We start from the raw sequence: 68,425 nt of genomic DNA, 5'->3' as shown, positions 1-68,425 counted from the left end.
AGTTGTTTGGCCTTTGCCGGACTGAAGTTTAAAAAGTACCGTATTTTGCAGACTATAAGGCGCACTGAAAAGCATTCCATTTTCTCTAAAGCCGACACAGTGCGCCTCATAATCCGATGCACCGCCTATATGGATCAATATTCAGATTTCTTGGACGTAGTATTTTAAATGTTCTGTAAAGCGCTTTGATCCAGTTGCAGCGCTTGTGAAAGGGCTATATAAATAAAGCGGCATTGTATCGTATTCCCTTTAGTGTAACTCCATCTAGTGGATACGTAACGCAAGCGCAGCCACTATTGTAGCTTCTACTCCGTGTGCCTTATAATGTGGTGCGCCCTATTATGAAAATAGTTTTAAAATGGGCCATTTGTTGAAGGTGCCCCTTATACGCCAAAGTGCCTTATCGTGCGGAAAATACGGTCATTTGAAGAAACAAATAAATGAAAATGGACGGCGGGGAATGAGTTAAGTACGTGATGCATTTGTACGTCATGATACCGTGGAAGATTTTGTGTGAGAAGACGGGCGGGAGTGGCCGGACGGGCGGACAGACGCGGATAAGGCCTCGACGTGCATAAGACGCCTTTAAGCTGGGAAATTGGACAGTTTCAAAGTTCAATCTCTTTTGCACCACTTTTCCTGGGCGAGCTGACACATGAGTGAGGTCCCATTAGTGCAGCCCCCCCCCGAAAACGTAGCCATTGACCAGGCGGACCCTTCGTCAGGCTCTTTACCTTGAGACTCGTCCGCTGCTTGACACGACCTTTGAACCCGGGGAGCGCTGCTGTCAAATGTCTCTCCCCCATTCTGTCACTCCCACTTCTGAAGACACGCACACACACACACACACGCGCGCGCACAAACACACACACACACGGAGGATTTTGTTACATTGAAGCTTTGAGTAACATGTTTTGTTTTTTTAATCACCATTGAGGAAAAGTTCACACCAACTTTGTTGCGCTTGAACTTTTTGTGGTTTCGCACCGTTGGCGCGAAAGAAATGTCAAACTTGAGGAAGCGTTTAAAGTGAAGAAATAAAATCAAGCTTTTACAATGCAAAATACCTCTCCAAGAATTAAAATCATAGAACTTACGAAGGCGTTTTTTTTTAAATCAGATTTTTTTTTTTGTGTGGTTCATCTCGAAATGCTTGAATCTTAATGACAAAATCTGCAGACGTTTTCTCTTAAATAAAAGAAGAACGAAGAATGAAAAATCTCAAGGTTACAAAAAGATAATTGTTCACTAGGTACCAGTCATCATTTTTCTGACTTTTTTTCATAATATTTTAAACATTTTTTTTCATCATTATTCTTCAAACATTCTCAGAGAATTGTTTTTCATCATTTTTTCAGGGTTTCCCCCCCATTATGTACCAACAGTACAACTTTTCGCAAATTGTCATTTTTTTCTCCCCCCCCCTTGTCGTGACATTGAGACTATTCTCATCACATCATTGATCTTACTCCTTGTCATCGCATCCCAATCTTTTCACCCATAAAACGCTAACGATGCATCCCTTCTTCCAACAAATACTTTCTCATGGAATTAAAATTTTCCCCACCCCCTGTAAAATAAAGATCGTCCTCATGTCTGACTTTTGTCATGTAATATTTGACCCTTTTCTCCCCCCCTCGTAGCGGCATCCTTTCTCTCTTGTAACCTTCCAACTTTATCCTCTCGATAGTCCAACTTTGAAATATTACGACGCCGTACAATTCCAAGCCCATCCCATCACAAGGTGCTGACGTGAGTTAGGCCCCCATGACAGCGGACCCCAAACAATCCACACATTTTGTTGTTTTTTTTGTTTTGTTTTTTGACACTGCATGAATTCTAACAAGCAAATCCCCACCGTGGGCGAGTTTTGCGCCACGTTTAAGGTGTGTTCGCTCGGCCTTGGCAGAGGCCTGCGCTCCACTCGCGCGCCTCGCGCTGCAAATCGACATTCACTTGGCACGTATGTGAACACATTCGAAAACAATCCGACATGCATATGGATAGGCCCGCATTTTTTTTTTCTTTTTGGGTGTGTGCGCGTTCATGAATACTCCATCTTGTATGTGTTACACGCAAGAAGGCAAGAGAGGAGAGAATCATCTCGAATTAGTAACATTTTCAGCGGCGAGAAAAGGGGGGGTCGAGAAAAAAAAAAATGAACACGATTGTTGATGTGAAATCTACATTGTGCGCCATTGCCTTGTGCTTTGTGTGTGTGTGTGTGAGAGGCTCACTTTGCAAAGCGCTGTCGGCGGGAATTGACTGTGACGGGAGCACCACCAACTGGTCAGGAGGCGCCTCTCCACCCTTCCGTCTGCTCGCCTGTGATGTGCAACGGGGCAGATTAGTCACATGCATCCACTCGCAACCTCGACATTTAAACAGTCTTGATTTATTCTTAGTGTGATCTGAAAAACAAGCAAGGCTCTTTTTCTCCTTTTTTTTGCCCCCCCCCTCTCCCCTTTCTCTCGCTCTTTCTGTTCTTCCTCACCTCAAAACCCCCCTCGGTGAGGTTGAATTCACGGTATCCATCATCATGCATCTTTAATGACGTCAGGCCAGGAGCATGGGGTAAAATCACAGTCGTGGCCCGAGGCGAAAACCAGCTAAAATGAGGTTCTCCTCTTACCCCCCCTTCCCACGCAGGCGAGAGCTCGCTCGCGCGCGCAGGGGCCGAGAGGGGAAGGCTACGGCGCGCCCATCGATCGCCGGGGCGGCTCGGCGGCCGGCAAGCCACTCGGAGGGCTTGATGGATACATTTGGGCCATTAAAAATAAAGAAATAAATGAGAATCGGTACAGCGGCGGGGTCCGTGCCAGGAGCTGCCGAGACGGAAGGGCGACAAACGACGGACGACTTGATTTATGCGACGTTGTGCGCGACCGGCTAGAGGACAATCTCCCCTCACCATCTTTTGGTTTGACTCTAAGAGGCCTTCGGAGACCTTCGCACTGGCGGGCAAGTGAGAGAGAGAGAAAAAGGGGGAAAAAAAAAAAAAGATACAATCTGCCTAATTCAAAACACTTGTCAGACAGGGAGGCCGTATCAACTGCGATTTGGGGCCACGCTGAGTATCAAGTCAAGAGTATTATTAGCACAATAACGTCAAATTGTGATCACAGCAGACGAGTCATAATGGGGTGGGGGGGGGGGGGTCATCATAACAGTGGTCCCTAATTTCAAAAAATTCGGCCACGTTGAAATAGCAAAAAAAATTAATAAATAAAGCCAAATATGAGGAGTATAATTGTTTTGATGAAGTGTAATTACTGAACATAAGGTTGGATTCTTGGATTGGATGTGGGCCTTTAAGGGGCGTGTACCTACAGCTCCACTTTTGAAGGATTGTATTTTTAAAAAAATCATATTTCTTGTCAAATATTTCCTGTCGTAATATTTGGAATGACTCACAGCTGAGGCTAAACTCTACGACTTCATTCTCAGAACATTCCGTTTTGTTTTTGATTTTTTCTTAACGTCACAATTTTCTTCCCGAACAACCTGCAGGCATAAAAGTGAACTTTTTGGGGTAAAAACTGGCGCGTCTTCGTTCTCGCCTCGGCTCACCTGACAATTTTGGTGACAGAAAGTAGACTAGAACTCGGGTCGAGGTCGTGACGCAGATCGTGTCACGCAATTTTGTCTGGATTTTGATAGAGGCGCAGACGAGGCTAACCTGCTGTGGTCCCTCCCACAACGGCGCATTCACGCGGCCCGTCACTGCATTATCATGTTCTTCTCTTAACATTACTCCTTTTTCTTCTTCTTCATCCTCATAACATTGCAACAGTTTTGTTCTTAACGTAAATGATACATTTTTCTTCTGACTGATTTATTGATACATTTTCTCAGTGTTCTGACAATTTTTTTCTTATAACATGAGAAATTTATTCTTATGACTTAAGACTTTATTACCCTCGTAATGTTACTACGCTATTTCTCTCTCTTTTTTTTTTTAAACATATTTACTTTGGAGCGTTGCCCTTCTACGCCTTTGTACGGTGCAGTTTTGGCCTTCACGGCATAATTGTATTAGTCAGAGCACATGTTGAATGTGAACTGGGAAAAAAATGAGGAGAGTTTTCGCATGGTGGAAAAGGGACGTGGACTTAAGCTCTGTGCAATTACATGCAGCGACCCTGGAACAAATAAGTCAAATATAGCTCAGGGCCAAATCGCATTTTATGTCACGGGCGAACCAAACAAAAGAGCGAGCAATAAAAAAAAAATAAAAAAAAGGATCTGCCTGCATATCTCACAGCATTTGGAAGTTGTTTCCTGTAAAAAAGTGGATGATCGCGCAAGTGCGGCTTGGAAACATCTTTCAGTTGCCGAGCCCCCAGCCTTGACCCGGCGGGTCAAAGCCAGTCAGGCTCTTCCTGTCTGCGGCTTTTCCCAGGATCCCCTGCCTGTCGGCGTGTCAGCACCTCTGCTGTCTCCTCACCAGCTCAGGATGTTGCTTTTGCCTTCCAAGAGTTTCCTGAAACCGGAGGAAAAGAAAGAAAGAGAGAGAAAAAAAAAAGATTGGTTTCCATTCCGTGCGAGAGGGGGTCAGCTGGTGTGCAAAAAAAAAAAAAAAAAAAGCCATTAAAAAAAAAAAAAGAATAAAAAAAGAAAACATGTCCGTTTTGTATATTTGACTCAATTTTACAAAGCGGCTGGCCTCTGACTGGCGACTATTTGTGGATGTGAGGATGCATTAGCCTGTGGGGAATGAGAAGTGCATCCAGAGAAGAGGGGAAACACTCCAGTCCCGCCTTCTCCTTCTGTCTTTTTCCCACACTGCATTGATGATTATTTTTATTTTATTTTTGTGAGGGGGTGGCAAAAATGTTCCGGGAGCATTGCTGGCCTGTTTTCAATTAAGACGACGGGTCATTTGCCTAATGAGAGGGCATGATGGACAGCGCCAAAATGGGCCACACACCATTTGGAGTTGCGTGGTGCAGGTAGGCCGCGTGACAAGGTTGCACCCCTGGCTACAGACGTCCTGATTACTTTCTTGTCTCCGTGGCATTTTTTTTTTTCGCATGCCCAAAGCCAAAAAAAAAAACGCGTGCGTTACGCTCCATTTCGAAAAGCCAACGTGACCCCTTCAATCTCCCGACGGATTTTTTTTTTCGCACCCGTGTGTTTTTTTTTTCTCGTTACTTTTTCTTGACTTGATTATTCCCGTAACATCACGAGATTGTTCATATACCGCTACGACTTTTATCTTGCAACGTTACATTTTTTTGGAGGCAAGATGACATTTTTTTGTTTTTTAAATTTCAGCATGACTGTTTTATTCTTAGAAATCAGATTTTTTTTTAAAATATATTTTCTTGTAAAATTACGACCTTTTAACGTTAAGGTTTTTGGGGTAAAATGCTACATTTATTCTCATGACTCCTGTTTCCTCTTTTTTGTACAATTCCTTTTTTTCCCTTTATCATACAACTCCATCTTGCTCGTTACGTGACAATTCTTTGCAACTTTCAGACAAACCGTGCACACGTTTTGAATCAGTTTTCCCCTTTTAATTTTCTCGTAATGTTATGTTATTTTCTTCGTAATACTTTTTCCTCATATGACTTGATGATTCTTGCAAGATTTTTCTTTATCTTACACTTTTTAAAAATTGCAATATTACAGTTTTATTCTTAAATTCTTTCTTTTAAAGAATAAAGAGATTTTTTTCATTGTTTTTTTTGTATCATCGTCTGGACATAACGTAAAGTTTTTTTGTGTGTGTGGGATTTCTCGTGACTCCCTTTTGACTCTATTCTCATAACGCAATGGCATTTTTTGTCAAATGCCATTTTGCTTTTCTCCCCCCATAATACGACTCCATCTTGCTCAAAGCGCGACAATTCTTTGTAACGTTCAGACTTTTTTTTCCCCCCTCGTAACGTGACAATCTTTTCCTTGGAACATCCCACATGTTTTCTCAAAACGGTGTTGCCATTCAATTTTCTCGCAATTTGACGTTAATCTCTTTATAATGCAACTTATTCCTCATAATAATTTGACTCCCCCCCCCGCCCCCCCCCCCCCCCTGACTGCTGTAATGTTACAACTTCTTTGTGTATCACTTTTATTTCCTCTCGCCACTGTGCAGGTAGTTCTACAATGACAAGGTTGCACCCCTGGCTACAGATGTCCTGATTACTTGTCTCCAGTCGCAAATTGAATTTTAGGACGCCAACAGCTAAGAAAGCCAAAAACGGTGCACTCTGCGCTCAATTATTATTATTTTTTTAGAAAGCACGATTTCACAATAGGGATCAGGTTAGCGGCGCGCACCTTTGTCCCAACTTTTTCGACACCAAGTCTACCATGGATGCTGGGGGGGGGGGGGAATAACATCCTCCCCGGGCCCTGCAGTCAAGCCGTACACCCGTTAGTCGTATTCCCCCGCCGAGCAGCCCAAAGTGTACGTGTGTATAAATGGAAGGCCTGTCATTTCACATTCATTAAAAGTGAAGTTCCAAAATTAATAATGTAAAAATATGGGTTTTAATTAGTCTTCTATTCTGCCCAATGTACTTAAATTGGATCATCCGGTCCCCGATGCCCTTTCACTTAATAAAGAATTAGCCTGTGATGTTCTCAGCTTGACAGGTAGGATAAAGTGGAGAGGGGGGTGTGGGGGGGGGGGGGGGGGTGCAATGGCGGCTGTTATATAAAGGATATATCCGTTTGTACGTAATTTGCAGCTTAGTCAATTTGACAGGGTGGGTGAGGTGTGGGGGGGGGGGGATTCCACTTGGCCATGGATCCCGTGCAGGTTTAATGTATTTCTATCATGTTATGGCGTGACCACGCCATTGCCTTGTCAAATAATTAGTGACATTAATCCAATTTGATTGGCCATCTCTGGCGAGCTAAGCGCCGCCTCCGTAGACAAGGTGGCTCGCAAAGTGCTCCGAAGAAGCGCGCGTGCGACAATAGGTTAGCTTCCAAACGCAAAAACCACCTCTATAATGTGCAATGTTTATGTTTTATGTGTCAGTTTTACCGTAAACCTCAATTGGGAGGAGCGAAGAGCTTGAAGCAAGCACACTTGGCTTCTCATTTTGAGAACCGTGCGAGTCGTCCTCATTTCCTCAAAGTGATGTTATTTGAGTTGGTCATGGCGGGTGTGAAGGGGTGCGAAGAAAATAAAGTACACCCAAAAAAAAAAAAAAAAAGTAGTTTAAAAAGTTTAAGTGTGTTAAGTAGGGATGACTTTTGGTCAGTACGAGTATTCACTCTGTGTATTCACGGATACCAAGTACCGATACCTCTCATACTTTTGGTCCGCAAAATTTAACGGAAAAAAAAACTGGACTTTCTCTCGGACACGGATTCCCCAGGGTGGATTTCCTCAATGTCAGATTTTTGGGATTGGTACTTGCCCATTCCCCGTTTAAGTTAGAACTTTTTCAAATATATGCGGGTTTAAATAATTACTTTTGGCATTCATAGGCCTTTTAATGTTCGCGTTTTGTCCACGACAACATTATTTTTTCCACTTGAGCCATATTTTTCTAATCTTTTCGGACTTATCTGCAAAATGCTTGACAAACTTTTTTTTTTCCCCCATAAACTATACATGAGACACTTGAGATAAAATAACACCTTTGAATAGTGGACGCAAAGCTTTTTGGGTCTTTCAGGTTCAAGAACGAGGGCTGGTGGGGTGGGGGCGGGGGTTTTGAAAGGAGGCTTCGGCTAGATAGCATATGGCATCCGCTAGCGATCCGTACATGCCGTGGCCATATCGCGCCGTTTGTGCGCGCCTGAGTGGGTGTTGCGGCGCTCTTCGCAAGGCAACGAGCCCAGACGGCCCTCGCCAGCCTCTTCCCGGTTTCTCCCGCTCCCCTCGCGCGGGACAGGCACAGCTGTCAGATCAAAATCAATCGCATTTTAAAGGACGTGCGAGCTAAATATTTCATTCTTGCCTTGGGAACCAATTAAGTGCTACATATGAAGTCAGGAGGACTGGTTGAGCCGCAGTCATACTGGTGCGTACCAGCTGCTCCGTTGCTAACACCCGGACCCCCCCCCCCCCTTCGCTACGACACACACACACATGCACGCAGCGCACCCCTCCCCATGCAAATGTGTCAGTGTGAACGCTCCACTTCAATTACCGAGTGATGTTTTAAAAATGCACCAAAGCCAGACTGGCAGTCCGGAAATTGGAGGGGATCCACCCCAGGTATGTTGTTTATTTAGTTGTTGTCTGTTGTGCTGGCTGTAACCCATTTGCCCTCATTGCAGATGTGAGGGATGGCAGCGATATAGGGGGCCGGGTGGGGTGCAGCGGGATGGGGATGGGGGTGAGGGGGGCGGGGGGGAGGCCTTCAAAGTGCCATGTGTCAGCGAACGCCTCACACCGCATGGCGGGGACGACTGGCGTCTCCTCGCCAAAACGTGACCGCCGCCTGCCTCGCCGTCTGGCCTCATGCCGTGACCTCGGCCAAGGAGATGATGTTGTCAGCAGGTTAGCCACTTACACCTAACGCGAACCCTGACGAGGAATCCGTTAACTTTTCAGTAGATTTTTTTTTTTTTTTACATAAACATTGCAAGACATTTACGACCAAATCATTTTTATTCAGCTTTATGACTTTTTTATGACTTTTTTTTTAAAAAATCATTCATTTTTGGTGTAGCTATTTATGAAGCAGATTTTACTTACATTTTTCTTTTTTTATATATATATATATATATGTATATATATATATACTCTGCATACAAGTTTCAAGTCGTGATTTGTTTTCAATTTATTTATTTAAAATATATTTGAATGAAGGCACAAGCGCCCTAAGCCGGCAAAATGTGGAATATATTCAGTTTGGACTGAAGCAAAGTTGCGCTAAACTATTCATGAGATATATTTTTCTTTTCTTGCCCAAACGTAACACTTTTGTTCATGTTTTATTAAAAACTAAATAAAAATAAAAATAGTCGATGCACACAAGCGCCCAAAGCCAGCAAAACGTGCAATACATTCCGTTTGGACTGCGATAAAGTCGCGCTAACTTTAACTTTTACTCACCGTTGCCTACTAAATTCACGTGGGAACGCCTCGCCTGCTGCGTCCTTCCCGCAGCGTGAAGGTCACGACAAGCTGCGCGTGTGCATCGGATCAGAAAGATGCAAGTGGTACGAGGAAGGTTAAAGCGTGTACATGTGTGAGGCAGGGAGATAGGGGGGGCGTTTGGGCGTCAGTACAGAGTGCGGTAGAAGGCATCGCAAGCGGCGAGGGGTAAAAAGGAAAATGTGAGGGTGAGAGAAAAGAGCCCCCCAAAAAAATAAAAGCAAAAGTGAGAGAAACACAAAAGCAGAAAGGAGACAAAGTGAGAGACGGCGCAAAAAGCAAACGGTGGCGCGAGGGCGAGCGCGAGGGAGTGAGAAGCGAGCGAGCATGATTGATAACGGTGCTGACAGAAGCCCTCTGGCCATGCTCTCTGTGGCAGTTTGGGGAGACGGGGGGGGGGCTCCCCGCGTGAGAGCGAGCTGCCCCCTCGCCACCGTCCCGACACACACTCCACATCTGGTGGGATCGCCCACGCTGGGTCAGAGGTCGCGGCACCACGGGGGCTTACTTTTGGACTCGAGTGAAATGCGAGGCCTCAACCCCTCGCCAAATAAAATATACCGGCACGAACCGAAGGTGCAAAAAGTAGATCACCCGTTTTTTTTTTTTTTTGGAGGGGGATGGGGGGGGGGGTGTTGTGCAGGTGACACACAAGAAGCCTATAAAGAAAATAATCAAATAAAGCTCAGGCTGAGATTTTTGTGTGTGTGTGTAAGAGACAACACTGATGAATTAGGGATAAATAATGAAGTAGCTTGGGGACCGGGTTTGTGATAGCGCGAGGGCCCATCAACAGAGAACACTAATACTTTTGAATGCTATGCTGTTTGATGTTGATCAAGTTCAACTCGGCTGACAGGCCCGAGAAGACTGCGGGGAGCACTGGGACCCTCCGACACACACGCGCCCGCACACAAAACCTACTCAGACAGGTGAAAGAGAAGGCGCGGGACAATAGCGCACTCACTCACTCACTCACTCTCTCTCTCACACACACCCTCGCACAACCACCCGCACTCTCATCCCGACAGTCATTTAAGTTTGAGTAAGAAGAAGTAAAGCCGAATACGTGTATACTCAGAGGCTTTCCATTCAACTTTCCGGACTTCAAGGAACACACGCCGACGATGCGGGCGGCCATTTTGGCTCGAAGGCCCACTTAAGACATACGGTTTGCTACTTCTTGAAAAATGTCAACAAGCACGCATCTGTGTGGATTTCTCAGTTATTATTCAAGCTCGCAAGAGGGAGAAAATATTAGGAATGGCCCTCCAGTTCACTGCTAAGCGCAACAAGAAGAATAACATTTCACGGTGAATGAATTCCTCTGACATTTTTGGAAATACTTTTCTTTGTTGTTATCAAATTATCGTCCAGTATATATATTTTTTCAAATAACTTTTAACTTTGACATGATGACACAACATGTTTTTGGAGCAAGAGTCTGCATTTTTTAGCACATCGTGATGCTCTTGGATTCAGATTTTCTCAATAGGTCAATGATTATTTTAATTTGGTCTATTTTATCCAACCAGCCCTGGAAGATTCTGTGAATTTTTCATCAAAAGCCTTTCGTAGAAACATGACATACTTCAGAAAATGCATAAAATGACACTTACCTTTTGTTTCCTGAGCAACTGTGATGTCATTTTTCAGTCAACAGCAAGTAGCAAAATGGCCGCTTCCTGTGATGGACAAAAACAGGTGGATTTTACTGCTCAACTCACATTCCAAAAATGAAATATTAATCAGAGTGTCGTGTTTTGACTATTGGGGCTGCACAGTACATATTCTTTTGAAAGACAATTTTGGGGTTGACTTCCCCTTTAATGGGCCACTAAAGGAATGTCTCCTTTCTCCATGACATTGATAACTACTTCACTTTGATTAGGATCACACAATTTGGCATTTTTGTGGCAAGAGACGCCATTTTGAGCGCAGGCCGTTTTAGCGGAAGTGTGTTTAGGCAGCGTTTCCTCACACATGAATCACGCCTGTCCAATTTGGGGATATGAACGCTGATGGCATGTCGCTGCTCCTCCCTGGCTGGGGTCATTTTGAAAGTGTCACCATTTAACTGTGAGGCAAGGGGGGGGGGCAGGGTATGGAGTGTGTGTATGTGTGTGTGTGTGCGTGTTGTTCTCCTTTCCTCCAGCGTTGGCCCGTGCGGGCACCGTCGGGGTGTGTGGAGAGCGTGGCCTCATTATGAAGGAGATAAAGACCGTTAAGGCTGTTTGGTCTTGGGCCGGCTCCAGCCCCTATGGTGAAACACACCTGCTCCCCTCTTTAAAAAGCCCTGCTCCAGTTTAGCTCTTGGCCACGGACGAGTAATGACCTATCCAGGGGGCCGTAACGCCCGCTTCGTTTAGCCTGTCGTTAAGACCCAGAGTCAGCAGCATACTGCGGCACATGGCCGTGCCAAAACTCAGCGCAGGGTGCCCTTGCCAAAAGAGCCCACGTCAAAGCCTACGCCGCTAGAATACGGAGAAGTAAACTAGCTCAAAAGCTGATGAGACGCGAGGATGCGAGGTCCTGGTCGAGCGGCGGCGCCGCCGCCTTCTTGCGCGACGCCAAAGAGTCACAGTTGAGTCGTATTTCACTTTTTTAGTTCAATAGATGTGCCGTTCGATCTTTCGAAGTGCTGCTTGAAACCGCGGAGAATGTTTTCAGTGGCTTACAAATCATTTTAGGGATATGCAATTCAGACATGAATTGAGGTTAAAAACTGCTTTAAAAATTGGCAGCCCCTTGTTGGCCGTGCTCATTTTTGTCACGAATATGCTGATGTGATTCGGCTGCTGTCCGGTGCAGGGGCGGATCTATTCTTGTGGGCGAAAGGGACGCATGCGGGTCAACCCAAAATCTGGAAAATGTATTGATTTAACAGAAAGCTGTCAAGTAGCAGTTTCAAAATAATCTAAATATATCTTTTAAAAAATAACTAACTGCTTGATGGATCGGGATGGGCGGGTTTCGAAAATTCAAGTCTAAGTTGGCCTTGTATCTCAGTTCTACAGTACTTGAGTGCAAGGTTTTGTTTTTTTTTGTTTTTTTTAAGACTCTGGACCTGTGAAGACATTGTCACTCGGCTTTGATAGCGCAAGTAGATCAGGAAAAAGGGAAAGAAAAAAAAAATGGGCCCTTGTGCGTCGGCCAATCGGAGGGAGGGCGCTCGCAGATGCGGCGCCGGCTCGCTAATTAGAGAACATAAAGTTGCAGCTTGACACCGCTTGGGCTGCCATTGTTGTCCCGTCTTTGTTGTGGCCGAGGACACCGGCACGCGGAGGAACGTACGGCGTGGAGGCCCCCGTCGAAAGATCTCCCAGTTCTGTTTTCATCAAAGCGTTTCTTTGGCACGACACTGCGGCGCGGGTATGCTAATGTGTTGTGCTGCCTGGAAAGCTGTCAAAAAGCTCCCACCTTGGATGAGAGAGCGCCGTAATTCAACCGGGCTCCTGTCTTGTGCGCGTTCAGGTCTCCTCATTATGCCGCTTTGCAGGGGTAATGGCGTCTCGCGCCGTTTTATCTGTCAGCTCGCAGCAAACTATAGTTTTTTTAGCCGCCTATATTCGATGCTAACATCAAAGGCGCCGGAAGAAGAAGGGGGGCAGGGGGGGGGGGGGGGCGGGGGTTGTCGCGTTAAAATGAAAATAAATAAATAAATAAGGGGAAACACTCCCGGTAGGCGAAAAATTGAACGTCTTGTGTGTATTGAGAATAGATTTGCTGCTTCAACGTGGACGCGTTTGTTCTCGAGTAAACAGCGAGTCTTGTTTGGGTGTAACTGTCAGCCCGAGCACCCCCCCCCCCTCCCCTTCCCCACCGCCCCGCTCAAGCCCTTTGCGAGAGCGGGCTTGTTCGCAAAGCGGGGAAACACGGCGGCACGCATTCGTGCCGTCTCGATCAACGGGGGAATCGAGTCGGCGCTGACAACGAGGCACGCGTGACGCCACCGTTCACACGCGTCACTTTTCCTCCCGACTTCCCAGTACGGCGGTGCCTTGACTTGCGAGCCACCCCCCCCCCCCCACCTTACAAGTTTTTGGTGAATTATTTGCTTTGCGTTGTGGGATAATTTTTATTTTTTTTTTTTAAATACAGGATGAGTAAACTTGAGACTTGGGAGTAAGGCTGAACAAGGAATCCAATTCAAATTTCCATTGCAATGTACAAAATAGTTACAATGCCACTTTTTGATCGCCTGTGAGAGCAAACATTGATGTAAAACAAATCAGATTTTTTTTTTTTTTAAACAAAAAATAAACTGAGAAAAAAAACACAGAAAAGAATGAAAATACTCATGGAGAATATGCTGGTAAATGACCGCCCAGAAATGGCGTCATTGCTCCTGACGTGAGTTTTAACTCTTTTTTAGACGGCTTTGTGTAAAAGTAAAGGACATGCTACAAATTCCCAATTCCCAATCCACTGTTGCAACTTCCATCTTCCGTTTGGGCCGTACAGTACCAAAATATGTTTAATACCAACTCCAAAAGGCCCAAGTATGACATTTATTGACAACGACTAAATATGAAAGAAATTCTCTGTATGATTCGAGTTCGTTTTAGTTCATCAATGAATTTCCGCGTAGAAAATGGACGTGATGAACCAGTAAATCGGGTTACAAGTTTGGCCGCAGAATGAAAGGAACTCTTAAGTCGAGTCACCGCCGCGGTCTGTCTGGCACCTTGTCACCTTTATTTGGCCAAGTGGGGCTTTTACACCCCCGCTGGGTGCTGACAGATTTGTGCAATATCCGTCGTCCCTTTTTCTTCAGCACTTGTCCTCATTAGAGTCGCGCGTGTGCTGAAGCCTGTCCCATTTGACTTAAGGTGAGAGGCGGGGGTACGCCCTGGACTGGTCACCCGCACAACCATTCACACCGATGAACAATTTTAAGAGTCCATCCATTAAATGAGCGCGCATGTTTTTGGAAGGTGGCGGGAACGAAAATAATTTCGTCTCTGACCACGTCAATCAAAAGTGAGCGCCGATAGCTTTTTAACCCTTTGAGGGACAGCCGTTACGACAGTGGACAGCTAATCATGTTAACAGGTTACAGGGTGCGTGAAAGGGTTAGTCATTTTTGTTGAAAAAAAAAAAAAATTCACAGCTCTAATTAGATTATTATTATTCATGCACATGTTGCGTGTGCACCTTTGAAGTTATTTTACCATTGAATAAGGATTTCTTAACACAATATTGAAAGCACTGAGCAGAAATCTGACATTTCAGGGTTGTCTGGAAACTTTAAACAACACCCAAATGGGATTCTCAAAGTGTGGTCAGTGGACTCCCCCAAGTGGTGCGCGAATGAATCGCCGATTAAATAAAAAAAGTTTAGGAAATTCCAAACATGCAGTACCTTCATATCAGAAAGAAGCAGCCTGGTTTAAAAGCTTCCAGTACCAAACGTTGATTTCAAGTTGAAGTTCAGTTATATTTAACTTTAAAACGTTTTTTTTTCTATTGAAGCACAAATTCTATTTAACTTGTATATGCAAAACATTTTTTAATTGAGGCATTTAGTTTTTTTTTGAGGGTGGGGCGGGGGGGGGGGGGGTCATGTTCAAAATGTGTATCATGCTACAGTGGCTTACAAGAACAAAACAATTCAGTTCTTTAAACTCTTAGGCCTACACCGTTACAGTTTTTTAATATTGGTCATTACTGTGGCCGACTTGGAAAACTGAAAAATGATATCATAACTAAATATTACATTTTCGTAGAGCAAGTTTGCGTTGTTAGCCCGGCGGTTGTCGTGGAATGTGTTTAGGCAGGAATCCATATTTTGTTGACTTGTCACAATCATTGTGAGGCCCTCCCGACCGCGCGGCAGATGTGCAAACCGCGAGTCCACCGTGTTGCCCCGATTTATGAATATGCGCTTTCTCATTGCAAGTGTTTGTAAGAGCGGGCGCGGCGGCGGTGTTCTTTTTAGAAGACGCGCGTCGAGCAAATTAAAACTCACCGCAGGAAACGAGCGCCTTTGGCACTCCTCCTCCCAAGCAGCTGCACAAACCCCAACCATCATCTGCCATTTTGACACATCCACGGGGCGTAGCAGGCAACGACGAGGGAAGGGGAGGGGTGGGTGGGTGGGGGGGTGGGGGGAGTTTTGGTGGGGAGGCAGTTTTCAGTTGGCAACGGTGCCAACGCGGCACCCGCGGCTGCAAGCGTCAACGGGCCGCAGCCTCCAGCCAAACAGGTGTGTGACATCGTGCCGCCGGTTCCTCTTCGGGGGCCCGGGGAGCAGGCGTCGGGGACCCCGGCGGGGGACCGCGTGCTGCAGGAAACAAAGGGAGGTGAGGTGTGCCCCTGACAAGCTCATTGATAACGTTCAGGACAGCAGCCCAGAAGTGGATGGCAAATTGCCTCTAATGTTTCCTGGAGATCACGGGCCAAAGTCAGGTGCTGGGCGCTAAATGGCCTCATTAGTTATGATTCTCCTCCTTTTTTTCTTTTTTTTCTTAGCGGGGGGATTTTTTGCAACACACGATCGAGCACACCATGTCAAAGGTAAATCTGACATGTCAGCAAAACTTCAGTTCTAGATGAGCCCAAATGCTCCGACCTCCTCTTTAAGGTAGGAGAGAGAAAGATGTGGCGGTCTCCTTATGTGTGAGAGTATTCTTACCATTAAAAAATAATAATAAATCAATTGTTGCCCTCTCATTTTCATGACGGATCGCAATGCAGGGAATGCTAACGTAACCAGAGTTCATCCAAAGCAAGTTTATTCGCCAATCTGTGCATGACCACTTTTTTTGACAGTCGGCTACGCGTCTTGTCCTCTCAATATTCGCAAAATAATAACAAACGTAAATGGGCAAAAGTCGCTATTCATTTGGCGCATTTTCACAGAATTTGCTTCAAAATCATCAAAACATATGAATAGAAATTAAGTTTTTGTAGGTTGGTTGCTTCGTTAATTTGTTAGCTAGCTAACTAATTGACTTCAATTAGCATATGATTCAATTATTTTAATTAGCTAGCTAGATAATTAAGGTAAATAAATGTTGGTGTGGATCAAGGAATTACATTCAAACTGTATTTTGTTGTTACTGCCATCGACGGGACTCGGATGGAACAGCACATCAAGACATTTGTATTGAATACTCAGCTTTGGCGAAGGCCTTGTTCTCGTTGGAATGGCGCCTTTTCCGAATATGAATTTCTTCAGGATTTGGATTGTCTCCGGTGTGTTGTGAAGCCCGCCGTGAACCATCCCAGAGTGGAGAACGGCGGGCGCGTGCAGGCACGTACGGTACATGGCCTCGCAAGTGAAATGAGCTGAAGGCCGACCGCGAGCTGAGTCTTTCACCCATCCAGCGTTGTCACTGCAACAAAACTAAACAAAGAGACAACAAATGAGAGAAATGAGCGCGCACCTATTTAGAATTCTCCGCGTCGCTCCCACCCACCCGCACGCGCGCACACACACACGCGCGCGCGCCCCTCTTCACACTTCACTCAGAATCCCCCAGTGACAGATCCTGTAACAGAGGAGAGGGAGGCTGTGAGTTGCCCGGGGGGTTCCTCAAGGCACCCGTCTGGGACCTGCTTCATAATCAGTGGACAGAGAGCAAGCAGAGTACCGCGGCCCCTTTCCCAGAGCCACTCTCCTCCCCCCGGCTTGCCCGACCGACTCTGCTAAGCACCCGGGGGCTACCTGTTAAGGTGCTCCCCCTGGTCTGGCCTCTCTTCCAGGGCACAGAGAATTGTTTTTTTAAAAAGCATGTTCGGGCTACTTTATTAAAGTGCTGATTGGATGAAGGGAAAGGGGGTGGGGGGGGGGGGGGGGGCTTGTGTATTGTTTAGATTCATCTGTGCATAAATTGATCTTGATACACACATACTTATGCATGTGTGAACTCATTATGTGTGTGCGCGCTAATGCATGCACATGTTTGAGCGCCCCGGCACATCATTTGCATGTACAAATGATAAGCAGCATCGCCCGTTGTTGCTAATAGCGGCCTTATTATTGTTAGTTGTCAAGGAGATGCGGAATTACTCACCCACATGGACATTAGCGGATGCCAAGTAACAGGCTGGACAAGGCGCCGTTCTCTGCAGACCACTTTGGCCCTTATCAACAATAATGCTTGTTAATAATGCGAAATGGCTCTAATTGCTCTGCGGCGGAATTAACTGCAGCATGATCCGCCTGATAATAACAATAAAAACAGATGCTCGGCGATAATGGGGGCGAAATTAGAAATATGGCAATTGATGTGGATTGTTTTGGAGTGCCGAGTGCCGCTATTTCATCTGTTGTTTTATGTGATTCTTTTTTTTTATTGTAGTTACTGTAGCGATGTGTAATATTGTGTTTCCATATATTCCCTGGACTGCGCCCGCGGGCATATCTCCTCCTTTTTGCTGTTCTGAAAGCGCAACTCCTCCTGTCGACGCGGCGAGCGCAGCCCTTGTTGTTGTTCCGCACGTCTGCCCTGCGCAGGAACATTTTAGAATGCGAGAATGAGAGAGAATCTCGGCCCATTCGGAGGGTTTATGTTCTGATTGATGTCCATTTTTTTTGGAGCATTTACGGAGGCGTTAAAATCAAATGCCATGTTCCTGTCACAACAACTCATAGCGCACATTAGAGACACTCACTCGGCGTGGCGCGTCTAACGAATTTTGAAGTCAAAGCGAGTGTGACGATAGTCGAGTCAAAGTTAATCATGGCGTCACGGCATTTTTTGGTCTTTTTCTTCAATAGAAACGCAGCGGTCGCCAACCTAATTTTGCGCCACGGACCGGTTTCACAAAGATCTTTCGGTGGTGAAGGGCGAGACAAAAAGCCAAAAACGCATGATGAGCGACTTGTCAACTTCAAGCTCGTTGACTGGTCAACTAGTCGACTTCTTTGTTCGGCCCCGACCACAAAGTGAATTGGTTGGATCGTTAAGTTGATCTTTTGAGGGTTATTTTGGGGGGGGGGGGGGGGGGTCATCTGATGTATCCTGACAGAAATGTTTTTGTTGTCACCCAAATTGTAAGGTGGATTACTGCCCCCTAAAGGGCAGGAGAACCACGTGACAAAATTAGAGTTCATTTTTCATATTTGGCCTTTAGAGTTGTGATAGTTGTGGAAGCTAGTTTTGGGAAATCATTGAAGTCCTTTTTCAGACAGATTCGGATCGGAAATTGGTATAAAGTAATAACATTTGAAATAAAAAATAAAAAAATTGTCACCAAACACATTACTGCTACCTATAGGGCTAAAGCGGAATCGTGTAACGCAAGCTCATCCAGAAATGTGTTGCTTTTCGTGTTTGGCCTTAACGGTCTTTACTGAGTTGCGTTGGTTGATGAGTCGAATAGTGACAGTCCACGGTTTGTCTTCATAAATTAACTTAGAAAGTAGTTTATGTTGAGTGCAGGATTCGGATGAGATCATTTGGATCAACTCTTTGAGGGACGGCAGTCACTACGGTGGACAGCTTATCATGTTATCAGGTTACAGGGTATCATTATTGGTGCATGAATAGGTTTTTAAAAAAACAGCGAAAGAAGTTGGCCGTACGGCAACCGATACGTGTTGTTGGGGAACGCGGCTCCTGCATTTCATCTGCTGTTCTACTGTAGTTTCTGTGCAGAAATGGAATATTATCTTTTCATATATTCCCTGGACTGTGCCCGCGGGCATATCTCCTCCTATTTGCCGTTCTGAAGCGCATCCCCCCTGTTGCAGTCTTGTTCTGCACGTCCGCTCGTGGACTTTCACTGACAGAACATTTTAACAAACGCACCGTGGCCGTTTCCAAATCTACCCGGCCGAGCGCGTGCGGACGCGCGCTCAGCCGCGCGTGCTCCTCCGAGATGACTCGAGGAGAGCGAGAGGTTGGGTGCAAGAGGGACGGGCCAGGACCGCCGGCGCCGCCGTCATCTCTCCGGTTTGGTTTGGTACTCGCTCGGAGCCAGCTGGCCTCATTAGGACTTGACGGGAGGCGGGCCGGCGTGCGACGTGCACATGCATGCGCGCGTCAACAAATGTAGTGTGAAGCACGGCACGGTGCCCGCCCGAGAGATGCCCGCCCAGATCATTATTCGGGGCTCTCTCCTTAAGGTGGCGTCCTCACCTCGCCGCCCCAACCTGAGCCGGCGCTTGGCTCGGCCAAGCGCAAGGAGGTTTTGCGGGGGGCGGGGGGAAGGAGAAGGGGGGCGGGGGGGGGGGCTCGCTGTGGCGTGAAGGGACAGGAGGATATGATTCATCACGAGAGACGGCCGCTGACCCGCAGTCTGAGGGCCGCCCGACCGGAACCGAGGCCTTGTTCCGACAGAGCGGCCGTGGCGGCGTGAGCTGTGACGGATGGCGGCGGTCCGTTCCAGAGACACCACCCCCCCCCCCCCCCCCAACAACCCACCCGGCAAAAGCCCCTCGCCAACCTCCCCCGAGCAGGTGTGTGTGCGTCTCACATCTGCAGGCAGGCACAGTGAACCGAGACCAAATGGCAGACGCACGGGGCCCATCGGGTACCTGTGCACTGAGACACACTAATGATTATGGATGCGGGCCTATTAACGGTCACATCTGTAAGGGAGAACAACAACCAGCGCACTGGGAGTGAGTCAGCACTTTCCCCTCCCATCCCCACCACACTCCCTTCTGGAGCCAAGACATGCCCGTGTCAATGTTGGGAAGGGGAAAAAAAAGAACTCCAGAATGCTTCCTTCCTAGGGCGCAAACATAGCACAGGCTGTTCTCCTTGACAAGACTCTTTGGGGCTGTTTACACTGCACCTCTTTCAACTGAAAACAGATTGAGGAGAGAGGGAGAGAGAGAGAGGGGAAAAAAAAAGAGCGCGATTTCGGCTGTTTGTATACACGGCAAAAGCTTTTTGGAGCGTGAAAAAAAGTTTGGGGAAACAGGCCTGAAAGTAAAAGTTTTCAGAAGGAGGCATTATTGTTTTAGTAGGACTTTGAAATACTAGATAAGCGTGTTGAATAGGACATACGGAAAACTGTCTGGAGCCAAAATACAATTTCTCTTCAGTTTGATCATGAAGTACTGCCTCCACCAGTGAAAATACAAGCGATATATTTGGGGGGAAAAAAATCGAATTGAAGTGACTTTCAACTTGGAAAATCGCAATTCATGCTGTCAAAACAGCCCAACTAGGCAAGGCAACTTTATTCATATGGCGCATTTCATACACAAGATAACTCAATGTGCTTCACATGCACATTTCAAGAATGTTTCCAAAAGATATTTAACATTTGAAAGCAAAATATTTAAAACAAGAAGCCTGCTAAAAGAATGAGCAGTGCAAGAACACGATATTCGAATGCGATTTGTAGACCAGAAGCAGAACTTAAAAATCTGTTCTACAGCTCACTGCCAGGCAGTACTAAATCTTTAGGGCTGGAGGAAGACGCTCAGATCTCGGTACTCTCCATGAGTATAAAAATGCATTTGGGATATTTTGGAAAAAAGAAAAGAAAATCAAGTTGATTTTCAATTGAGAAAATCTGAATAATTCATGCTGTCAAAATAGCTCAGCGTTTGATGGATCTGCTTTGCCACACCCAAGAGCAGAAGGAGGGGGGGGGGCGAGCAGTGGCCATTTCGCATGAGACAAAATAAAACTGATTTCAAACCAGGTTTTATGGGAACTATTATTCTTGATTCTTCGGGGAATCTGACAAAAGCATGTCAGAAATACCGAAAAAAAAAATCTGGGAGTTTGATGGAAAAATATTCCGAATATTTCTCCTTCAACTACTACAAATAACAAAACATAAAAATGGCAAAGCTGCATGCTAGCACGTTAACACAAAACATTTTTAACATTCTTAATTGTCACCCAACTTTAAAAATAAGTCAACCAGTGGGAAGAGGAAAACAATCCAAAACTGTACCTTAGCGTTTACGACAAGTGACGACTGGTACAGAATTAGTCAGCTGACTTGCGATGTTTACTCCTCCGCTCATCTTCTCTGTGGAAAAAAAAAAAGCCAAACAAGCCTCGCGTCAGGATTTTGCGACATCACGAACAACGTCGGGTTGTAATTTTGACATTTTCTGTCACTTCGGACTGTGTACAGACAGCTGGTGTGCGTTTGCTTACATGGTGATATCGCCAACTAGTGGCCTGGCATGCTTGTTACAGTTCTCATTCTTTTTTTCTTTTTTTTTTTTTTGGTGAATGGTGATTCAAACCAGCTCCAAACTTTTGTTTCTAAGCAAACGCTAAGGTCAGCACCGCGGCGCCGACGCACGAAAGAACTTGACGTGCTTGCCAAATTACCTAATGAATTCGTCAACTTAAAAACAGCATGAAATATTCATTCTAAGAGTATCGGCGATAAATTAAATATCACTCATTGACTCGTTATTTAAAAATGCATCATGCGATTTGCATAGTTTCATCCCTGAAAGGAAATAATAATGGCCAGTTGTCGTGTAGTGTCTTTCATGACGGCTGAAGCCGGCGTCTTTTTGTTCCCTCGTCTGCTACTTGCCGCTCATTAAAGTTTCAACACGGCCCGTTTTAATTGTCAACCCTTTGACAGGTTGATAAAAGCAACTTGACAATTAAGTTCATTGGCCTCCGCTATGCATATTAATTGTTCTTATTTGGGTTCCCATTGTTATTAGAAGGAGCACTCGCCGTGTTGCAAAAATGTCATCCATTAACTCCCACCCCCCCATGCCCTCCGCCTCCTCCCTCGCCAAACTTAATGTAATTAAGCTTGCTATTGTATGGGGCTCGGGAGGGGAGAACTTTTAGTGTTCATTGTATAAATGAGTAATGTCGGCGGCGTGACAATGCCGCCGCCAAAATCAGCCGCTCGCAACTTTATTATCTGTAACATGTGCTGCCTGCTCCTGTTTGCCTCATGAACAAAGGAGGCCTGCGTTCATGTCATTGCATGTGGCCGTGTGTACGTGCTGTTTATGTATGTGCGATAGATAGCAGGCCAGGGTCCGTCCGAAGGGGGGTTAAAAAAATAAAAAAACTACAAGCAGGACATAAAGGAAGGAGCGCTTGGTTTCCACACCGGATTACCCAGCGCTCCTTGCAGGCCCACACACTGGCATCAAAGCAGCAGGCTCGGTGTGCCCGAGGCTGAGTCGGCCCCTGTCCACCCTCCCGTGTCACTCCATACATCCTCCTGTTCGCCTTGAATAATTGACACGTCTGTTTTACATGCTCGCCGTTTGCCAGGACACGCCAGTGTGACTCCAAACGCTCCTCATTAGAATGCATCCCCTCACGCTACCGCCGAAGCCGCCGAGGAAGTGTCCACTGAGCGTCAGGTTGGATTTGGCCTCAAATTCAGAATTTTATTTATTTATTTATTTTTAAGCACGATTCAGATATGCGTCACGGCAGCAGGAATAGAAAGAACTTCCAAATTCAATGTCTAGCCTTTTTCAAATGTGGACAAAAATCCATTATGTATCGGATATCTTGCTATTACAAAGCCGTATATGTGGCCATCAATTAATGGCAGATTTTCACAATATTTGGATGAAAACTGTGGACATTCGAGGTGCAGTGTTTTTTTTGTTTGTTTGTTTTTGTTGTGCCGATTTTCTGATGGGATGTAACGGCCCAAACCACTCACGGAATCATCATCAATTTATCCGTCAACTCGAAGTCATTTCCTGTTTTTCAATAAAGGGACTGATTTATGTATTTCTTTTTAATGATTCACCAACTAACCCAAAAATAAATAATCGATGATGAAAATAATTGTTCGTATCTCAAAGAACGCTGAAGTGAGGTCATCTCAAGACACCACCGATGAAATATCAGCATTAAATCTGAATCGGTGCTGCATTGTCGATCTATTTTTAAGGTCATGAAGATGTTTTGATGTGTGTGGGTGCGTTTGTTTTAATTGTCAAAGCCAACCCCCGCGCCCACCTTCCCTCCACCCCCCATGACAGCAGGTTTGTGGCTTTTATGGCTCCACCAACGGCTCCCCGTGTCACCATGAGCGTCTTTCTTCGAAGACTGGCACGCCGGGCGTCTGGTGGGCACTTACGTGGGCGGGCGGGTGGCGGGGGGGGGGGGGGTGGAATCTGCTGAAGTTGTCGCATGTCGTCCACGCCGAACCGCCGCCGATGGCCGCCGAGGGTACGGCCGCTTTTGTGCCAGGGCCATCTCCGAAGTCAAATAAGCCATTAGCAGTCTGTCAATGGCGGTCTCCTGTTAGCACTCAAGCAGTTTGCCGGAGTCTCCATTCCAGCGGCGACTCTTTTACAAAGACAACAATTAAACAAAGACACAAAGTGCTCAGCTCACTCATGCAAACGAGACAAGAGTTGGGAGTCCATTCTGAAGGTCCGCATGAGTGGTACCAGAACTTTCAAATGAATGGATTGAGGAGTCATCTTACCTGATGAGTTCAGTTGGCTTCATCGGGGAAATATTCAATGACTTCACCTGGAATTTATGCGTGTCTGATCTGTGACGCTAATTGACAAATGGAATTGAAGTGCTGTCTCCGCAAGTGAAAAACACAGGCAGTGCTGCTATTAATGCCTGTTGTACGACTACAAAAACTACTACTGGCGCTAGAACTAGAACTGCAGCTACTGCAACTACCTTGTACTAATACGACGACCACCACCACTTCTGCTCCTATGACATTTATTAGCGGTACTGCAATTGCACATGCTATTACGACTATTGCCACTATTAGTCATTTTAGTGCTTTTACTATTACTACTACTGCTGCTATTGTTACTATTTCAACTACTACCGCTACTTCGATTAAGACTATTAAGCATAAGGAATGACTTTGCGAGCAATAACCGTATTGTTTTGTGTTTTTTGTTATTGTAAAGTGTCCTTGGGTGTCTTGAAAGGCGCTTATAAATAAAATGTATTATTATTATTATTATTATAATAAAAGCCATCTTAGCCTGATGTTTGTTTGGCTAGCGGAGATTCTCGCACCATCGCTAGCAAGAAACGGCTAGCTTAACGCGGTGGACGGGTCTTCTGTATCATGTCTTTGGCATCGTACAAATTGGATGCAAATTCGTCTTCGTGTCCTCTAAAACCTTCTAAATTGATCGGGATGGGTTGATATAAGTATTCCAGCTAATAATAATAATAGTAAACAATAAAGTTTATCCAATCCAATCCACTAATTATTATTATAATAGTTGTTGTTGTTATTGTCATTCTTCCTATTGTGAATATTTCCACAAATGCAAATCTAAAAATATATTAAAAATCATTCAAATTCATCTGCAGACTTCAGTTTTTGTGCGACTGCAGAACTTTTGCTTTGTTTCAGGTGTGCATGTGTTGTCGCGCCACTTCTAAACCACGCGCGCACAAGCGTAGAGACTCAAACTGAATGTTTACACAGCGCTGTCATCGCGTCAAAGCATTTCCAGACGCAAATGTTGGCGGGGGACCCCCCACCCCCGCCCCAAAAAGCAATGGAGGGGACAAGGCCCTCCGCTTCGTTTGAGATTCACCTTGACCCCTGAAGTGTGTCGCTCGCAGCCCGAGGGCTCAGGACTGGCAAAACCTCGACACACCATCCCCCAAACCCCTTTCCTGAAAAGGCTAATCTCAACGTGGGCGTTGACCGCGGACAGCAGACACAACACCATTAGCCGCAGCTCGGCGGCTGCTCATTAGGGCCCCCGATCGATAAAGGCGGCCGCAGAAATGGCCAGCGCTCTGCAAGCGGCTATCACTCTTCACAGTTATTATGGTGAAGAGAGGCCAGCCCATCTCGCACGCCACCCTCTACTCCCCAATTCTCGGATGCAATAACTCAAAATTTTTACAACCCTGTACCACCTTCAAAAAAAAAAATCTAATAAAAATTCACCCATAATGACAAACATGAAAGAACAATAGCATAGAGTGCTAATCTTTCATAGAAACACAGTTGTAGCAGTAAGTAGTAACCAAGTACAGTAGCATAGACGTGTTTTATGGTTTTGTAAAATACAGTGCTATTCTTCTTTAATCGAAACCAAGTGGCGCAATAAGTCGCAACCCAAGAGGCTGTAACTACGAAAGCTCTGTCAGGCCGCCTTTGCCATTTGTCCCGTTAATGAACAGTTCTAGGCTAGGTAATGAAGTGCTGCCTACATGAGTGAAAATACAATCAGTACTTTTACTCTCTTTACGCAGGCTTGTGCGCTTCCTTGTTCTACGACTACTATTACCTCTCTCAACTACGATTACTACTACAGCTACTCCGAATACCTCTCGTACAGCGGTTCTTAACCTGGGTTCAATCGGGTGAATCGGTCTCAGGGGTTCGACGGAGCTTCAGCCATGGAGGTTAAGACACACCCGACTCAACATGTCAATTAGTTATGACACGCCCACTTGGCCATCACTGGCTGCAGACGATGACATTGCAATGCTTGTCCAATCAGTGCTGAGGGAAATTTAGTTTGCTCCGTAGTCAACGTTTGACTGTCGTGATAGTACGTCATGCAAGGTTCATTTTGTGCACAATTTTTAAAAAAGTATACTGATCTCTTGAAATTGTATTCACTTTTTTCTGGTTTTCATAAACACCTTTTTTAATGTCTTGAATTTGTAAAAAAAATAAATATTTTTTTTTATATTTCACAAATGAAAATTACTACTACTACTGGCGCTACTATTACAGAAAATTAGAAATTAGAAAACAGAAAGTTGATACTCAAAGTTTCAATTGTGCATTGAAAAAAGTGACAGAAAACTGCGCCTAAATCCGTGTTTAAAAATAAACTGCTCTCAATTAAATGCAAACTGATCATACTAAAAAGTTAAATCCAACAGAATAGTACTTTGATACCAATTTTATTTATTCGTTTATTATTAATGGGTTTTTTGTTTTTGTTTTGAGGACTACACTTACACAACAACGGATTATGACGGCGCGCGAGAGGCTCGGAAACTTTGCGCGAGGTCATCGGTCTCGCAATAAAAAAAAATAAAAAAAAAGGAGAATCAGCCAAGAGCCGTTCCGCGGCGGCCCCGCTCTCCAGGGCTTCGGCGTTATGACACGGTCAGAGCAGGAAGTGCGCTCATTACCGCTCAGATATTTCAGCGCTGATGTCTCCCTCATTGAGTGTCAAAAACAAATGACTTACACGCCGGGCCGCCTGCAAGCGGCGGGGGGAAAGGAGAATTCATAAAAAAATAACACGGGGTCAAAACCGGAGCATAGTGACCCCCATCGCCGCTCACCATGGGACATGTGTTTGATATCGCCATGAAGGAGACTTGCACAATCCCGATCGTTTGCACGAGGAATTGGGGGAATGTCAAGCAATTTCACGGGGTGGAAAAATAATGGAAAATTAATAATGATAATAACAAGTTGCAATTAGGTTGAATTGCAGCCCATTTTTGGGGGGTGATGACGACTGGCGGATGTGTTACTTTGAATCAATATTTATCCTGCAATTAAAAAAATAAGTTCCAATTTAAAAAAAAATTCAAATTTCATTTATTCAAACAACAAGAATAGTCGAATTATTCCGAGGTTTTTTTTTTTTAAATGAGGGTAAAAATCATAACATTCATTGAACGACATGACATGATAATAAAATGCATTATTAAGTGCACAGGTCATACACCATGAGCTGAAGTGCAGGCTTGCTTACGGCAAAACAAAATGCCCCCCCCCCACCCCCTCTCCCATGTTTGTGTCTATAACTTTAAGTCTGTACAAATTAGCGCCCAAATTTCCCCATGGAAAATTTCCGGCATTATTTGTAGAAGCATTGCTGAGAATTCTGCGGCCTCTTTGCTGAAGGAATGTAATTTAATTATTCCTGCACAGTTTTCCCTGTGAGGGGCGGGAACATTAGGAGCAGGAAATTGCAGCGGAAAAGACACACGCAGGAGTTTAAAAAAAAAAAGAGATAGCTCGTGTGCATGATTTTTTTGTTGTTGTTGTTTTGGGCAGGAGAGAGAATAATATGGAGGCAAAATTGTGAAAATAAGACAAAAAAAAAGAGGGGGAGGCAACATATTGATTTTTGGTGGAGCCGGGGAAAGAAAAGAGAGGGAATAAAGAAGTGCTCTTTGGCCGATGTGTCCAAATGAAGTCTCACGGGAGGCTCTTAATGGTGGGGGGTGGGGTTGGGGTTAAGGAGAAGAGGGGGGGAGGGGGGCCGGTTGGGGCGAGGGGCGGCAGGGGCAGGTGCCTACCCCTGACTAAGGCACGGAGCTGCCCTTAGGCGAGGGCTAATGGTATTGGCTGAGCTTGCTTTAAGCAGGCTCCTTTCCTAATGGCGGCGTATGAGCGTGCCACAGGATGGACAGCTATTGATTGGCTCAAACGCTCACCACTTGACAACAAGTCCAAAAAGTCCCTCAAGCATATACAATCATCTCGCCGCAAAACATGTCGCACGCACACAAAAAAAAAAAAAAAAAACTACCAGGGGGACGCTCGCACTCATTAAATATGTAGACCGTGTACAAAACTAACACCTCGTGTTTTATAACTATCAATAATATTGCAGATGATCGAAACGGAGCCTAATGACATAATTAAATAAAATGTAAGAACAGTTCGTGCATTGGGATGGAATGCCACGATCCAATTAGTTGTCTGGCTACTTCTGGTGTGCCTGCGCTGGGCCACCAGGGGGCAGTATAATGCAGTCACGTACAGCCACAAATGGAAAAGGCGAAAAAGCACCCGTGGATGCTCGGCATGGGGCCCCCCCATTTGATTCCGAGCAAAAATAATGCGCTGTCACGGAATGACTGCTAAATGACAGCTGTGAAATGACCTTTATTGGAACTATTTGAGGAAATCAGGATCAGAATCAGAATCATCTTTATTGGCCAAGTATGTAGAACACACAAGGAATTTGTCTCCGGTATAAATAAATAAAGGATTGTGACAATCCAGTTTATTTTTTGAGAAATTAGAGAATATTTGGTACAGAAGAAATCTGTACCATCTTAAAACAATTCAATAAAGGTTAACATTTCTACATTATTTGATTATTATGAAATTATTACTCTTATCACGGGTGAGCTATTTTTCGAACAAACCCATAGGCGACTCATGTTGTGCTACTTATGCTAAGCAATACCAGCGGCACTTTTTTTTTTTCCAACAGTGCACATTCATCAACAGAACGTCCTCCTCCATGTGTAACTGCTCAACCCTCCCCTCTCCGCACTACCTGTGACTTCTACCAATGCTAACCGCTAGCATGTGAAAAGGCATTTTTTGCGCTGTTTCCGAGCATGAAGCTAAACCAAACATCGTGGCACTGAAGGTGCGCACCTCAAAAATTTGGACTTGCCTGTATACTATTAAAAAAAAAAAAAAAAACAGTCGCTTCAGAATCGACTGTATTTGATCTGGGGTGAAATTGCCACTTTGCAGATATGAATATGAGTCAGGTTGTCATTCATAAGTGCAAAAGAGGTGCTCTCCTTTCCCATCGTGGTGAACACTGTCAAGCGGTGTGACACATGCCGCGGCTTGTCTTTTCAAAAAGGTGCAGCGCAGGGAGAACAATGCCTTATATTTGCTTTGTTGTCAAGCCCCGCCTTCACACACACACACACACACACACACACACACACACACACACACAAAAATTGCTGTGTACAAGATTTTCTCTTATTCACAAGGGGCGCTTTTCTAGACCGCTCCAGGCATCTGCTTTGATTGCGTAACTCCCTGGGGAGCAACAACACAAAACAAAAATACTGACTGAATTCAGACTTATAATATAGTGAACAAATAACATAGCAGCTCCACTCTTCAAAACACACATACACACACACACACACAATAAAAAACAGAGCACAGTTCTACCAAGGAAAGGAATTGGGGAGTAAATTCACAGGTGAAAGCTGGAGAGTGTGAAGGAACAAGGAAAAACAGTGAAAACAATCAAGTAAAGTTGCGACAATTCACAGCGTTGTGTTACTCGGGGAAAAACAAGGTTAGTGGGGAAAAAAGTTATGTTGTAAGTTCCGATTCCAAAGCAAGACAGCTTCCGGAACCAACGCCATCTGGAACGTTCGACATTACGATTCCCAAGTTCGGACATCACATTTTCTTCCCAGTTCAAAACGTTAAGAAAGCAGTTGCTTCATAAAACAAGCGCTTACCCCCACGCCCCATGCCCACCCCCCAACGTCATCTGCTGCTTTGTCAATTGTAGCACGACCCCCCCACGCAAAGTAAACAAGTGTCGAACCAATGAAAGTTCACTTCAATGACAGCTCTTTTTTTTTTTTTTTGCAGGTGTCCAAACCTGCAAAAAAATAAAAATAAAAAAAAGCTTGCGGTCGGTGTGTTTTTTTTCCTCCCCCTTTCTTTTCGATTAAATGCTCTTTCTCTGGCTGTTTGTGCTCTACAGTTGGAGTGCGCTACATCGCTACTTTCTTCTCTACAGGGGCCCCTGGGCTCCCCAAGCAATAGGAGTAAATTAGAGTGCACCTGTTCCAGCTCCAAGATAAGCCATCTCCAGAGGATTTCCTCTGAGTAAAATGAAGTGAGTGAAGAATAAACAGAATATCACAGCATTACTCCGCCAAGGTGAAGTCGGCTGCTGCTCTGGGGACAACGGCTTGCTCGTTTTTTGTTTTTTTTTCTTTCCTTGCACACAACACCCAACAAACTATCCTGTGTATAAACCTCTGCATGTGAGACTGCAGGAATGTTTTTTTTTTTTTTTTGTGTATACAGGTAAAAGCAAAAGCAGTCAGGTACATGTACTCCCGACTGTATGTCTACTCACAACTCACAGCCTTGACTTGAAAAGTTCTTGTTGCTACTCGGCCTGCTGCGGCTTTGCCTTGTACTGTTTTCTCTCTTCGATGATGTTTTGAGAGCCGTGGTGAACACCTAAAAAAAAAAAAAAAATAATAATAATAATAAAAAGAAAGTACTATTAATAATGCCTTATATTCTCATTTTCCGTCACGGCGGCGTACGAGTACGTCCATTTCACATTTTTGACGTTTTGCATTTCAATCGCAGCTTCCTGTGTCAAGTCAAATATGTCCTGATTGTAAGGTGTCCTTGAGTGTTTTGAAAGGCGCTCATAAATAAAATGTATTATTATTATTATTATTATTATTGACATTTGTGTAGAGTGTATCAATACATCCATTGAGAAAATTACAAGTCACAGGACACAATGAGGTTCTTGCGTGATTTAGTAAAACAAACAAAAAAAAAAAAAATCCAGAGCTAGATGATTACAGGTGACAAAAACTCATTAAAAAAAAAAAACCAGTACTGAAATTGCAAAAAAACAATTTCCGTTTCAGAAATAACATTAAAATGGGTGCTTAATTAAAAATGGAAGCAACATTTTACATTTGTAAAATGAACGAACACTGTAATTGTCGCAAAAATGTCCATTTTATGCCGAGGCTTTCATTGATTGATTGTAAATGTATTCATTTTTGGTATGAGTATACAACTAAATGGAAAGAGTTGTTTAGGAATTGCAATTCACTCAACTATTTACTACTCTATATTTAAAAAAAAACAACAACTCAAATTACTACTAAAACAAAAAAATAGAAACTAACAAAAACTAAGAAACCTTCCGGGGTTTTTTTGAGGCAGCGCCTAGTACGATAAAGTAAATTTTAAAAATAATAATCACAGGCTAATTTGTTAGCACATACCAAGAGGTATGGCAGCTTAACAAGGTCAAAAAGAAAAGTTAACTTATTAATGATGCATCACTTCGCAGAAGTTTCATCTTTTATGTTAGCATGGTCAGTCAATAGTGAATAAGAACAAAAAACAAAACAAAAAAAGTCACTATTAGGGCCCGGCTAGAATGAGGCGCATTGATTCTTACCCTCAACCTCATACAACAGACTAACGAGGGTGATTTTGATCCTCGTTCCTTGTCACCGGGACGCTACAAGACGGCGCCGAATCACAGGTCCGAGAGGTGGAAATCTGTTGATTGTCCTTGCGAGCGGCATATTAGGCGATTCATTTTCATCGGTCATTCCGAGCTTTGTTGTTTTAATGGCCTTTTTCACAGCGGTCATGTTGACACAGTAAAACCGTAAATAGGACACATACCGTTAGAAGGATTAGTTTGGTGGATTTGTGTGCCTTTAGATGTCGGAACATTTTTCCTGAGATGGCTGTTTATTCAAACCGCGGTCATACGAAACATGGTTTCAAAGAGGACTAACAAAAAGGAAAGATTACAAAAACAGCATAATGGAAGTATAAGACAACAACAAGATTAAAAAGTTATATTCTATCTATATTAACAGGCAGTGCTACACCCTGTGAGGAAAGGACAAGAGGCATGGAAAAGGACAGTTCGGGACATGACAGGACAGGGGTAGAGGTCCCTTTGATGTACATTTACGAGAATGGACAAAGATTTGTGAACGTGTTTAATCAATGAAACAGCAAAAAGAACAGGATGGGACAGGACAGCAGTGGTGGGTCAGGGATAGGATTGGAAAGGCAGTTATGCACCATGTGCATGCTGAGATGAAGTGACAAGGAGAAAATACTCTAGGACAAAACAGGAAAGGACAGTAGTCGTGACCAAAGACTTTGCTGCTGTTGTTCGGTGAAAAGTGTGCACCAATCTCACCTGTGAGACAAAGTAGAATCCCAAATAACTTAATAGATAGACTGTGCATGGAATAACATGGCTGGATAGCTTTTAGTTTGGTGCTTTCTTAGCGTTTACTCTTGATGAATTCATCAGCGTCCGTGGACCAGGAAGTAGCTTGCTAGCTAACAACCAAATACAGGGCTTGCTTCAAAAGGAGTTTTCTTTCCTACAGTGGTGACAAAACTGGACTTTTTACATGTCAGAACTCTGTAAACTATTGTTAACCTCCGCAAATGCAGATGTCATAATTATAGTAAAGACATTTGAATCATAATTGAACAGAAACAATCATATGAAATACTAAATATTTCATATTCATATATTCAGTAACTGTGTGTGGCTCCCTGTGCCATGTTAGGTTTTATGTAAGCAGTTTGTACTCAAAAGATTTGGAATAGTGGGCCTCCGAATGAAATTTAGGGATGAACCTAAAATGCCCAAGAACCTTTAAAGGTGAATTCAATTTTAATCGCTTTTTTTTTGTGTGTGTGAATAGGCCGCGTTGCGACAGTCTTCAAACAAGGAGCCCCTGCACACCAAAAAGTTTTCATACAATTCAGCCTTGGCGGAAGTCTGCACTCTAAGTGAGACATCTACCTCGACATTCCAGTTAAATACGGTCATACAAAAGTCCATATCGGAGAATGGCCAAACATTTGTGTGCAATCAATAAAAGTTGGCGTGCATGCCGCATGACTATCTCCTTGCGTGATTTTTCTTCTTCTTTGAGGAAATAAAAGCGCTCACCTCAGTGTGAGGCCCAAAGGCCGCTGACTAGAGTTGACTTGAATTCAAAACTCCCTCCGTCGCTTGTCACATGAAAGCGTCGGGTAATTAGAGGGAAGGGGGGGAATTGTAATTCTTTGTCCATTTGATCATCTTTCTGATTTGTCTCCTTTCGGTTCAAATGTGCCGCTCCCCTACCATTAGCGCCCCGCTCCCCGTCTCACCGCCAGTCTGTTTTCGCCTCTTTGTTACCCCAACAAGGCATTATCGTTATGGCGGCTAATTGCATGCCGCTCGCCGTTCGCAAAGCGCAGACTGGCTCTTTCCGTCGCCGCTAATTGCCATTAACGTGGGGGGGCCATGCGCGCTACCACGCCGCGGCCGGCCGGCCGGACGAGCCTCAAACACGGGCTACGGCGTCGCGCGAGGGGTGGCGGTGAAGGGGAGAGCCAAAGGCGGCGTGGCGGCAGTGGCACGGGCGGGCCGCATCGCAGGGAGGGAAGGTCTGCTGTTAGATGGAGGTCAGCGGGAGTGGAGGACCCCGAAGATTACAGTTGGCTAGCCACGGCCCACCACCCCTCTCCGACACGATCTGAGCCTGCCCTCCCAGCAGAGGCGGATCCTCGCGTCGGGCCAAGCCGCCCATTAGCGAGGCTAATAATGTTCACAGGCTCGGTGCTAGCTGCGAATCAAAGCCGGCGTGCTAGTTAATATGCGCCGAAATGACCGGAGAGGGTCTTTAAATGATTCTTAATAAGACAGCAGCGCTGTGAAGGAACCTTCATCTTAATATTTCAACTTTTATTATCTTTTTTATAGCCTTTGTTTATTAAAGTAGCAAGACGGTAGCTCATTTGACACAGACGTGTGTGGAGAAGAATGGTGGCCTGTAATGGTTAAAAAGTCTTTCAATAAAGTTGAATTGTGACTTGTCAGGAGTGACGCACATTTGTTTACTGACTCTAAAACTGACACATTTGTGTTTCCTTCCGCTATTAAGTACAAATAAATATGAGGGAAGAAATTTCATCTGTGCTGTATGTTACACATGCAGTACATTTGACAATAAAGTGGATCCAATCCAATCCAATGTTGGCCTTTCCCATGCAAGCCCCGTGGAGAACATGCAAAATCCACACAGGAAGGCCGGAGCTGGAATTGAAGCCGTTATCTCTGCACTGGAAGGTTGACACGCAAACCACGCGACTACCAGGCCACCTAATTTTCAACAATAATCGGTTATTCTCAAAATTAAGTGTATCCAAAAAAGGGCATGCTTACCGGTAGTGTATTCTGAAAATGGGGTCCATTCAGAGTTATACTTTATGTTCAAGGGAGTAGGAAGAAGTAAAAAACTTATCTAGTCCTACCCCGTTATGTGTTTATATCTAATAAATCATTTTTATATCAATCAGAAACTTAAATACATTTGGTAAAATTGTGCTATCTTGGCTCAATAATAACCATACCACAATTACCTTCACTAATATCTGCATTTGTACTTGTATGAGGATCGCTTTTTATGAGTGAAGTATACCATGTCAGGTTCACGACTGCATCTTTTATTTGTTTTTAAATGCGACTCTAAAACTGCCACATTTGTCGAACATCAAGCTGTTTTCTGATAGTTTCCCCTCAAATTCAAAGCTGAGTCCCGGCTCCCCGAAGTCAACGCAATCGTAGACTTAACCGCCAACAAAGTCTACATCGCCACCGATGGAAGATGTTGGCTTCCATCACCTAGAAAAAGAATACATACTGTCGATTCTTGGCATGGGTGGATTGTTCAAAAGACCAAACAGAAGGAAATGGTGTCATTATTTCGTGAAGCGGACGACTTCATCTTACAAACCGCATGTTCGACGACGAGAATGAGAAGCGAGAAGAAGCGCCGCTTTCCACAACGCAAAACACACTTCCGGGCCCTTTGGCAAGCTCTTCTCGAGTAACTTTTTGAGACGTATCCATCAAAACGCAGCTGTATTCGTTCATATTTAACACCTCCTCCTTTCCCCGCCGCTTTAACGCTGTTCTTTCTCGATCAAAGCCGTGCATAACAGGAAACTTCCCTGCCAGCACCAAGAAGAAGAAGCAGAAGCAGCGAGGCCTACTGTACATGCTGGAAAAAAAAAACTTCAAAATACTTGATACTTTTAGTGATCCCCAAAATGTACCAAATACTTTCTAGTAGTAGCAATACGACTCTTTAGGTGATTGACTGAAGTCTTTGTTAGATTTGGAAGGGCTTGGTGGTGGTGGTGGGGGGGGGGGGCGGGGGGGGGCTTTGCTATCATGTTTGCTGCAAGTGATGGAATGGATGAAGAGGCAGCCACTTGGCATGAAAAGCTCAAGAGTGACACCATGTGGACTTTAACGGTAGTAAACAGAATGCCGTGGACTTGACTAAGTCGCAGCTCAACGCTTCTTCTTTTTTTCTTTTTTTTTTTATGTAATTAAAATTCCCCCACTAACAACAAGTTCTAAGATGTACAACCGCACCTTCTCAAGTGTCTTGAAGACCTCCCCGACACTTTGGACGCTCTCTGAAGATGACTTTGCCTTCGACGATGTGCGTAGCCTGAGGGAATGTAGTAAGACCCACACTCAGCTGCCATTGATATGCGGCTGGCGCGACCCCTCCGGGGGGAAAATTATCATTCCGTCCGTAACGGGAGCCACAACAAGACACCTGGAAAATGACTTTATTACTTGCCGCATTTCAATAAAAGTTTGCAATATGAACCCGTTGGAAAGTTCTGCAGAAGGAGAGGATGCAGAGTTGATTGACAGCTGGGCAAATGTGGCCTTGGATGAAGCAAATAAGTCCAAAGGCACCAAAATTAAAATTAAATCAATGAATGCCTTGCCCTGAACGAGAAAAGTTGGAATATTGCAAAACTTATTCTGGCGTTCTTTCAAATATGTTACAATTTGCATCTTGGTTTGATGAATCTGTTGGGCACATCGAGAAGAACCCCTTTATTTGTCTCACAATGAAGAAATCCCAAATTTACAGCAGCAGAATTATGAGAGGAACTCCTTTGGCATCTGACGAAATAAATCACAGCGATACAAAAATTAAGTCATAATGTGAGAAAGAACTTTTGTCTTTGTTTCAATCATGTTAGCATTTGGGGGCAGGGGGTGGGGGGGGGGGTAGTCCAGCAAGAGAACCCTTTTTTTTTTTAAATGCACGTTTGTGTACTTCCGGGTCATTTTCCGGGTAAATGAAAGCAAGAAAGGTGGAGCGTTTTCACCCGTGGACGAGTTTAATCCAATTTTACTTATAAATTGGGTTGAACTACAGAGACAAAATCTGTTCTTCATTTTAAGCACACATAAGCGAAAGACATCTGAAGCGTACTGTCGTCGCGCATTCAACAAATGCGAAAAAACAAAAAAAGGAAACCTTTATTTGTTAATCCTGTGCGGATTTTCCCTCATCCCGATGGATAGCTGGGATTTTTTAAAACTGTACCATTTCTTTAGAAGTGACAGATGAACCTGTTGGTCCAATGAGTAGAAAAAATGGATGTAACATTTTTTTTAATTGAATTGAATTGAATACAACTTTATCGTCAACATGAATCTTGTAATTTATGAATAGAATAATGAAAAAAGGAGGGGAAAAATCCCAACTTTCAACCTGTCTAACAGCAGTAAAAAATAAAAAATAAAGAAGAAAGAAAACAAACGCCTTGCCCTTCATAAACGGAATTCCCTTTGAGCAAGGACACGCAACAATGAGCCATTCTCCGCTTCCTTGTCCCTTTTCCATTGGCGCCCGCCAATGGACGTGACCTCGGCGTCGCCAAACAATGGGGGCGAGCCCAGCGCGTTTGGCTTCCCGCCACCTCGCGCTTTGTTGTTATATTTAAGGATGACACGCGAGCCCGCCATTGTCTTCGCCGCGATTATTCCCCGCCGCCGTTTTTTGGCCCCAGTTGCGGCTCTTTGATGAAAAAGGTCGCCCGCTCAATTGGAAAACAGTCATTAAAATGCGCCGGGTAAGTATTCACCAGTGTGCTTTGGGTGGGTGGGGTGGGCAACTCAACTGAGCTGGTTAATCAAAAGTTAATTATATAATTTTCATGCAGATGAGGAGGGGGGGGGACATTCAAATGAATCCCAACCCTACAATCATTAGAAAAAATAAATAAAGAAAACGCGGGTCTAAAACGCTGTAAAATGTTCAGGGACCGCCGGGCTGTAAACAATATGAAGTTTAATTTGAGGTAAACAAAGTGAATATCCACCAGGGGGGTCCGGGCGAAGGAGAAAGTGAGGTTAAATCAAATTTGGAAACACAGATAGCGGCAGTTTTTTTGTTTTTTTTTGTTTGCGTCCTGTCGCTACGTGCAATTAAACAGAACCTTGAAAAGAATGTCGGGCTTATCTGTAAACAGGAATTAACCTCCTCCTACGTGCGCCAAATTGCAATCAAACGTTTTTGTTTTTTTTCTTAAAGTACCTTTTCAAAAAGTCTCATTGTAAACTTGAATGGAAAAAGCCCTGGACGTGATTTTCCTGCTGTAACTTTGTCAAAGAAGTTTCTATGCAAATTGCCGGCATGAATATTAAAAGCAGGTCGACGACGTAACGAAAGAGCAAAACGCATTGTTCTCGCAAGCGCTATGGAAAGTGTCTTAATTCCTCTGGCTTCTTCATTTCCCTCCACAACGTTGACTTTTCATCGGTGCGCCTTACGACAATGAATGGCCGGGGCCCCTCGTGCGCCGGGCGATTAGCACAGGGGGGGCGCTCGGTCTGTGGGGGTTTTGCCGGCGAATGAGTTCGCTTGGAAAAAAAAAAAATAAAACCCGGATGCCCCCCCCTGCTGATACGCTTCCTCTCCCGATATGAAAATTCCACGTTTTTTGTAATGAAGCCCGGCAATTTGCTTGACGGGGGAGAAAAAGGGATTTCTAAAAGAGCCGCTAAGGGGAGTTTGACCGATAGTTCAACATTGGATTTGTAGTAGAAAATAGGACCAAAAATCCGTTTTTTGGCGTCATGAACTTTGATGGAAGAAAAGCTAGTGGACGTTTCCATTCTAATTTGCGATTCGCTACTCGTGGATTCACCTACCGATGCATATTTTTTTTTCAACGTAACTCGTAAGCATGGCGCGTTGGACGGTTTACTGTTGTTTTAAAAGGTCACGTTTTTCGATAACTGCTGGTCAGGGGAAGGGGCGACTTGTAAGCAGGGCGCAATTTAACTGGATGCTTTTGCACAGTTCGGTAACTGCGCAGCTTCTGTGAAGTTGAATGTGGCGAGCAGAAAGGGGAAGGGTGAGAAGTTTCGCATGGGAGAAGAGGGATGGAACAAGACAAAATGTTTGCTCTGTTGATTAATGTACATTGCCCTAAAAAAAAAAAAACAACAACAAAAATGTTGCCAGTGGGTACTAGTTAGCCCCAAGGATAACGTGAGTCGCCCACAAGTCTGTTCTAAAAATAGCTTCGTCATCATTTCAAATATGCCCAAATAATTTTGCTTACAATTAACGATGATGACAAGTGTCAAGAGCGGAAAGTAAATGTGAAAATTGTGATGTTTTGCCACTGAATTGCAATCGAACACGAGAATAGTCAGAAGATCGATAACATGACTATTTAAAAATTATTTATACTCAACTTTTTAAAATGTTATGATTACATTATTACAACATGATGACTTTATTTCAACAATATTGGGATTTTTAAAATCAGGGAAGAAAAATCTGCTGATGACGTCCAACTTTTCGGTACGATTGCAAATGTCCGTGGAGTGTTACTACTTCTCAAAAGTCAAAACATGATTTTTAATCATGATCATAACATGAGGACATTTTCTGGTAACATTGACAAGTTACTTCATCCTTGTAAAGCCGCGACTACCCTAAGTATTTTGACCACACAAAATATTCCTTTTCTATCATTTCCAATTATTTTGGGTGCGGAAAAAACTTTCTAAATTCTCCCCAGAAGTGAAGCGCGCCACATTTTAACGTCGGCACGTCCCTCAGATGGCGCCAATGACAACGGAATGTCCTGAAGTGGAACAGGTAGAATGATTTGCACTGATTTGCGATAAATTGTCTTAATCGGCAGCTGCTGTCACGCTAGCGTCGCGGCTTCGTCATGCTTGTCGGTCGCGGCTGCTTGGGAAAAAAAAAAAAGGCAATTTCGTCTACTTCAAGAGGTGTCAAAGATTTTTTTCCTGTCTTTTTTTCCCCCCCTCTCCTTTTATTACACATTGGCGACGAACACATGACAGCCAGGCCTCGCTTTCGCAGCTCAAATCAAATCAATAAGTTGATGAGGCTTCAAAAAGAGTTTATTACAATTTTCACGAGTTTGAATGCGACAGATATGCTTCTCAATGACACTGGTGCAATAAATGCGCTGCCCTCTGGGAGAGGGGGGGTTGGGATCCATCACCGCTGTAGATAATCACGTAAATTGTCTTTTTTTTCCACCCCCCCCTCTTTTCATTTGTAAGAGAACGTTTTCTTTCGCTCAAAATGATGGGAATCATCATCATCATCATCATCATCCATCTGCAGAGATTGGAATGGGGACCTCTTTAATATTTCATTTAATTTGTCGTAAGCACTTCAAACAGGGCATATTTGCAAAAGCGTAAGTCAACGTTGGGGGAGACCAAAAAAAAAAAAAAAAAAAGCTACACATGAATTTAATGATGCAAAAAAAAAAAAAAGAGACAAGGAAAAATGACATTTAAAAAAAACAAGGTAATTGAGCATTTTGTATGCTGTCGCAGCTGCTCGAGGAGCACAGCGGCGCAACTCTGCTGCGGTGTACATTAATATTGCACAATTGAGGTTGACATCCGCCATCAATTATGTATCATAAACACTTACTACATTGTATGGTCGACGTCTCTCATGGGTTTGGGCACTCGCCTCTTCGGGAAGAGGCACCACCGCGCCCCCCGTACCCATCATCTAAGTGTGCAACGCAAGGAGACAAGGTTGAAACCTCGACAGAAATACAACTCGACTTATGTATGTATGGATGAATGTTGAATGATGAAAAATAAATAAATAAAAAGCCAAAACAGTCAAACATGCTTCACTGAATTGTTTTGCTGTGGAGGAAATAAAATAATTGTAAAACATTTAGTTACATTTAAAAAAAAAAAAGCAAATAATTACAAAAATATAGTCATGACAATAGTGCAAGAGATAGAATAAAGGTTAAAAAAAAGAAATCAGAACCGGAGTTCAGGTGGTCAGATAAAAACGTAAAAACAAACATCCCAATGGAAAAATAATATAAAAGAAAGGAATGGAAAAAAATAAGCAATAAAATAATGAATACAAAAAAGAATAAAAAGATACAGAGATAAAGAATGATTTTTATCTGTTATCATTCAATAGTAAAACATTTGTTTCAAAAAATGTAAAAAAAAAAACCTAAAAAACTAAAATGAAGTTTATAAAGAAGCTAAAATGGAAATATAACATACTGTATAAACATACTTGTGTTTAGAAATGTCTGGAAATAATTTAATCATTTAAACCACATTTTTAAATCTAATCAATTGAAAACTTTAATTTTTACTTCACGCTGAATGAAACAAGGATTTAATTTAACAATTACTGTACTTGGTTAAATTAAATCCAAACTATAAAAAAAACAATCCCTTATTTTTTTCCTAAGCAATAACAAATAAAATACATGAAATCAACTCATGACTGTAAATGTATCATTACTTAATCACATGAAATACTTTACAGTGAACAGCTGATCATGTTATCGGGTTACAGGGGGCATGAAAGGATTAAAATAACTAAAAAAAAAATATGATTTGCAAAAATAAACAATTGAATGACTAACACACACACACACACACAAAGAAATAATTGTTAAACACAAAAAAAACTAAATAGCAGGAATATGCAAACAATTTCAAATCTTAGCCAATCGCGTTTGCTTCCAAATCCTCTTTTTCTTCAAACCGGAAGAGTAAAACTCACCCTGATGGTGGCCTCCAACTCGCCCGCACTTCTCTTGCCGCCCGGCAGCCACCCGTATGACCAGTGCTGCCCCGAGGCCGCCTGCGCAAGCAAGGCCAACAGCAACACGCGCACCACCGTTTTGCAACCGGCCTCCATCTCAGCTACGCAAGGTTTCTGCACAAAAAAAAGAGTCAACGTGGTCACATCGTCGGCGGCGAGCGCCGTCCGGAGCGCGCCGAGAGCCACTCACCTTCCTCTATTGGCCTCGTTAGCATGCGGCGTATCAGGAAAGCCTATTTTTTGGGGGGCTTTTATAGGTGCGAGGATTATAATCCCGTCTCTGCAGGTGTGACACATCGACGCGCTAATGCTGCACCCGAAGTCGCTAATGGAGGCGCCTAAGTGCTCCAGAGCGCCGTCGACGTCGTCGGCATGGGGATTTAAGCGGCGTGAGACCTGCAACACAAATGTGGGTGCGTGTGCACCTGTTGGGGAACAAGACAAACGGCGCGGACATTTCTCGCCCGTGTATTATTTATTTGAATCAACTTTTCACACAGACTCCCCGAGAAAAGCAGAAAGTTCCATGGGAAACCTTTTTTTTGGTAGCAGTTTACAAGGTTTCAAAGCGATTACAATGATGATTACTTCAAACCGTAAGCACTCGGGTAAAGCTTGGTGACGACCACAACACGCACAATACAAAGTTGTTCCGAGCGTTAAACGTTAAAGGAGTCTTGCCTTTGCCGAGATCATTTATCTTTGTCGCAGATATCGCGTTAGGTGCTTATTTTGATGTTTGCTTCAGACCTTTTGGTTGTTGGGCTCGGATAGTGGATCTTTACAGATTGAGAAATGTGTTTGCATACATGCAATATATGAACCCTTTCATGGGCAGCGGACAGCATATCACGTTAGCAGGTTACAGGGTGCATGAAAGGGTGATAGAGAAATCAACCGACATAATTTCGGGCCTGTCGAGACGTCTTGTGTGGATTCAGCGCCCCCCCCCCCCCCCCCAAATGTCTGTACGCAAGATGTCGGGCCGTTTCGGGTGGAGGGAGCAATTGTCGTTGGTTGCTCTGAGGAACCGTGCTTCCGTCGATTCAAAGACAATCTTCCCTGAGTCGAGTCCATCCATCCATCCATTATCCGATCCGCTTCATCCTCACAAGGGTCGCGGGGGGTGTCCGAGCCTATCCCAGCCGTCTTCGGGCACCCTGAACCAGTTGCCAGCCCATATCCAGATAAAATCTCTGACAAAGGGTTAAATAGCATTTTTTTTTGTCTTTCACCCCCCCCCCCCACCCCTAAACTAGCACTGATGTAAAATCGTAATAAATTGCCCATCCCTGACCTATCAGAATTCCCCCCCCCCCCCGATAACACCATCTAATTCCGCATATTGATAAGCCACACCTGCGTGCTTGATGGTTGATGCCGGCAAAGGAGAAGCGCTGCACTAAGATTTCGACAGATGAATGAGCACGTTGAGGAACAATTTCTATCGAACGAAAAAGTGGACAAAAAGTGTCGCATTCCCGTTCTTGTTCGGTGTACAACTAAACTACTCGGCGATAAAACACAGTTAAGATCTTTCCTAGGAGCGAAACCCTTGTTTGTCCGTTATCGAGCACATCCGTCATCATGGTTGCTCAATTATTCACCGAAAAGAGCGCGCGCGGTCGCTTAGCTATTAAACTGTTGGTTAAGACGCCGTAAAAGTTCAAAATGTCTTCGGGTTGTCATTAAAAACTAAACAAAGTGTCACTCGGTGACAAATATTTCACGATTAGAAGCGGGGGTGGGGGGGGGGGTCGGCGCCTCTAATCAAACATGCATGGCGGAGAAATGGCAAGCGTGTCAAGAAGAAGGAAAGAAAAGCGGAATATGATCCCTGACAGCCGGAGGAAAGAAAAAAACATGTCTGAATGACATGTTTTTCGGGGAGTGATTAGACAATATTTTCAAGACGGCTTAATGGCATTTTTGCAGTGTCAGGCACGCGAGCGCTAAGTAACATGGCCACCGGCAAGAGACGCAAGTTGGCCACGTCGACTCAAACGACAACAGACAGCGGCTGCTCACTTATTCATACGAAACCCAGTGGAAGACTTTTAGCGACAGAATTGAATGCAGGTTGCATCGTTGGAGGAAAAAAGGTCCTGAATTATTTTATTTTTTTTAAATCAGAGCCCACAAACACATTTGAACCTTATTTGTCGCAAAGACAAAGTATACATATGCGTGTAAAGAAAAGAAAGGCATTGTGGTTCAGAAAGAGTCAAGCAGAAAGAGTTGAGAATGCTTTTCCGACAGTGGCGCGGTTTCAGAGGTGCCTTGAGATCCAAATCCCAATTTTTTTTTCAAGTGACCATGCTCTTAACGCAACCCTTTCATGCACCCTGTAACCCGATAATATGGTCATCTGTGCACTGTCCCTGTCCCTCAAAGGTTAAAAACGCCGTCAGTCAGGAAAAGAGCACTCGAGAATATCGTAGTTCATATAAACATAATAATCAAGGAGGTTTAATTCCACTTTCTTTTTTTCTTTTTTTACAGACCTATACACCGATACAAGTATTCACTCTTGAAGACCCACCAATACCGATACCAAGTACTGATACCACTAGTCCTTAAGATACAACAAATTTCAATGAACACAAGGATGGATAATTCTGAACATGGCCCATGTGTCCAACATCCACAGTTTAGCAACAACTATTGGCAAGAAAGACTTAATCTACGTCTGATTTGTTTTTTGTCTTAGGTACTGGTGGCTGGTATCGGCATCCTTTGCGACAACCCGAAACCATGGGAAAAAAAATGTATCTGGTAAGGGTACTAGCCCACCTTGATTAAAATCCTAACACAAACAAAGAAGCACGTCGCCACGACCGCGACTCCTTAAACAGCAGCAATGCGTAGCGTCTCGCAGAGGATAAAGAATATATGTCTGTGAGTGATGGGATATTGTCCATCCGTAAGTGTTGTTGCACTATCAGTATCGAAATATCAGTTCCTTAAAGTGTGAACACTGCCACCTAAGATGCTATTTGCTAGCCTGGCTATGGCTTTTTCCATTGCGCGTTCGCATGAAGCTAGCAGACTGCACGGCAACGCCGCGCGCTCGTTTGTGTACTTTAATGTACTACAATGCGTACTTTCTATTTTCACCGCTATCTCAAGGCACCACCGTATTTACATCATGTTACTCTACCTATTTTCATGTACTAAGCAAGTCTTGTCAAGTCAAATGTCATCCTAAAAGAGGCGCAAAAGGACGGATATGTTTGCGCATATTACAGTATGATACAAAATGTAAAACTTTAGAAAATGTACATTCAACAAACCAAAAAATAAATAAAAGAAAGTCGATTGCATAAGTTGATTGGAAAGCAGACAGTGGAAAGTGTGCCTTATTTAAAGTTGGCGTAGTCCGAGAAGATGTCGACAAAATCCTGCACCACTCGGTAGCAGAAGTCGTATTGCTCCTGGAAAACAAACCACAAATTAAAAATAAAAAAAAAACAAGACCGCATTCCGACGCGACGCGATACACAAGGCGTGATGTAAAAAAAAAAAAAAAACCCCACAAGCGATTTGACTTGTTTTTGTGTCTCATTTGCAAACATTACCACGGTCTGCACCATGTGCGGCCGCTGCATGCGTAAACTCTTGACGGTCTGGAAGACGTCAAGCAGGCCCTCCGCCTTCACGCGCTCCAGAATGTTGCTGAGGGCGATGAAGGTCCCCGTCCGACCGGCACCGGCACTGAAAGACCAAGACGGGATGCTGTTTCAATATCACCGGGCGCTTTCCACTTTCAACACCCCAAATTTTGATGTGCTATTGAATGGAGATGTTAAAAATGCATGCTGGTCAAAGTTCCACTTTTTTATTTTAGGTAAATAAACTGCAAGCAAAGTTGCAAGGTATCATAGTCCGCTGGTCCCCAACCTTTTATTTTTTATTTATTTTTTGGGCCAAGGACCAGATTCACGTAAAGACATTTTGACGGGCCAGCACAGAAACAAACCAAAAGTAATAATAAATAAATACATTTTAAGAAATTTTAAGTTTGGGGTGTATCAGTCCCAAAATAACACGAATCTGTCCAAAAAAAAATAATTAAAAAAGAACCGCTCCCACCCCGAAAATGTTATAAATCGGTTCCACTTTAAAATGTGCCGTTTTGAATTGTATCGCGTCTCGCATTCAGCGATCGTAACAAATCGTCTTTTTATTGGAGAGATGCACGCCGCCAGTTAAATACAGAAATTCCCGTTCCGCTGAACGTAGCTGTCGTAATTAGTGGGAAGCCATGCGCTTGTTTCTCTTCAACGAGCCGGTCCCATTGGACTAATCTTTCTTTTTTTTTTTTTTTTCCTTTAAAAAACTCCAAAGGCTTGTCTTTTAATGTCGGGTGCTTGTGTTCCACGCGCCAACGTAATTTTGATGGCTTCATTGCCTCATTTGTGAGCCGGCCACCACATCCTTCCGCAGAGCAGGCTCGTGCGCGTCGGATTGTCGATATCGTCTCTGAAAAAAGTTCCTTCTTTTGCTTGAAAGTTGTCAGCTCTTCTCCTGTTTTTTTTTTTTGGCGTGTTCTCCTTTTTGAAGAAGCTGTCCAAACATGGGGGTTGTTTTTTTTTGTTTTATTTACTCATTTTTGGGCTTACTTTAGTTCCCTCTGGGATGTTGCATTTTGACCGAAGCGTCGGTGGATTTTCAAAATAAAACATGCTTGAGATTTTAAGGGTCATTATTCCCAGACAACGAACAAACTCTTGACTGAGACAATGAGTGGTTATCGTCAAGCGTAACCACACCCAAAAAAAAAAACAGTTTTCCCTTCAATCTTGACTTCATCCGCACACAGCAATTTATTCTGTTACACTCTTTTGTTTGTATTTTTTGTTTCAGTTTTAGTTGGACTTATTTTCTCATTTTTGTCATCCCCTCAAAATGACTCAACACACAGTCATTAGCATTGAGGCAGCTGGGCAACAAAAGTGAGCACACCCCCGCCCTCCAAGTGAAAATGTTCAAGCTGGGCCCACTTTTCTATTTTTTTTTTTCTCCTCAGTGTCATGCGACTCATTCGAGTTACAGGGTCGAAGGTGCGAACGAGGAGCGGGTGTGTTAAATTTGGTGTTATCGCTCTCATGCCGCTCACTGCAAGTTCAATACGGAACCTCCTGGCAAATGCACTGAAACTTGAGACGAGAGAAACGAGCTGTCGGCTCTCGTGTCGAAAGTAACCTTGAAACGTCGTATGCCAGTCAAGAACCGAAGACCCTCTGTGGCTTTTTGCGCCGATTTGGTGGATCGTAGTGAGGTGTTGCGGGGTCCATCTTAAGCACCCACTTAAGTTACCAAATACGGGCGACTTATCCTTGAGCATGTATGCCTTTCATCCATTTGAATGCATCGGTCGGCGAGAGGAAAGGTGACCTCTGCGTGGGCTAATGGTGCTAATAATCCCCCCGCACACCCCCCCCCCCCCACTTAAGAAGAGGCTAAGCCGAACGCTAACACTAATCAGCGTGGAAGCTGAGTGTTTGACTGAGCTGATGTTTACTCGTGATGGCGGGTTGGCGAGGGAGCGAGCGCCGGAGTGATGTGCAATTTGGACGAGTGCGGCGAGACGCCGGGGGATCGCCCAGGGTTAGCCTCGCTCCCGGGAGGCGGCAGAAAAGGGGGGCGGGGCGGGGGGGAACGGCTTTAAAAAGCCCCTTTTAGGCAAGCGGTGATGAAGGCAAAGCGCGGAGTGATGACACCATTTCCTGTCGTTAGCTCATCTTATCAGATTAATCATAGTGGGGAGTCGGAGGATATTTCACTTTGAGAGGTTTTAATTGACTGCGAATGGGTGGATTGGATCGATCCCACCGGGCCGTCGCCGCTTTCGAATCACTTCACCTGAAGCTAGGTTCTGATCAAAGCATCCGCTGAGAAGTCTTTATAAAGGATCACATAAGTGGTTTAGGCGTAAGAACAGCCGCTCCGCTGAGGCAACGCGGGGACTTTCTGATAACAGACGTTCTAGAAACGAAAAACGTGTCGTTTGAAAAGGAAAAGGCCTTCCGATATCACTCACGACTCCAACTTACAAAAGAAACGCTCGTCGGCAGCCTTGGTGGCAAATCGCGAGCGGTCTCACCTGCAGTGCACCACGATGGGACGGTTTCCAGACTGCTGCTGCTGCCTCTGCACCGAGGCGATGATGTCGATCATCCCCCGGCCCTCCGTCGGTATTCCGATCTCGGGCCATCCGTGGAAGTGGAAATGACGCACGTGTCGAGACCGCTTCTCCTGGCGGGGATGCGGAGGAGCCGTGATTTCATAATTGCGCGGTTCGAAACGAAGCTAGAGAATTGCGAGCGTACAAAACGGCTGGGTTGAATATTAGATTTGCTGCTCGTTTGTTCGAGCATCTGTGGCTTCAAGGGTTATAACACCATTTGCTAGATGCTAACTTGTTGCCTACCGTTGCCTACGATGCGTTCGTTATTAGCAATGAATAAGCGGACAAAATGGTATTGCCACAATACGTACTACAGTGATACCTCTACTTGGGAAATTAATTGGTTCTGGAAGAAATTTCTGAACTCGAAAACTTTGTAAGTAGAGATGCGTTTTCCATGTTAATGCCCTAATCCGTTCCAAGGCCCCCCAAAATTGAGACAAAAATGTTTTATGAAGCATAAAAATGCATCAAAATATGTAACAAGTACATGTTACAATGACAATATTGCACAATAAATGAGAGTTGTGCATCATGTAAAAAACAAAGAATAGAGTAACGAATAAAAATGATGGTCATTTGTGTCCTCATCTTTTTTTGCCCTGTTTAGATCATGTTCATGTTTTTTTTGCCTTGCGTTCTTCAAGAACTGATCCAAGGACGTTTGCTTTCGTCAGCTTTTAACAATCCTTCGACAATGCAAAGTGAGCGACCGTATCTTGTAAGTATGTTGCGTTCACGAAACTCGGAGCTGCGAGTAGCAGCCCACACTGTATTTTTTTACCTTTCGTACCTTGAAATTTCTTTTGTAACAAGAGGCAATATTTTCCTACTGAGGCGTTTCATCACTTGAAAATTTCGTATGAAGAGACGTGAGTAAGTAGAAGTACCACTGTATAAAAAAAAAATATATATATATATATATATATATATATATATATATTGCTACCGTGGTTGTCGTTTCTACTACGTACTGCTGTGCAGGTGAGCACCAAGTCTTTGAGAGTGAAGGTTTCGCCCTGCGAGTCTCCGCTCAGCTCCACGGTGTAGTCTCCAAATGTCACACTGCCCTCTGATGGCCAATACTGGAAACACTTTTCCTGTTGGGAAAGGATTGATATGGATCTACTTTTCAACACGGGAGATGACTGGGAGGGGGAAGAAACAAAACAACAACCAAAAAAAAAAGAGAAACAAATCACAAAAAAAGGAGGGAAACATGTAAAAAATAAAAGGTAGGAAAAATCATGCGGCGTGCTGCACCTGCTCCCTCTCCTTTAGTTCAGTGAGCATAACGATCGAGTGGCACCTCCACTCCCACACCATCCTCCAGAAGTCTTCCGCCGTGTGAGACAGGGGGGCCTGGGTTGCGATGAAATAGTCCTTCTGCCTGTAGCCCTGCAGGGCACAACACAACACTCGGGGAACGATGTTTTGCATCGTTTCAGAAGGAGCCGATGAGCTTTATATTTATACTTCTATGGGAAAATCTATAGAGGAGGTCGCGGCGGCGGCGCGGCGGGGGTTGCTTACGTCAATAAAAGAGGCATTGATGTAGTCGGTGAACTCCTGCCCTCGTTTCACTGAAAGTATGACTCGGTTGAAATCATCTGTGCCAGGAACAAAAAAAAAAAAAAAACAATAAAAAAAAGAACTTTTTCAAGCCAATAAAAGTAAGAAGAAGAGGAAAAGTGTCACTTGGGTCCAAAACAGCACGAGAACTCACAGATGTATTTTACAGCTCATACAGAAGAGTCTCCATGTGATGTAACCGTAATAAAGGTCTGTTGACCCATTCGTTCATTTTTGCACTTGTACTCAATTCTGTTTATGGTCTATATGAACCCTTTCGGGCACAGCGGTCACTACGGTGGACAGCTTATCGTGTTATCAGGTTACGGGGGTGCATGAAAGGGTGAAACCTAACACGGATGTTTTTGGAGGACCTAGAACAGTGGTGGGCAAACTACGGCCCGCGGGCCGAATCCAGCCCGTTGGTCTTTTTAATCCGGCCCGCCGAAGGTTGGTCCACAATTAAGGTTCAATGTGAATGATTGCATTCATTTCAATTGGACTTGTAATGACAGGCATTTCACCGCCAGGTGGCGCATTGACTTGAAGTTGCAGAACACGGGGAGGCGAGGCAATCTTTTCGACCACCTAGTACCTCTGTATTGCTCTACTTCTACTGGTCTGATCACAACCCATCTGCAGCGATGCACAGGCTAAAATAGGTCATCAACAACACTTTTGTCATTTAAAAAAAGTATATTAATACCGTACTTTCATGCTTTTGTTCTGTTGATGTTTGATATGGACTGTCAACAAATGCAGTTTTTTTTTTTAATGTACCATAGCTCGTGCTGACCTGGCCCTGCTGTCAAATTTTAAAAGTCAATGCGGCCCCCGAGCCAAAAAGTTTGCCCACCCCTGACCTAGAATATCACATGCCAATTCCAAAAGAGGAGGCCCCCCCGAGCGGAGAGATTTGAATAGAGGACCTCTCAATCATGAGGCAGACATGTTCACCACTCGTCTATTCGTGCTACCTTTATGAATCATAAATATTGATTAAAAAAAAAAAGAAAGTTTTTTAATCTGTGTAATATATATACTAATCACTGAAAAATAAACGGCATTAAAAATGCAAACAATGAAGCCGTACTGGAGCGATCCTCCTACAAAAATTGTACTTGATAAGCCCTTGCCGCACGCTTCGTTCAAACGTGAGACGTGATTACGTAATTAGCCGCACGTCCGTTGTACGACATGGATAGAGATCGCCCCGTCGCTTTGATGCAAGACTCGGATGTGATGTATTATGGAACCGCGCAAGGGGTGAAAATTCAGTGTTCCTTACACGGGATGATCTGAAGTACTCGGTTCTTCTTCATGTTGGCTGGGAGGTTCCCCGTTCTCATGTTCTCCTTCATGATGCGCACGTTGGTCAGCTTCTGTCGGGATGGGGGGGAGGGGGGGGGGGGGACATGCGGCAATATTGATGAGATGCAAAGAATGACTAAACTGTACTTAAATAATGACTCAGTTGAAATGCATTGCACTTAAAAGTTGAATAACAATTCGACTTTAATGTTCAAAAATAAAACTGTGCTTAAGACATTCAATGAAAAATGCAAAATACAACTGAGCTGCACTATGGCAGTGATTTTCCGTGTACCCCTAGTGCTAAATTATATATTTTTTAAAAAACAAACAAATTTTCCATGTACACTTGAAATTTGTATTTCATTTCTTTGCTTCGGCAGTCTTTTTCGAGTTTGAATGTTTTTGCTTTTTTTTTCCCCGCTTCTTCCAACTCCTTTGCACCATGTAAACTCTTCTGAAGAAGGTCATCTTTTATTTTCAAACTTGAACTTCTCCCGCTCTCGTCTAAAGATCTTCTGTTACATATTTGTGTTTATTAAAGCAATCCATCACGGTTTAAATACCGTTCATGTTTTTTTTTTTTGTATTATCGCTGGGGCATACCTAATGTTTTGACCCCAGAGTGTATTTCCAAAGTGCTAAAACATTTACTGCCTCGAGTAAACAACCGCAACAACAAAGTTCTAATCAGCAGAGAGGTGTTGAGCGGGGTGGCGTGGGGGAGAGGGAGGGGGGCAGAACGGCTATGAGTAAAACATGAAAACTTCCCACCCGGCTCCCGTTAATTCTGCGTGACAGATGGAGGCCCCTTATAAAGCGTTGTTTTTTAATGCCGCCGCCGCTCAGAGCGCCACCCTGGGCCAGATCTCCAGGAAAATACCGGCATGTTGGGACGATTCATTACTGAAAATGTTTCAAGCGCTCTCTCTCTCTCCGTTTCTCTCGGCGTACCCGGAACTCCTCCTCCAGGCCCAGTCTGTCGTGGGGGGCCCTGGTGTTGTGAAGCCCGTGCAGATGGCCCTCCAGAGAGCACACGTCCAGCTCGGTGTCCCCGTACAGGTAGTACTCCAACAGGGCCTGATAGATGAAGGAGTACTGCATCTGTGGACCAGCACAAAGGAAGTCAGGACCACCGTCCCCCGCCCCCCCCCCTCCCCCTCACCTCCTTCCTCTTCCAGTATCACTGACAGTTTGTTTTGCCGTCTTTTTTTTTTTTTTTGTTTGTTTGTTTTGTTTGCCTTGCACCGCAACGGCAACTGTCAGCGGGCAGGCACGGCGGGTCAGCAGGGGTCAACGCTTACATCGGTCTGGATGAGTTGACAGCGCTGCTCTCGTATTCTGCTCACAAAGCCAAAGACGTCCACCCTCTGCTCCGTGTGCATCATGTCGATCATGCTGTCAATGACAATGAAGGTGCCTGTCCTCCCCACGCCCGCGCTACAGGCACGCATACACACACACACACACACACACACACACACACACACACACACACACACACACACACACACACACACACAGAGAGAAGACAACACTTGTCAGACAACTTGTAAGATGGGTGGAAAGAACATCACTTCCCGCAAGAACAACAACACACACAGTACTGTGCAAAAGGTCTTGAGTCACCAAAAGATTTCTTATTGATGGTTTCCCCTTTTTTCAAAATATTTTGGCCAAGTAAAACAATCAAATAATATATTTTAAAAAAAAGAAAGAAATGGGAATATATTTGTAAAATGGTGGCGTATGGGACGAGAAAGAATTCGTAAGTAAATAAAAGCCTTAATTTTTTTGTTTTTTTTCCTAAGTGGCAGCATGTTTTTGTTTTTTTGTTTTTTTTCTAGGGGTTCAAGGTTTGAATTAGGCTTTACAAATGTTCTTCCAGGAATTAAGTGGGGTCTCTTGCTCTGGATAAATATTAATAAAATACAAAAATAGCGTCCAAATCTGATACAGGGGAGCAGCTTTTTCGTTGCATTTGACATAAAAAAAAAAAGTACAAACAGTACTTACATGACGGATTTTGGCAAGTATTCTCTCGTTTTGCATTGCACGCACGCAAAAAAAGGGTCACAAGTGTGCCCGAACTCTCTTGCCAAACAAGTAGAAGCTGTTCAAGCTGCCGACAGACAATCTCCCTTTTTGCTTCCATTTCCTGTCAAAGGTGCAAAATCCGAGCACCAAACAATTTTTTCCCCCATATACTGTAATGTCTATTATTGCACCGACAAAAATGAGCCGTGAATGACCACGTGTATGCATAACGCAAACCCCAGCAAGAAATTTACAAGGCTCATTTCAGCAGAGGAGCGTTGGAAAAACAACCGTGAGCACCTGTTGCGGCAGTCGGCTTGACCAGTCAAACAAAGGTGCACGTATGCACCTAACCGGCAGGAAAAATGTCCTCGTTACGGAATAATTAAACAGCCTATATTAAGGACTCCAATGCTCAATTTGTTTGGGGGGGGGGGCGTTGTGTTAACCGGGGTTCATAATTACAACAATCTGCCACTCTTGAATAACTTTTGCAAAAACAGATGATGCAAGAGAGGGAGAGCGCGAAAAAAAAAAAAAAAGTCCTAATTGTGTTCTTCTTACCTGCAGTGCACCACAATGGGTCCGGCGTAGGGCGGGTTGACAGCCTTGACCTTCTTGAGGAATTTCAGCATGCCTATAGGCGAGAACGGCACCCCGAAGTCTGGCCAGCTGGTAAAATGGAGCTGAGTGACCAGGCACGGGGCCCGGGGTCCATCACTGTCCTGCTGTGAAGAACAGACGGGCCCAGTTAATGCCTGCACGTGAGTAATGTTCACCGTGAGCGCGTGCGCGAGCGCTCGCATGCACGCGCGGCGATTGCGGGCGGGCAGATGACTTGGGTGAGTGAGTGGCTCTTTGTTCCGCACTCGCGCTTCCTCCTTGAAATTGGAATACAATTGACACACAAAAAATAATAATAATAAAAATTAGGAAGTATTATAGTCTTCATGGGAGCAAAATGTTTCCATATATTTATTAGCATACTTTTCCTTTTGGCTTAATCTCTCCAAAGGTTGTTTGACTCGTACGTGGTGAGCGTGTCATCCCGTTGACAAAGTCAGAGCGGCTGTGTAAAGTTTAGCTGCGGGTGTCCTTAAATAAAAGCGTCTTGAGTTATCTCGTGGATGAAATGGGCTATATGAATATATACTGAGCACAACTACCAACGCAACAATTTGGCTTCACCCCCCCCCCCCCCCCCCAAAAGGTTACAAAGTCAGAGAGGGTGTGAAAAGTTGAGATGGGGGTGGTGGGGGTCCGCTATCAAACGGAGGCGAGACAAAAGCCTCGCGACTCGGCTTTACCAAAGTGAAAAAGGCTCTGCGGCAAAACGACCGCCGCGAGGAAGAAGCCCCGCAACACACGGCATGTTGACTCTGTGAGTACATTGAACACATTAGTATATGGATATTATTTGGTTTTTAATCACGCGTACGACCCCTTTTAATATCCTCGATTGTTTTCCAGCCGCCGTTTCTCCTTATTTATTCTATTTTCTCTCCTTTTACCGCAGACTAAACAGTTTGAAAGCCCCTTCAGGGAGCATTACTTTTTACGTCTTCTCCATGCAGCTTTATTAGATGCTTAATTTTTAATAAGAGATTTGCGATTAAAATGATGTATTTTTAATGTCATTTGATAACTACGGTTGGCTGAAATATTAAACAATTTTTACGGTGTGCCTAATTAGAGACAATGCTCCCTTAAAAAGATTGCTGGGAAGGCCTGCTGCAGTGTAATTAAATTTTACTCGTGTGCTCTGGAAATCCATACATGGCACATTTTTTAATAAACCAACAGGTTTTCTTCTTTTTTTTTTTCCCAGGGGTTTAATGAAAAGAAATGATACTTGGATGTGTAGATTTTTTGACTTACATACTGAAGGCAGAATTTTCTAACGCTGTAGTCCACCAGAACGGTGACGTCCTCCATGGCCACTTTGATGTTGCCGTACATCCAGCAGCCCTTTTCTGGCCAATACTGGAAGCATTTGTCCTGATAACACGATAATTATGAATACAGTTTAGATGAATTGCAACCTACAAAAATGTATGGATTTTGGACGCTTTTAATTATGTGAAGCACATTGAGTTGTCTTGTGGAGGAAACGCAGCATATAAAGCTGCCTTGCTTTGCATATATGCTGAGCGAAACTATAAACACAACAATTTTATCTCCTATTTTCTATTTCTCTCAAATATTATTCACCAGTGGGTCTGAATGTTGTGGGCGAGCACTCTTTCGTCGAGATAATCCATCCGGTTTACGGGGGTGGCATATCAAGATGCTGATTAGACAGCATGAGTACCGCACAGGTGTGCCTTCGGCCGCCACTCCAAAATGTGTACTTTTATGGATATGCAACAGCTGAGGTGAATTTGTGAACAATATTTCAGAAAAATAGGCATTTTTGTATCAGGCCTGACCAATATGTATATTTTAAGGCCGGTGACAATTTGGATATTTGGCGGAATAAAATTCCGATCACAAATTATCAGCTGATTTGAAAAGAGCGAATATGGGTCGATTTAAATCAGCCGGCTATTGATACATATTTGCGTATGCAAAGAAAAGTCTTGGGTCTTTGAGTTCAGCTCATGGAAAATGGGATCAAAAACAAACATTTATCATTTTTTGCTCGGTGTAACCAGCGATTAAAGGCACTTGACTTTGGGCGTCCGTGTCAGTCAATACGATGTGCGCAAGCCAAGCTTCAACCCATTAGCGAGCCTCTCCGACTAATTATCATGAAGCCTCTCGGGGTCTTATCAACAATTATTGCATCATTGATTCCCGAACGCTTCTTCTCCTTCTTGTGCTGTATCAAACCTGCTGCCGAGCTCCCGGTTGATCGGCCCTTTGAGGCTCAGCTCATGCAAAAATCATCTGCTGGATGACAATGTGATTTAGTCATCTGAGGGACGGGGGTCAAAGAAATTACAAGTCGGTGACTTCGGGTCAGGGAAAGAGCAGACGGGAAAGCTTTTGTGCGGTCTAGCTGCATACTGTCGATTAGCCATTCTCAAAAGGTGGTACGCAAAACCGCGACCGTTTCATTTTGGAGGAAGACAGCACTGCTGCGTTTTAATGCACTTGGGGGAGCTCATTGTTTTGTTTTGGGGGGTTTTCAAGGTGGTACTTGGTGTATAAAGTTTGGCAACAACTACTGTAGGTAATAAAGGTTCGTTTTGAGACCTCTTTCCTTTCTTTCAGATTGGTCAGCATCACGATAGTTGCCGTCTTCTGCTCCCAAATCATCCGCCAGAAGTCGGCCACCGTCTCCAACTTTGGACCTGAAGCATAAAAATATATATTTGGAATAACGGGGGGGATACATAGAATACGAAAATAAATCAAAGGAGTAGAAAACATAGGGTACATTTGACCAAAAAAAAAAAAAAAAGACCGTAAGCAACCAGTGAAATGAATCATCAATGGTGTTGTTGACGTAGGATGACCACTAGAGGGTGCCATAGGTTACACGGCAACCAAACTGAACTCAACGACCTCATAACATCGGTTTGGTCATCATTTGAAATCTAAAGGGTTTTTTTGACAACAAAAAAAAAAAGAAGAGGCAACAGACCTAAACTAATGTCAAACCTCAGCCAGAGCTGTTAGCATAGTACTTTTGATCTGCTGTATATAGACCAGGATACAATTTTACTGTCATGGTTGCGAGAAATAATGAACACGCAGCTGTTCAGCAGCACATCGCTGCCGTCGGGAAGAAACCTCCTAATGACCGGCTGGATCGGATTGGCAGATATTTAGCATTTTATGTGAAATCGGCTCTAATGTCATAACTTGTTCAATAATTTAAGTTTTCTCAGGAAATACAATTGAATATTTTTTCCCCATTTTTCCTCAGTATTTTAAAATTATTTAGTTTTTTTGGTGAACTGAAGTGTCTATCAGCATATTGGGATAATTTTTAGGATTTTTATTGTTATTATTAATTTTTCTCCAATGTGGGTGTCAATTGTATGTGAATTTTGCATGTTTGCGGGCCAGGCTAGTTCCAATAGCGGGGTACAATGTACAGTCAATCAACAAATTGTTGAAATCAACTGGGCATCTTCTGATCTGATCGGTTACATTTTGTTGTTGTTGTTGTTGTTTTTTAACTGGCTTGATCCGCTCCAAAATCCCGATCGGGTCAAGCCTAAAACAGTACCTGTCCACTGAAACTACGTTGCATTTTTATTTACCTTGAGCAGCAATAAATTTCTTCTTTTGCTTAAACCCCTGCGCAAAAGAGCAGACTATTAACAGGCATCCGCTCGGAGCCATAACATGCCTTTCCAAAGCGATGAGGCAATTATGACTCACATCTATGTAAGAGGCGTTGATGTAGTCTGAACACGCGTGACCCATGTGACTGCTCAATAGCACTCTGGAATGGTCATCTGCAAGCGAGAGAGAGCCAATGTCAATAAAGGCAATATTGTCTTCAGGGTGGGGGTCGGCAGGGGGGCGGGGGGCTCGCTCACATGGCAAAATGTTGGGGTATCTGTTTTTGTCTCTGTTGTGCTCCTTGCTGGCCTCCTCAAAGGACCCGTGGCGGTAGTAACAGGGCAGCGACTATAACAAGAAAACCTCATGAGAAGGCGGGGGGGCGGGGGGGGTGGATACAGAACAACGCTGGACCTCGTAAATTTTTAGTGCGATTTTCAAGAGTTGGGCAAACAGCCAAGAGGACAAAGGGCGAGCGTCCGGTGCGTTTGCGCAGATCGACTTACATTGAACTCCTCTCGGAAGAGCTTGCCGTCATCGGCCGAGCGCGAGCGGTACTCCTCCTCCAGCGTGTCCAGCGGGATGGGGAAGTACCTCTTGGAGAGCGAGGGGGATCTGGGCAGGAGGACCACTCTTTGCTCTCCTGTGTTTCAAAAGGCATACATGGCGGTCAGAGGGCTAACGATTCCCAGTAGGCACCATTACGAGCCGGCGTTGCACCTGTAACAACATGCCCGGCGGCCGTTAAGATTTCCCACTTCTGCCGATTGGCGACAGAAATCATTTCTCCAACTCGTAAAACAGAGCGCCCGCCGCCTCGAACCGCGTGAAACTGCCTCGGCTCAAAATGTGGCCTTTCCGTTTATTTATATATATCCCCCCCCCCCCCGCCCCTACTTAAAATGAAAGTTTATAAGACTCCCGACGTGCTGGGAAAGCTAAGAGGCCGCCGCAAACTTCCCAGTTAGCTCAGACTACACACAGGGAATTGTTCTAGCGCCATAAAGAATGTAAATGCATGAATCAAATATCAATATTTAAAAAGAAAGAATAATAATAATAATCCAAAGCATTATGTTTTCATTGGGTTGTAATTACATTGAGTACCTTGTTCTTCCAGGAAGCCATTTGGAAGTTTTTTATCCACAGACGTAACCAGCGCTTTCCTGTGGTTCTTGAACCTTAAAAAGAAAAAAAAAAAAACAACAACTATGAGATAAAGTTAAATACTGTAATGTAAATAAAATATGCCAAAGTAGGCCATCAATCATAAAAGGTCATTCAACGTTCAGAGTAATATCCAAAATGTGAGAGAGACAAAGTTGTTTTTAGGTTTTTAATTTATCGTCTTAACTCTCTTGGCTTTTATACCTGTATGTCAGATTTTCTTCATAATTTGCTTTGTGTTGATGAGTCGCAAATTCCCACCTGAGGCAGTAAATGGTCAGCAGGACGACAAAGATGAGCACAAGGGACAAGATCAACGTGGAGGGCAGCACATGAGCACCCTGGTGTGTGGGGTTCCCTTGGCACAACACACAATCAAAATTAAATTAAAAAAAATAAAACGTTTTTCCACATTCCTCCCGCATTAATATCCTTTTTTTTTTTTAACCTGCCGTTTGGTTGTCATGAGATGAAAGGTTCGAGGCTGCAGAGATCCCGATCAGAAACAACACCATCGTCTCTACGGGAAGAAAGAAGAGAGAGGGCAAATAAACAGGCCCTGCAGTTTCACAGTATGTCCGCACGAGGGCGCTGAATCAACATGCAACGGAAGTGAAGACGCGAGAATTCACCTGTTCTGACTGACATTCACACCTATGGGCAACTTAGTCTTCAATAAAGCTATGATACATTTTTTTTAACAGAGGTATTTCAATAACATTACAATAGGAATATGAATTAAAATCACTTTTTTTTTTAAATGACTGGTTTCTTTTGACCCACGCTGTACTGACATACAATGTAAATAAATGCAGTTTTCATTGCAACAAAAGTTTTCAAATGTTTTGGGGATGGTACACCGCAAAACGCATTCTGTATAATGAACCGCATGCCGACAGTTAATTTGTGTTCTCAAGGTGACTTTACAAGAGGCAAGTGGAAAACCCTGGACCGGTTGCGAGGCATTTGCAGGCTGCCTATTAATAATCACAATTCCCATAGAAGGGCTCCCATTTTCCTTCCCTCGGCGTCCTCAATTGCAAGTTCGCACGTGTTAGAATAACCGTTAAAATGAACCCTTTCAAGCGCCAAGCAACCTGATCACATGATAAGCTGTCCACTGAAGTAACCGCTGTCCCTCAAAGGGTGAAAATGGCAAGGACAAAACCGTGAAATCATTTATTATTATTATTATTGTTTGTGAACACTGTTTGTTGTTGTGCAGCAATTTTGTATGTGTCATATTCCTTTTGAAGGACAGTGATATGACCATTTGAAGACAGCAGAGGAGTGTTAAACTCCACATATGCACAGTATCTAGGTTATAATCTTGACCAGATGGTGTTTTCTTTTTTTTTTTTTTTTCTTCCCTCTCACGGGCTGAGTCCTATTTATTCCTGCCTGCCAGCCTCCTCTCCCCACTGCTTCCCTGACATCACTTCACTTGCAAACTCCATTCTCACTTTTGTCCTTTTCCTTCTTCGATGCCGGGAGCCGATCAGCGCCGCCTCATTTATTTGGGGATTTCTTACAGGGGAACCGACGCGCCAAGACCCCGGACAAATGACACCAGGATTGAATCGGTGCCGACACTTTTCACTTCTGCGTCTTATTAGCGGCAAAATGTCGACACTTCGTGGTGCCATTTCTTCATCTTGTCGTCCGACTCCAACTGAGCTGAGCTGCCGAATAAATTGGGCCCCGATCTACCTAAACGGCTTTGAAGCAACATCTCGGCATCCTAATTCATCCTCATTTATAAGACCCCCTTTCTTGTTATGGAAGGATGAAATCACTCATTGTGCCAATTTACTTCTTCTGGGTCATCCAGGGGCCTAATTTGTGATGTTTGAGAAAGCGCCTCGCGCACAAGCCTGAGGGGCTTTCACATAAACGCACTTGCGGGCCCCTTACAGGAAAGTCAGCTGCATGTCAAAGTGTTATGAGACGACAAACGAGGACAGCGCGGGGGCGCGGGAGTTCCAGTGTTAGGAGGCACTGATGCGGAGAAGAGTGCAGAGCTGACACACATTGCAGAAAAAACTATACAGCCAAAAGCAGTGGATATTAAAAAAAAAAGTCCACACACCACTTCCAAATGCCAAGTTTTGGTGATACCAATTAGACCAACACGAATCATTTCAAAACTTCTCGAGCTGTTAACATGGCCCGCAACCTGTACCGCTAAAATGGAAAACAATGTAGTGAACTTTGAACTTTTTGGCCATAATTGCAAAATTGGTCTGGGATGTATTAATGAATCTTTCAGCCTTCCGCTGGGAGAAAAAGCATGACATGTCAGGAAAAGCCTACTAGAACATCTGATATGTATTTTTGGATCAAATAAAGGCATTTATATGGTGTCAGGTATGGGCCAACTCCGTTTAACATGAGCTTTAATTTTAATTCCAAAAGAAGCCGCAATCTCCTTATGAGGGTGTAAAAACGTGTAAAACCAGATGATTTATCACAATTATTTTCATCATCAATTGTGTTGATTATTTTCTCAGTTAATGGGTGAATCCCTTGATTCAAAAACAGGATTTCCCCCCCAAAATTGACAGTGTGGAAAATGCACAAATATAACCTGCCATAAAAAAAAATAAAAACTTAGCGAAAATGTCAATCAGTCGCTTTCAAAATAAAAGCAAGTGTTTGCAAATGTCTTATTTAGAAAGGCTTTCATGGAGGACACGAAAAATCTGAGGATTGACTGTTGACCTTCATGACATGACATGTTCTCATCTCCCCATGTATGCACGCTTGCAGATGTGTCCCACAGCCCATGGCCACGTGGGGGGGGGGATTCCCATTCTGAAGCGCTAACGAGCCGGCCGCGTTGGCATTCGAAGCAGAATCGGCACCCGGTGACCCAACACGCGCCCGCATACATGCAGGTCACCGCACGCTGCCTGTCGTGCGCGGTACGCATCAGCCGGAGAGCGTACGGGCATGAATGGAAAGGAGAGGATGGAAACCACCTCTGTCTCACTCAGCGGGAGACGTGCGGCATTAAGTTGCCTCAAGAATGAAAATCTCTATGCTTATTGTTTTTTTGGGGGGGGATTGGGGGGGGGGGGGTTATCCAGTAATGAGTGAAAAGAGATCAGATGCACTTGGGACAATATGTTTGGTTAAAAATGTCAGCGAATAGCGATACCAGCTGTTGGTATCAGGACGATACCGGTCTTATTTTAACAGATCGAGTAGTCGTGGCGGCTGCCGATAACAGCCAGTCATTAATAAATCTGACATCGAGTGAATCCTCCTTGGTAGGAACTGCTAACGTCCTTGTTTGTAGGTTTTTGGCATCGTGGTGAGTAAAATTGTATATATCTAACTCAGTGGAAGTAGTGGTACTTGACATCGGTGAGTTTCAAAGACTGAACACTGGTACTCGTATCGATCAGAAAAAAATGGTATTGAACATCCCTAGTTTGCAAGGAAATGAGTCCAGATTTATTTCCATTTTTTTACACTGTTTAGGCAATTTTTTTTCTGGTTATTTATTGCGTCACTTTTGGATTTGAGTTTCGGAGATGATGTAAGCACGGTTGTTTGCGCTACACTTTTTGTCCAGTCGGTGGGGGGGGGGGGGGGGGGGGGGAATCGGACTGCGCACGGACTTTGATGTGGATTGCTATCGGCAGCGACGTAGCATTCTTTTTTTTTAAATCATAGAGAGCATCATAAATGTGTCTGTTCTTTTTATTATTTTTTTTGTCTTTAGTTTATTAAATTAGCGATTGATCTCGAGCAAGATGGTGTTTTTGGAATTTCCTTTTATTTTAGAGCTCCAATTATGACATATCCTTGATTTAAACGAAGCAAAGTCTCGCCGGGCTGGCTGTCAGTGACAACTAACGCAATTACTTGCGGCTCCGGGTACCATCTTGGCATGAAACGAGTCCTGTGAATGAAATTAGGGGAAAAGCGTCCCATCCGCGCATGATGCAACGCTAACAATGAAGGTTGCGGCAAGCTGCTCCGAGCTTCCGGGCTAATTCTTCCTCTGCCACTCATGACGAGCGGATGAGCACTGCCTTGATTATGGCGGTGAACAGGCACTGAGGTCAAAACCACATCCCGAGATGATGTTGAATCCTTTTTAAAGGCCTATGCTTTATTGTTTTTTTTTTTCTTACACACACACCCCAGAAAAGAAGCCCAAAGCTCATTATTGGAAAAAAAAAAACATTTGACTGCAGATTTGCTGTATATCTTTATGCAAACACAAAGAATCTTAATATTTAAAATCAAGCATGATGAAATTGACACCGTGCTGACCTCTGGACCTCATTTAAACAGCTCTTATAAATAATGGAGCTATATAGGATGGAAAGGAATAGGGAAAAAAAAACCCATAATGATGTCATTTACACATAAGACACATGCTGATACAAGCTACTCATTATTCTAATGTATGCGGTGGAATTTAAATATCATGAATAAAGTTAAATATTGATTTAAATCAATGTCACTGAACTTTAATCATGCTTAAAATTTGCATGAAAGGTGTGGTTTGGTTATTCTGCGATAAGCGCGTTTAACCTGAAGCATGTTATGCCTCATTACAATATGGAAAAACATTTTTTGTTTTGTTTTGTTTGGACATTCACCACCTCAATGTAAACCGTGATGCAAAATAGTACAAATTAGAGATCATCTGTATTGTTGACTTCTTTTTTCGCTCTAAGTGATCCTGCTATTGGCACGTAAGCTATACTTTGAATCCCCCCGCCCCCACTCCCTCTCCCCATTTCCCGAAAGCTGCCTGCTAAGGTAATAAGATGTTTACACCTTCGAAGGAGGCGCCGTAAAGAAAAGCTGCCGGAATGGCTCACAGTCGCTCGGCAAAAAGTGCAAATTAGAAACTGAAAAATTGAGCGTGCCAGAATTTTTACGCTGCCAATGTGTCGCTTCACTCCAAAGGTTAAACAAAATAAATCCCTCCGCAAATCCCCGATTACCGGGGCTAAAAGGTGCAATGAGCCTGGAAGGTTTTGTGGACTACTTAGGAGGAAGTACTTGAGGTGAAATTGCGTCTGATCACACCTGCGCCCAGATACTGTGGCGGGCGGCCCTTCTTGACTTATGAAGAACGCAAACCTGGATACAACGTTATGCCCTTTCATTAAGAAGCCATTATGTGTGTAAGTGCCGCCGCAGTCAAAGAATTCACGCCAAGGTCGTCATCTGCAGACACTGCAAACATTTGAACCCTTTCAGGGACAGCTGAAAATGTTGCTTTTTTTTAATATTCATTCATCTTAATGTCACAGTTGTGCATCAATGGACCTTTATGTGTGTTGCCATTTTTTTTTTCATGCCTAAAGACTAAAAGCGCTTGAGGAAAAAAAATCCTGATGTAGGTTCTCATTACAGTGGTACCTCTACTTACGAAATGAATTGGTTTGGGAAGAAATTTCTTTTGGAAGTAGAGACGCGTTTTCCATGTTAATGCCCTAATCCGTTCCAAGCCCCCCAAAAGTCAGACATAAATGTTTTATGAAGTATAAAAATACATCAAAATATGTAACAAATGCATGTTCCAATTAGATTAATGCACAATGGGGCCATCTTTATCTGTGACCAAAACACCATATTGGATACGTGAAACAAATTAGAGACAATTATTATCCGTGTCTGATCGGATTTTTTTTCATTTGGCAGAATAAAATGAATTGGCTAATATTTTTTTTAAAAACAGCATTCTGTTTAAGAGAACTGAGCGGAGAGGAAAAATTTGCAAACAAAAAAAATAATGCAAATTTTTTTTGCAGCTTTTTTGGTGTGGAACGTTTGAACGTCATTATCTTTTGTCCTATGCGGTAATGTCTCGCACAGTGGAGTTTTGCGGATTTTAAAATTGTTAACCTTGGCCAATGAATCGCTCAGGCCCGAGTTGTTCTCAATGTGAGGTTCGAGTCGTGATGAAAATTCATGGAATCACGTCATAACAAAGCAACAAAGCATTCGCTTTGTGGATGAGTCGGCCAATTAAAAACCGAAACGTGGCCGCAATCCTAACTTTCCGAGTCAAAAGCGCCTTTGAGAGGAATCCACAAAATGGATTTGAGTCGAGCAGCACTGCCGTCACACATTGTGCACCGATCAATACCTTCTTCACAAACAAGTGGCTGCCTCTTCATAAAGAGATTCTTCTTCTCGTTTCGCCAGGGCGAGGGAGAACAAAGATGTGTTTATAAAAAATAAAAAATAAACTGAAAAAGATGGAGCTGGAATACAAACATGCCAGTGAAGTGTGGCAGCAAGGGGGGGGGGGGGGGGGTGAAGGGATCAATGTCTTGATTGTTGGTTCACACTTAAGCGGCTATATGGAAGACATCCTTGTTCGGGGGGGGGGGGGGGGGGGGAAGGGAGAAAAGCCGATGAAGCTTCACCACAGGAAAATAAACTTGACGAATCGCCACAACTAAGATCGCGATAGTGTCTGTGCAGTATTTTTCCGTCAACTCACATGTCCAAACAGAGCTGGCGCAGTCTTGCTTATCAGCGGAACCATGCGTCCATCGCGGCCAAGCGAGCCAACTTTTCCCAAGGCTTATTGCGTTTTCTCCCGTTTTTCGGGTAATGCTCACATCCTTTCAGAAGTGCCGGTTCCGGTTTGCGGAGGAAGAGACGGGCCGCGGTGTTGAGATGGCTCAGAACTTCAGATTTGGATCAAGGCACGTGGGCTTGCGGGAACCTGGAAAATGAATATCGTTGATTAAATCAAGCACAGCAAAACAAACGAACAACAACAAAAAAAAAAAAAACGCCAGAGTTGAGCAATTTTGGGGGGTTCTGAGCAAACTGCGGCTTTTCATGGCAAATGTCGGGCAAGGAACCCGATTTGGTCACTCAAAATGGACGCCACACGCCCTAAAGACGGTGCCAGCCAATCAGTAAAGAAAGACTATGAAAACAGTCAAAGAAGCCAAACAGGTAAGTAACTCAACTTTTTTAAAAAAAAATAATTTTCCAAATAAAACTCAATGTGTGCGGTTTTAATGTAAATACCAGCCTCATTAAAAAATAAATAAATACATCGAATTAAGACTGTGAAGGTATGTTCTTACTTTTGAGCGTGAGAAAGTGGCCACACAAGCACACAAACACACTCAAGAGTTGTTGTTTTTTTTCCACAAAGTGTTCCATGAATTGGCGAACATGTCACGCAATGCGTGAGTCCAATATTTTTCATGTCCACACCTCCAAAGCCAAAAGAGAAAATAAAATAAAAGAAACGCACATTTGTGCTTTTACAGAGTGAAAAACACCATCGAATCTGGCGCGAGGCATTTGTATGAGTCAGGTCAGTCGTGCGGCTGTGATACATTACGGTTCCTCCTTGGGCATGTATTATACATAGCGTACGACTGAGTGACGCATGAAGGTCGCAAGACAATCATGTTACAGACGCAAAGCTCACATGAACTTTGCCCCGGCTCGCAAATACAAATCCTTTTAGTGACTCCGTCAATCCAAAATGAAGTGCACAGAAAAGTGGGACGATTGGATCGGTGATCCTTGAACAAAATATGAAGCGAGATGAATCCTGACGGGGTCAGCGGTCACTAAAGTGGACAGTTGACCACATTATCAGGCTACAGGGCGCACGAAAGGGTTAAGAAGACGTCAAAAAGATTTGAATCGTGAACAAAGCGGGTCATCTGACCATATCGTTTGAAGGCTGGCGCTGAGGTTCCCGCAACGGAAATGTGCAATGTGTGTATTATCGTGGGTGACGAAACGCCTCAGCTGAATGATAATGGCAATACAAAATGCAGAAGCTCTAAGTTATTCATATCTCGCTTCCCCAAAAAGTCCGGTGGGAGGCTCGTATGAAGCCATCTTTGTATCTTGTTCTCCGTCCAGGCCAGCACACTCGCTCGCGTTAATGGGCGCCGGGCGTGCATGCGTCCACTTCCTCCCCCGTACAGCTCGGCCCACTGACTAAGAGTCCAAACATGCAGCTCATTAAAGTTTGATGGCGTCACAATCATTAATTCATGGCAAAAACAGGCGGCAAAGATGGCCGAGGGGCCGGCATTGTGACGGGATAACTGTTCGTTTTCTGCAAATTGGTTCAGTGACACTTTTAAAAAAAAATATCTCAACATTTTTCTGCATCTATTTCATCCACCGCCTGATAAAACCACAGAAGACAATCTCAGTTGATCTGTTTAATCCGGGTCATGGCACCAATTCAAAAGTTCTTCGCGAACTTCCAGTCAGCCTTTTTATCTTGAATGCTCGTTATGTTAACAGTAACTAACAAAAGATTGTATGTTCTCAGATCAGCTAGTTCATGGATGCCAGAAAGATTATGGATACGGCCCTGGAACCTCGAAAAAGGTCACAACGACACAACAGCCTAGCACAAGTCCCCGATTTGTGTGTGCCTAATCTACCAGGCAGCAGTGACAAAACATGTGTTGCACAGTCAAGCGGTAAAATGATTAATTTGACATCATCCACCCAAGGAACTACGTTGAAGTGAATTGGGGAGCTTTGTTTAGACAAAAAAAGAACCACAATGCGACAACACAGGGGTAGCAAAACTGAAAGAGAAATTGTGGCAAACCTTTCACCGAGGCTATTTTGAACAGCATGTCATGAATGGGGGGGAAAAAAAACAGGCATAATTCATGCGTAAACAAAACCAGGCTGGTCCGGCGAGTATGTCACTCTTCCTTCGAGAGGAGCAACTGCCGCAGAGGGATAACTGAGAAAGGTTATTTTCATGCCTCCGTGAACAAGGATGAGCGCAGTCATCTCCTCGCTTCGGGGGCCCCATGGTTCAAATCTCTCGAAATTGGTCAACTTTTGACACCAACGTACCACCTCCCACCATCATGACGGATATTAGAATCCGGTCGGGTAGCAGGCCCAAATGTTCATCGAAAGCGAGAATGAGATGACTGCAGAGAAAATACATGTGACGTTATGTTAAGACACGACCACGTGATGCAGAGTTTAAAAATTAACAATGCGGTTTAAAAGCTAATTTAAGGAAGCACTTCAATAATGATTCCATAAAAAAAAAAATAGTTAACTAAATATGTTGAACAAATCAGTTCTGAAACCTAACTTAAAAGTTAAATACAACTGAACTGTGCTTTTGTAGTGATTCTTTTGCATACGACCTAAGGGAGCCTAAAAATGTTCTAGCCAACAATGTTGTCCCTCGTGGAGCGAAATGCGTTCGGATCTTTGTCAAGATTTTGATACAGCTCATGGATCACATTAGACTGAAGAGGCGTACCTCATGACGCATCCTTTGAGGGTAAATCTGTTCACATCGCTCTTATTATTGTACTGTCAGGTAACCTAAAACTGCTAAGCCACTTGCAGTCCACATCAGATCAACGTGGATGTGTTTTGCCATCATCAACCGTCCATTTCCTGTCCGCCCCTTGATAATCGGCGAGCGTCACGAAAAATGAGTCTTCATATGTTTTCGTGCGTCCAACATCAGCTCACGTGCTGTATATTCCCAAAGTGTGTCAGGAAGTGGGCCGACGCGGGGAGGGTTGAGATGTGCGATCTGACTTGGTTTTCTAATATAAGCCTTCTCATCAAGGGACAGGAAATGAAGGTGACATAGTTTGTTGTGAATGAGGTTAGGGACAATTTATGAATTCATGAACCATCATCCTCCCCATCCGGCCACGGTTATGACTGCCGCTACTGAGTCAAAGACTGACGTTAAAAATCCAGGAAGGGGGGGGGGGGGGCAGAAAATATATTTTATTATTATTTTGTGGCAAAATATAGCAAAATGAGTGAAATTACCATTACTTTAATAACTATATCTATATATTAACTGTCTCGTCGTCAGTTGATGCATTAATTTGGTGATACTTTTCCCACAGGAGTCGAACCATAATTTTAATGAACCATGTTGTGAAATGAACGCTTTTCCAAATCGAGCCTTATCTCTCTGGCCGTGTTTTTCTTTTGTTTGCCGAAATGGGTAATCTGGTGTTCAGTCAAATAAAGGACTGTAAAAACCTCAAATGAAGTTGTTTAGCCCCCCCCCCCCTCCTTCACATTGTTATGATTGCAGCCTTGCAGGCCTCACTCGCGTGCACGCTTTACTACGGGTAACACCCCCCCCCCCGCCCCCCCATCCCTTTTCCATTCCTGTCTAGACCAGTGCGCGTCCTGCACATACCCAGAAAACGCCCCCCTTCATAAGATATTGATCGTGTTTATTTCCTACATTGACGGCGATCGCTCCGATTTGCTCCACTAACCTATTTCCCCCCACGCCGACATCTGAAGGAACGGCAGCGTGGATGACAACATCCGCGGCGATGCCCACCTTGACGCCGAAGAGGTGCCAACGTGGACCGATGGGTGACGCGAACATGCAAAAGGCGAATGGGGGCGGGGGGAGGAAAAAAAAAAAAAAGGAAAACGAAAAAAAAAAACATCACAGCTGGCTTGTTTTGCAGCGCTGCCGTTCTCCGCATCTTACCGTGCGACATGACCTCGCCTCCCGTCCGGTTTGCAGAGGCTGGCTTCTGCTTCTGGCTTTGATCCTTGGGGGTCAGGAGGGGGAGACAACAAACGGGCAAAACGATGACGAGTGGTGTCAAAACGTGCAACGGTTCATATTTGCGTCGGGTCTGAGTGTTCGGATGCGCCTGCCGCCCGAGCTTAGCCGAGTTATGGCAGCCTGCGTGGAGCCCCCCCCCCCTCCCCTTCCTCCCCTCGCCCCCATAGCCGCCTTCATACACCAGCATCCGGCTCGAGGAGGACACACCGACTGGCTCACAACAGCATCATTGCAACATGCGAGTTCAACTATTGTCTTATTATTCTATATTTTTTTGGAATGGCGGGCATCTCATTAAGTCCAGTTTGCTTTTTACACCCCGCCATGGTCATTTCATTCCTCACACAATAAAACAAGACCCTTTGTGTAGAATCGAATCAGTTCTTGTAGGTTGAAATGTCAACATTTTTAGGCGGACAGATGACACATGACGTAGCCATTTTTTTTTTTGTTCTACTTGAGCCATCCATTTTTTTATATCGCCGTGCCACCGTGGGCAACAAAATTATGTCAAACAAGTGCGGTGTGTTCTACGACCCACTGACTCCATCCAATTATCAGATTACAGAACGCTGCTTTGGCGATGTCAAAGCATTGGCAGCATCTGGCTTTTTGGCTGGTGTACGGACGAATAAATACATATCAGTTCTTGTGTTGAGTGCGTTTGCATAAATCCTGGAGGGGTCTGATGACGGCTCAAGTCTAGAGGCAACGGGCATGGCCAAACTTGGGAGTTTTCTCTCTGGAGATGCTTTGACGGGCCTTCACGTGCTGCTCATTTGGTGAAGGCATGCTCGAGTCGCTTGTTTGAGAGAAAAGTCCATTTCTTTGCCTTCAAAAAGGCGAATGGTTCACATGACAAAAGTGTTTTTTTGTGTGTGTGTGTGTGTGTGTGTATTTAGATGAGCCACGAAATTTCAAGTTTG

General features: G+C 44.1%; 2 protein-coding genes across 4 annotated transcripts; both read right to left on the bottom strand.

The window, feature by feature from the left end:
• Nucleotides 1–38,687: 38,687 nt before the first annotated feature.
• gnrh3 (gonadotropin-releasing hormone 3) lies at nt 38,688–41,353 on the bottom strand. The gene is made up of 4 exons (XM_086121977.1): nt 40,604–41,353; nt 40,372–40,527; nt 39,253–39,336; nt 38,688–38,928 (listed from the first exon to the last, which is right to left on the bottom strand). The coding sequence occupies exons 2-4, from the start codon at nt 40,507–40,509 to the stop codon at nt 38,860–38,862; spliced, it is 291 nt and encodes a 96-aa protein (XP_085978103.1). The 5' UTR covers nt 40,510–40,527; nt 40,604–41,353; the 3' UTR covers nt 38,688–38,859.
• Nucleotides 41,354–42,501: 1,148 nt separating this feature from the next.
• Nucleotides 42,502–67,623, bottom strand: LOC147198927 (receptor-type tyrosine-protein phosphatase epsilon-like). 3 transcript variants are annotated; one of them, XM_086121973.1, is made up of 21 exons: nt 67,419–67,623; nt 63,411–63,638; nt 57,378–57,449; nt 57,191–57,287; nt 56,870–56,943; nt 56,269–56,405; nt 56,020–56,110; nt 55,859–55,935; nt 55,738–55,774; nt 54,722–54,819; nt 53,402–53,521; nt 52,088–52,251; nt 50,791–50,926; nt 50,441–50,590; nt 49,464–49,557; nt 48,137–48,213; nt 47,867–48,001; nt 47,578–47,703; nt 46,520–46,671; nt 43,992–44,127; nt 42,502–43,847 (listed from the first exon to the last, which is right to left on the bottom strand). In XM_086121973.1, the coding sequence occupies exons 3-21, from the start codon at nt 57,442–57,444 to the stop codon at nt 43,773–43,775; spliced, it is 2,043 nt and encodes a 680-aa protein (XP_085978099.1). In that variant the 5' UTR covers nt 57,445–57,449; nt 63,411–63,638; nt 67,419–67,623; the 3' UTR covers nt 42,502–43,772. The 3 variants fall into 3 exon arrangements, with proteins under 3 accessions (XP_085978099.1, XP_085978102.1, XP_085978101.1); XM_086121976.1 differs by having other exon boundaries at nt 49,464–49,554; XM_086121975.1 differs by lacking the exon at nt 67,419–67,623 and adding an exon at nt 67,195–67,326.
• Nucleotides 67,624–68,425: the final 802 nt, after the last annotated feature.

Source organism: Hippocampus guttulatus, chromosome 10, assembly GCF_054856545.1.
Source record: "Hippocampus guttulatus isolate MCC_2025c chromosome 10, RoL_Hgut_1.0, whole genome shotgun sequence".
NCBI classification, from domain to species: Eukaryota; Metazoa; Chordata; class Actinopteri; order Syngnathiformes; family Syngnathidae; genus Hippocampus; species Hippocampus guttulatus.
Note: the sequence above shows the minus strand (reverse complement) of the source record. Positions and strands in the feature narration are given on the sequence as shown.

Coding starts and splice junctions, on each gene's coding strand:
- gnrh3 (XM_086121977.1), bottom strand. CDS start 40,509: ATGGAGGCCGGTTGCAAAACGGTGGTGCGCGTGTTGCTGTTGGCCTTG. Junction 39,337..40,371: donor AGTTGGAGGCCACCATCAGG/GTGAGTTTTACT, acceptor TTGCACACTTAG/ATGATGGGTACGGGGGGCGC. Junction 38,929..39,252: donor GACGTCGACCATACAATGTA/GTAAGTGTTTAT, acceptor CAATCTCTGCAG/ATGGATGATGATGATGATGA.
- LOC147198927 (XM_086121973.1), bottom strand. CDS start 57,444: ATGGTGTTGTTTCTGATCGGGATCTCTGCAGCCTCGAACCTTTCATCT. Junction 56,406..56,869: donor TGGCTTCCTGGAAGAACAAG/GTACTCAATGTA, acceptor TTTGAAACACAG/GAGAGCAAAGAGTGGTCCTC. Junction 46,672..47,577: donor TGGTGCTCACCTGCACAGCA/GTACGTAGTAGA, acceptor CATCCCCGCCAG/GAGAAGCGGTCTCGACACGT.